The 60,948-nt window shown below is 40.8% G+C and overlaps 4 protein-coding genes and 1 long non-coding RNA gene across 6 annotated transcripts; 3 read left to right on the top strand and 2 right to left on the bottom strand.

The window, feature by feature from the left end:
- The first annotated feature begins 711 nt into the window (after positions 1-711).
- On the top strand, positions 712-16,170 carry st6galnac (ST6 (alpha-N-acetyl-neuraminyl-2,3-beta-galactosyl-1,3)-N-acetylgalactosaminide alpha-2,6-sialyltransferase). Its single transcript, XM_073490032.1, has 10 exons — positions 712-857; positions 1,934-2,294; positions 6,302-6,656; positions 9,205-9,370; positions 10,689-10,863; positions 11,657-11,795; positions 11,878-11,981; positions 12,908-12,991; positions 13,219-13,318; positions 13,756-16,170. Exons 2-10 carry the CDS (start codon positions 2,170-2,172, stop codon positions 13,924-13,926), a joined length of 1,419 nt encoding a protein of 472 aa, XP_073346133.1. The 5' UTR covers positions 712-857; positions 1,934-2,169; the 3' UTR covers positions 13,927-16,170.
- Positions 16,171-19,514: 3,344 nt separating this feature from the next.
- LOC141015258 (uncharacterized) lies at positions 19,515-26,010 on the top strand. The gene is made up of 2 exons (XM_073489221.1): positions 19,515-20,129; positions 23,969-26,010. The coding sequence occupies exons 1-2, from the start codon at positions 19,655-19,657 to the stop codon at positions 25,375-25,377; spliced, it is 1,884 nt and encodes a 627-aa protein (XP_073345322.1). The 5' UTR covers positions 19,515-19,654; the 3' UTR covers positions 25,378-26,010.
- Positions 26,011-26,226: 216 nt separating this feature from the next.
- On the bottom strand, positions 26,227-28,174 carry LOC141015263 (uncharacterized). The gene is made up of 2 exons (XR_012180549.1): positions 27,690-28,174; positions 26,227-27,305 (listed from the first exon to the last, which is right to left on the bottom strand). It is a non-coding gene; the product is annotated as an uncharacterized lncRNA (long non-coding RNA).
- A 2,542-nt stretch (positions 28,175-30,716) lies between these two features.
- Positions 30,717-32,278, top strand: LOC141015221 (uncharacterized). The gene is made up of 3 exons (XM_073489176.1): positions 30,717-30,728; positions 30,773-31,635; positions 31,696-32,278. The coding sequence occupies exons 1-3, from the start codon at positions 30,717-30,719 to the stop codon at positions 32,276-32,278; spliced, it is 1,458 nt and encodes a 485-aa protein (XP_073345277.1).
- Positions 32,279-37,637: 5,359 nt separating this feature from the next.
- On the bottom strand, positions 37,638-49,582 carry LOC141015257 (uncharacterized). 2 transcript variants are annotated; one of them, XM_073489218.1, is made up of 3 exons: positions 49,351-49,582; positions 47,595-47,966; positions 37,638-39,199 (listed from the first exon to the last, which is right to left on the bottom strand). In XM_073489218.1, the coding sequence occupies exons 1-3, from the start codon at positions 49,439-49,441 to the stop codon at positions 37,683-37,685; spliced, it is 1,980 nt and encodes a 659-aa protein (XP_073345319.1). In that variant the 5' UTR covers positions 49,442-49,582; the 3' UTR covers positions 37,638-37,682. The 2 variants fall into 2 exon arrangements, with proteins under 2 accessions (XP_073345319.1, XP_073345320.1); XM_073489219.1 differs by lacking the exon at positions 37,638-39,199 and adding an exon at positions 41,751-43,406.
- Positions 49,583-60,948: the final 11,366 nt, after the last annotated feature.

Raw genomic sequence — 60,948 nt, 5'->3', positions numbered from 1 at the left:
GTGTCCGTCCTTCCACTTTGCTGCTTTTATGGAGACAAATCCTCCTCAGGGATGTTTCAGCCTATACATCTGGAATAATGTCCAGAGCTGACCCACTTCTCCTCCTCCTCCTCCTCCTCCTCTTCCTCCTCCATCCCCCCTTTTTCTTCCTCGCCCTCCAGCTAGCTCACTTCCTCTGGACTGCCAAAGCAACCGGTGGCGCGTACCAAAACGTGTCTCCCCTTTCAGCATATTTCCTTTCTTTTCACGGAAAGGGAACTAAAGCTGGAGAGGGCGCACAGACTATTGACTCTCACTTGGCTTGGAGGGCCCGGCTGACTGAGTGGCTGTTGGAGGGATGGATGGAGTGAATGAGGAGGAAAGTGTCTTCCTGTCTTGATTTTCTTTTTTTTTCTTTTTTTTTTTTAAAAAGCTGGAGCAGCAGAGGTTCAGGCTGCATGTTCCTGCTTGTCACATGAAAGTGTACATACATTCATATGTGTGTGTGTCCTCCTTTCTCCAGTCTGTCATTGCTGTGTGTTTCAAGGTCTCCGCACATTGTGAGCATAGCAGAGATCCTCAGAGCTGCCTGCTCATGTCTAACTTTATTGCAGCCTGGAGTGGGCTTCTTTCTCTCTCTCGCTCTCTCTCCCTCTCTCTCCCCCCCCCCCCTCTCTCTCATGCTCTGGAGTTGAGGGGGTTGACCATTTGCCAGCAGCTGTTGCTCATTTCACAATGGTCCCGCCCATACAGTGCCGAGGCTGGCAGTGAAGTCGCTCCACACTAGATGAGCAGCAGAGAACTTAGAGGAATATGTCTACATTAGAACCATCATGGAGGAGAGACTGAGAGCGCAGGACACAGAAGGTTTTCGACTGGTGAGAGGACACAGTTTTCTTTGTTTGATATGTTTGTGTTATATTTGAGGAGCTTTGCTACCGTTAGACGTGAGACACCAGAGAGTCCTCTGACTCTAAAAGGAAGAGATTGAGTCATAATTTGTCACAGTCTGATGCATGTGTTTTGTTGCCCCTCTCATATTCAACGCTGATTCTTCGTCAGCCACGTAAGAGATGATTTACACAGTTTTTCTGACATTTATATGAAGTGGAAATTAAAGCAAAAAACTACAAACTTTAATTTTTGTCTGGAATAACACCAATTTCCTGAGAGTTTTCCTGTTCCGACTGTTATCAGAGACATGGCAGCTGACTTTATCACTGGATCACTGCAACACATTCTTTCCATTCCCCATTTAGCCTCAGCCAGGAGTATCTACACAAGCCTGGGAACACTGCATCACTCACATTGTCATCAGCACTGTTATTATTATTTTCCTTATTCACCCAGTTATTAAGCGATTACTATTGAGGATCGCTTGCAGCTCGAGACTTGACTTCAGAGAAGTTTCAGGGGGCAGATTTCAGAGCCCTGGCCTCAGGCTGTGTTTATTACACCACTTACAAAGAGGTGATAAGTGGAGAGGGGTGGTGCTCAGTGTGTATGCTAATGTTTTCAACTTCTGGTGAGACCGTCAGAGCCTCTCAATGTTCAGTTCACCAGAGCAGGCAGACCAGGGGGAATAGGAAGAAGTTTCCTGCTGCCTGACTTCCTGCATTTGTTGTCGCATGTCAATTGCAGCTGACCTCAGGTTTTTTGGTTTTTTTTTGTCAGCTTCTTCTCAAAGTGCGGTTCTACGAATCATTGTGTGTCATTACAGCAGTTTCTCTTTCTTATCTTCCAAGAACAGCAAGAGCAGAATGAAAAGCAGGAAGGAAAAAAGGAAGTTAAAGGATGTGAAGCTTGTGACTCTGCACAGCACTTTGTGTTCAGGGACAGGTTTCATTAAAAAGGGATTATTTGGGACGCTGTTGACACTGAAAGATAAAGTTTCCCCTTCTTTGCCTTTGCCCTTGTTCCAACTCTCTCCCTTTTTGTCTCCCTCCTGCCATAGTTGTGCTGAGAGAAGCCCAGTGTGGAGCCCAGATCCTGTTGTGGGCTAATTAAATCCCCACCATCACCGCCTCCCCTCCTCTGGTCGACCAGAAAAAGGCAGTAAACTGTCCTGTGGAGGACAGCATCCTCGCCCGCCTCCTCGGCCTCCGTCGTCTGCCTCCTCATGTCCCTTCAGGTGGAGCGGAGGGCAGGGCGAGCTCACACGGCCGGCCGCTCGCACACACCTTGACGGGTATGGCGGTCCAGAGGAGGCTGGTGTTCGGTGTGTTGACCGTCTGCTCCGTGCTGTGTGTCTACATGCTGTGTGTGTTCCTGGAGAGGCCTCTGTCCTGGTCCATAGAGCCCCTGAAACACTTCAGGTGAGCGAAGCGAACTGTGACTATGAGGTTAAAAGAGTGTCTCTAAGCTTTAATAAGACGGTGTTCACATTAAATGATGGGATCTGTGTCAAACTTTTAGCCATTATTTAATACATATTCACTTTAAATGTTAGATAAAGCAGCAGGACAGAGATCTAAAACACACAACAAGGCAACCAGGGTCAACTAATAATATAATTCACCTGCTAAAGACCAAAAAATAAGCAGGAAGTGAAGCTGGCTGCAGTGCAGGCCTGAGAGAGCACCAGCAGGGAGGATCGGCAGCGTCTGCAAAGGATCTGACACCAAATATACAAGTTGGATCTACAGACTGTATAACATATGGACAGCTTTCTGGGTCTGAAAAGTGAAGCCAATTCTACATTCTTTCTAACGGCCAGCAGGGGGTGACTCCACTGGTTTCAAATAAGTCCAATTGTATGTAAGCTTATGAGAAATCGACCCTACGTCTCACTTGATTAATTACCTCAGTAAACGGCTCCCTAATGAGTTCCTCGTCTCAATCGCTAGCGTTAGGTCTTCTTCAACACAGCGTGATGTTGACTGAGTAAATGATGGTCCCATTTAGAGTAAAACAGAAGAGACAGCAGTGTATGCTTGACCTTGTGATTACTACAATGGCGTTTTCCTTGGGTTCTCAGTGAGATCCAACCAGGATATCCTCCTCAGCTCCACCCTCTCAGTTCTGAGACGTGAAGGAAAAACGGGCTTTAAAATCAGTAGTTCACAAGCCACTGGGTGACGTCATGGTGGGTTTACACCTGATTAACACACGAGACACTGGATCCTGCTCTTCCTCTGCCTCTGACTAAACTGTCGATAGTTGAGTTGCATTTTGGGAAGTGTAGGCGTGTCCAGGTGTTAACAGATAAGGAAGAAAAACGTGGGGAATATAAAAAGGATATCTCTATTCCTGCTGCAATGATTGTGATCCTTTTTTACAAAGTGCAGTTTGAAACCTGAGGAGGAACGTTTGTGTGTCCTCTCATAACTAAACCTGATATTGTCTTTCCTTCGACCCCTCTCTGCGTGACAGTGTTTGCACGTGTCTTTCAAACTCCAATCCTACAGTCTGTAACGCAATCTTTCTGTTACACATTTATAGTCTCCAAGCCTGCTTAGATAACCCTGATGACATCACAGCTTCGTCAGGGTTATTTTCTCACACCTGACAAAGCTCCTCCAGAAACATAGAAGACAGGCGTTTTCACAGGCTGAGAGAAACTAACTGACTGACAAACGAGCATGATGTCCATTAAATGCTGGTTTAGTTACGATGAACAACAGGCCATGAATGACGTGACATGTCTTTATTTGTGGACACTCAAAGTTGATCTTGATCTGAAGTTTGTTTTGGTGCCATTTATACACGTAGGTTACATGTAATCAGCTAACAGATTGGGTGATTTTGTCGAGCAAAAGTTATTAAATTCCTTTGTAATGTGATGTCCTCACAACAATAAGCCAGAGGCGAGATAAAGCTCGGTAGAAAGGTGAACTTAAAATGTTATAAGTCAGTTGTTCTGCTGCGGTCTGGAAATACAGATGTATCTGCTGCCGTACCACCAGACTACAGAGCAGCTTCTTTCTACAGGATGTGAGACTCTGATGGTCTCGTTTGCTTATGTAGGTCATATAGAGACATCAGTATTACCTAACTAGGCCGTTTCATAACCAGTTGAAAGTTCTTTGTAGTACGTTAAGTGGTTTTGAGAAAAATCCCTGTTTCCTGGTTGACTTGACATGAACAGCATTTGCAAGTCAGAAACTGGTAATAACACTAATTCAATGTATGACATAAGTGTGGCATCGGAGCCTCTTTGCCTAATTTGGGGACTGTTTATAAAAAAGGTTCACACTTCCTCTGTTAATCTGATGTGAATGGAAACAACTCAGGATCAGACTCACAGCCCCTGAAAACTTGATCTTCAGTGTTTCTCTTTTAAAAAGCTGATTGAGAAAATAGGTCAGTGTCACAACAAAACGTGTTTCACAGTCAGAGCACTTTGACTTCACTGTACATTTTAATTTAATCCAGCACAGAGCGGAGCTCAGATTCAGCAGTGAAACGTGAGACGGAGTTGAAGGGTTAAACTCTTATGAAAAGTTTTCTTTTTTTTCTGTAACCAGCACTTACTCCCCCTCCAGTTGTATCATTGTGGTTTTAACAAAGGAGCCACACAGCGCTCCGGCTGCACTAATGAAAAAAAGCTCCCGGAGTTATTTCACTGGAGGTGGTCTCTTACACGCGTATGTGAAACGTAAGCTTTGTCGTAACGGGCAGCACTCCAGGTTTAAAAGCTTGCAGGTCCAGATAAGATGCATTAAGTCGGGAGGGGGGGGGACGGAAAACACGCCTGTTGCTCAAAGGTCTGTTTCAGACACTAAATGTTATGTTGAGCATGTGGAGCTCGCAGGTCTTTCATTTAAAAAAGCTGTTCTTTAATCTGAACGCCAGGTAAAAATAACCACTTCCCTTCCCTGCCGTGGCTCCTCTTTTCTCCTCATGTTTTTTAATGAACAGTGGAGCCTTTAAAATGAAACAGAATAAATGAAATTCAAATTTTCTAATTAAATGGGCCACCTGGTTGAGATACAGCATCGTCAAAGAACTTTGTAAATATTGAAATAAATATACATTATATATGGGACATTAAGTAGGTCTATGTCAATATTAAATATATTTTAAATAGTCAAGGAACTAAAGAACACAGTGAAATCTTTGTAATATGTAATTTTATTTTGGAAAGAAATACCAAACAGTAAAAAAACAAGAGGAAAAAGTCATATTTCAACAGAATAATTAGAGAGAAAATCATTAATTTTGCCACACATCCCTCAAAACAAAACACACGTGATACTTTATTCATAAAGTTAATATTTATACTTATTTATTTACAAGATAAGACGAAATAAAAGAAATAGACTTTGGCAGGAGGACAACATGTGCATATGGTTAGTGATCGTCTCTACAACCCTCTAAAGATGACACATAAAATACAAACAGGCCGTGTTTCGCTCACTTCCTGTCCTCTCTGCAGGTGAACCTGTGGTCTCTGTTCAACATTAATAAGTTCCAGTTACAATTTAATTCAGATGACTTATTACATTTGTGTCTCCTTAGCAGGCTTTACGATGATTAACTGCAGCTGTGAGTGACATCGGCAGCATCTGGTCTGAGACAATCAGGGAAAGGAAACATCGTGGTTAACCAGCTCCCTCCCGCAGATAGGCGAGGTTTTTAATGCGTTTAGTGAGTCATCATTCAACGTATATTTCTACATAAACTTCAGATCATCCCATTTTCTCATTTATGAGTCGTTGTGTGAAAAGTTATGAAATTGATTAACATGTTGGTTCAACCAAATTGCAAGACATATTTCATCACTTACTCCTTGTGGTTTTTAGCCACAGACACATTCAGTCATATCAACAGTTTATTCAGAAACTTATAAAACCTTAATATGTGGTGAAACCATGTTTAGTTGATTATCCAGCAGGCCACTGTTTCTATGAAGAGCGTCCCATCCCTCAACAAAACACAAACAATAATACCCACCAACAAAAAAAACAAAAAAACAAGAGATAATAGGTGCCAAACGAAAATTCCCTCCAATACTCATTTTAAAGGATTAGTTCACCCAAAAATGTAAATACCTCCCACTCTCGCTGCTTGGTCGAGCTCGTGCACCCACGCTTTTAGCTTAGCAGCTACAGAGAAGATTTCTGCTTTAAAAAGGGTGTATCTCTATTTGCATTCTTTATGCTAAGCTAACTGGCTGCTGGCTACAAATTTAGTGGACAGACAATCTTCTCATCTCAGGCTCTTCAAGAAAACCAAAAGGCAATTGAACTATTTCTTTAAGAGACTGTCCCTCACTTCATGAGTTACATGTTGAAAGTGAGAGAGAAAAGGTTTCGGCTGATTTATTTTCAGCAGTTGACTTGCCGGGCTCACCGCCAAAATCTTGTTCTGTCTTCCGCAGCGGCCTACGAGACTCCGAGGAGCCTTTTGACAGAAAGAGTAACAGTGACCAGCGTACCCGTCCGCCCCCTGCCTCCAACCTTCACCCCGAGCTCACAGCTCTGCATGAACACACACGTGCCACACAGACTCCAACTTTAAAGACTCAAACATCCACGGTCGCTGAGCACAGACCAGCAGAGAAAGATCTCCTGGATGCCTCAAAGTCCAGTCCGAGGACTGATGGCGTGAACAAAACCAGGACCAGCACCAAAGGCCCCACGCTGAAGCCTCAGCAGCCCACACAGGCAGCCGGCCCAACAGAGCCTCCCTTCATTGGAGACACTTACATGAGTGAAGACATCCCACCACAAACAGTGAGTTCCATCTGAGCAGAGTTTCACTCGCACTCTGAAAAAATAAAGTCCTTGTAGTATAATGTTTATGTGAATACATACAGCACATTTCAATTCATTCTGAAGTCATGTTCTTTAATTTGAACAAAAGGAGAAGTCCTGATCAAAGCTCAGTTTATGATGTTGCCGCTGTCAGTGGGTTGAATTACTTTCTGTTTCGATACTGCTGTGTTTCACTATAGCGTCTGATTTCCTGTCTAGGCCCTCATGTTAAAAGTTTTGCAACGTGATCATCAAGTTGTGGTCAAAAGACAGGCGGTACTTCTCTTTTTTCGAGGGCAGCTGCAAACTTAGCATCTGCAGTTCAGGTTCTCCCATGGCCTATTTAGCCAAATTTGAGACTTAAGTAAATAGGGAGGATTTCAAAACCAGAGTCTGGGGACCCTTCCTCAGAGCAATTTGAGTTTCACAGACTGTTTTCCGCATTCTGGTGACTTTTAAAGAATGAATATGTATATATATATATATATATATATATATATATATATATATATATATATATATATATATATGTATATATGCATATCTATGCATATCTATGCATATATATATATACACATATATATCTTAATAAGTTCACTCCAACAGCAATTTTATGTGACATGTGATATTTTAATTTGACTTATAATTCTCAGGAAAAAATGCAGAATAATTCACTCCCAGCTCCTCAAATTCTGCAGCTGTGTCCACTTTAAACTATGAAGCTTTACCTACTCTTAGTGTCAGTTGGATGTGAAGGCCTCCACAGTCAATTTATCACTAATACATTATACACAATGTCCAGTTAAACTTTAAACATAAAGCTGCAGACACACAGCTCACATATCATGACATATTATGACTACAGTCAGGACCACTTTTAGTCAAAGAAACTTTATTTCCTTTGCAGTAACGTATATTTGATGGTATGGCTCTATTCTGGGACCTCCTTGCCCTTCCATGTGCATATGTTGAAAGGCTAAGGCAGGGAGAGCAGCAGCAAAGACCCCCAACAGGGTTCAGAACAGAGCAGGCATCAATGACAACAGAAATTACATTGATTAGTCAGACACAGCATGAAAAGGAGGAGCTGGGGTGGAGGCGGGTTGCAAAGCGGCTTGCAGAGGAAGCAGCAAGAGTAGGCAGGCTGAAGCAGTTTAAACAAGGCGCCCTGTGCGACATTAGCCAATTGGATGCATGGAAGGCAATCAGCTGATGAACCTGCTGATGGATTGTGAGCTGAGCTTGACTTCGTGGCCTGCCTGAACTAACGCTATGCTCAATTTTTGAAATGTTATTAACGTTGTCGCTTGGTTAGGTTTAGGCAAAAAAAGCTGCATGGTTAGGAAAACAAACATACTTAAAGTTATAATAAGACATACATTCATGTTTCATAAGTTTCATAACCAGTGTCATGTAACATATATGACGTCAATCACGTAACATGTGAGATCATGTTAACTTTACTTCGATAAATGAAGTAAAAAAAACAACTCTGGATTCTTAGTCCACCTCTCAGTCAAGGACGAGGAGCAACAGCACTGTACTGTACTACTTTCTGTAGAGTGCCAGACACACGTCGTGATAACTTAAAGGGGAAAAGGTGCGAAAATGTGTCAACAAATTGTGAGAAATTCAGGAGAATTGTGACAGCGGGAGGAAACTGAGAGAGGGTAATGAAAAACATGATTCTCCTGGGAAAATTGGGAGGGTTGGCAAGCATGGTTCTCCTTGCACGCTCACACCCTTACACTCAATCCCTGCATTTAGAGAAGGTTAGCTACTGGCTCACAAATATTCTCAAGTAAGGTAACGGTAGAAGAATAGGACTCATTCCTTCAGAAAAATCGTTTTACATGTGTGTGTTACATGTATGTATGTGGTGTATCATATCATATCTGTGGGTTACACACTTCTGGTTCTCATCAGGCTGCAGATGTTGTCACAGGGCGGCTGCCACAGTTGTACTGGGTGGGTCTGTCTTTAGGAAATGTTTCACAGAAAACAGTCATGTCTCCTTCAGCTTGGCTCCGTTCCTCCACTCTCCCCATTCTCTGAATGTATCATCGACACACAGTCTCTTTTATTGAGCTGTCAGAGGAATATAGAGGGAGGATGAGAAATTGCACGAGATAAAATGAAAACATGAGTGGAATCTGCCTCAAGGTCTTTGGATGTCTCGTAGGAAAGTTGAATTAAGCGATCCATATGGTGACTCACAGTCTTTCTCCTGCCTCGCTGTCACTGCACTTTTATACGACCCGGCTTTTAAAGTGAAGACTGTCACCTCAGTTAAACTGCAGTTTAACCTCTGAGTTGTTACATAAGAAGAGCGTGCACAAAGACCGAATCGATAATTGATTCCACAGAGGTTCCACAGCGGCAGATAACAAAATTAACGAGCTAAAGTTGCTAAAAGGCTTTTGGGACAAACCGTAACTGCATGATGCTAATAAGTCCTCAAGAGTGGAGATAAGACTTTCTGGATGTGGTGTGATAACAATGTGGCTGTGTCATCTGCTTCCAACAGGAGTGCTCAGACGGTATCCGAAGTCGGGTCACGAAAACTGAATTTGGTGGGAAAATTCTGCAACACATTCCAGTCCTGCAGTGGGCCCAACACGTCACTCCTGAACAGCACCAGCGTCTGAGCCGCTACCCGGGAGCACACGGCTGGGGAGGCGTCGATTACAAGAGTGAGTTTCGAGTTTTGAGTTTTCTTGTTCCAACACGCTTTTTTTTCTTTTCTTATTTTTCATTTCATATATTTAATTATTTATTATTTTAACATATTTTTGTTTTTGATTTTTTTTCTTTTTTTTCTTTCTTATTTGGTTGTTTTTCATGACATGTTTTTAATGATTATTTCCATTGGGATACTTTTGTTTATGATATTGATTGTCTGAGATGATCGAGGCTTTGGCCCATGAGAAATCTTCTGCACTTGTCATTATAATCAAGACGACCCAGTCATCAGAATTAATGTTAGCTAAGAACGTGTCTGCAAAACCACAGATAAGTTAAAACTCAACGTTCCTTTACGTTGCGACTTTACGCTTGCTTAGGTTGAATTTTCTATTTCTGTTGTCACCACGCTGTGCTTATGCTCTGTATAGGTTTATGCGCAAAAACCACTTGGTTGGGGTCAGGAAACCATTATGGTTTGGCTTACAATACCTGTTTTGGTTGCCATGATCACATATCGGGATGGCCCGACTTCCACCACAAAAAACACCTTAAAAACCACCTGATTTTGTTGTGTAGTTTGTGGTTAATGGAAGCAACATCAGGCACAAAAACCACTTGGTTCGGAAAAGATCATGTTCAGGCTAAAAATTTCTGGGTTTGTAACAACAAACACGACTGGAAAATTTCCTGATGAGGACAGTGAATTCATGCTTGAACAGTGGTCTCTGACATGGCAGCCTTCTCATCAAGCTGTTAAACCATCACCATCTCCTCCATACCCAAGAGTCAGCTCGTATAAATATATCTAGCGATCTGTTATCTAGTTTTTATAGCATCACTGTTTGAGTAAGCCGAGCAAAGGCGTTTCCCTGTTAAAACATCACACACCATTTGTTTTTATGTAAATGAAATTCAAAGTACAATCATATTACAATTGTTGTGTAGACACAGGGTCATTTAAATGTGATGCTGTACACTTTGTCTACAGATTTGTGTTCTAAATATAACCGGACAGAAGATACAAAGTATTTTGGATAATTTGATTGAGGACATGTGGGCTTCATCAGTTAAGATGCTTATCGTGTTGAGAAGAGCAGCTTCCTGTCTGTGCGCCCACACATGCCTCCTCTGGGTTTTTTCTTCCTTTCAGACCAATCAGAAGTAACTGAATCTGTGGGCGGATGCAATTACAAAGGCACAGAAAGAAAACAAGTGCTTCAGCACCTAAATCTCTTTCTCACGATTCAAGGATTTCTGTAAAAGACCTTTAAAGACTGTGTTAAATAAGTCTCATCCAGATTAATTCTGTTTTTTCTGTGTCAACAGCATTGGTGGAAACTCTTTCTGTCCTCAACTCTTCTGCTAACTGGCAGATGTTGGACGACTGGAAGGATCGCAGCAATAAATCAGAGTGTATCCACTGTGCTGTGGTGGGGAACGGCGGGATACTGAAGGATTCAAAGAAAGGGGAGGAGATCGACGGTCATCACTATGTTTTCAGGTAGATACTGGGTCATCCTATGAAAAGAGCTCCCTTTGTAGAGCAAAATTCTGCCCTGACAATCAAATCCACATTGTTGTTTGTTGGTTTCTAAAGCCACATGTTTGCTAGTCGAACATGTACAACATAACGTAATATTTTCTTCAAAGTCCCTCCAGTCAAAAGATTTGTGACATCACAAATAGCCTGGAAGCAAATCTTGGTCCAATATTCAGCAAACAGAAGTGTGATGTGGAAACATGAAGTCTTCAGTGGGCAAACACTGAGAACGGAGCAGTTAAACTTGTGAACCAATTTCACTCCCTTCCAATATTTTGTGATTTAGTGGCTTAATTATGTCATATAGCATGTTTATAGGAACCAAACCAAATTGAGGATATGTAACAAATTTTGTAACTATGAAAATGACAAATTTGGGGGATATTTTTCAATAAACTTTAGTACATGGGTACATTTTGGGGGTTGAGGGTCCTACGTTTTTATAGCACCTCCAAGTTGTGCGATATTTATAATCACAAAATTTGTCACAGTTTCTCAAAGTCCAAAGTTTGGACTACGGTCTTTTAAATATAGTGTTAAATCCCAAAATTTTGAAAAAGATCGCCAAAGTCTTTAAAGAACTCATTTGGGGCACACGAGAGTTTACATATTCAGTTGGTTTTGGTCGTAAACAGCTCCTCATGCTGGTTCTGGTCTGTTTTTTTGTCCGACTAAATGGTTCCTCAGCCAGACTGACAGTTTCTGTCATGTTTGTGTGTTCTCATCTGTGTTTTTGGACTCTTGTGACCTTCAGGACCAACGGGGCGATCATTAAGGGTTTTGAGCCGGACGTGGGCTCTCGGACCACACACTACACTTTCTCCACCAACACACTGATGAACTCCATGAGGAGCTACGCAGGTGCTGGGTACAGAGGACCCCCTGTGTCTAAGGTGAGGACAAAAACAACATAAAATGCTAAGATCATGACATAAAAGAATCAGGCCTGAGTCACACTCTGCCGCTCTCCAACAGGAAACGCGATACGTTTTTCTGCCAGATCACGACCGTGATTACCTGCTGATGAAGGCTGCAGCGACACACACTCCGGTAGAAAGAGGGCCGGAGCGGGCCAAAGAGTAAGCAACACTAACAGACTGTTCCCACATTTCTATCTAATGACATGGAGGCTAGATATGGTGAAGATAAACATTGTTACAACTTGTACATGTTCACATTATTGGACACCTCAAGAGGATTGTGTCATTGCAGAGTTTGTTGTGCGAGGGGTTAAAGATACTTTGCATTGACAACACAACTCTTGATCCATTCAATTTTGGGTTGTAGCTGGACCTGAATTTAACTATACTGTTGAAAATTTAATCATATAAGCTGATCATGTTTTTGTAACTTAATTTAAAAAGTCATTTTCATTCCACACTGTATGTGGGCCGGATGAGCGTGGCGATTTTTGCTATCTGAGATGTCAATGCATTAATAGTAGAAATCAATCATATCATAAAAAATGTCAGAAATAATCTAACACTGTCCCCTGACTGAAGGGAAGTGATGACATTTACTACATTTCCAATGTGTACACACTTTTCATATGAACATGTTTTGCCACTCCTGCTCCAGCTCGCACTGTTTAAAGAGTGATACGTGACTTGTCGTCCGTAGCACAGCCGGTGGAGACAGGCGCTTTTCTCACACTATGTGATCAAACAGAGCAGCTTTCTTGTGTGAGGCAGAAGATCAGCGGTTAGTGCTGATAAACACTGTCTTATCTTTAACACCTCATATTTGCAAGTTTACAAGTGTTGCAACCCCCGTGGCTATCCAGAGGAAACGGTCACTGTCACTGCAACAATGCTAATATGAATGTACTTTGAATTTCATTTACATAAAAACAAATGGTGGGTATGTGAGGTTTTAACAGGGAAACATTTCCATTCAGATTCCATTTATTGTCATCGTAAAGCACATGGGAATTGTATTACCTGATACTTTCTTTCACTCCTTATGAACTTGTTATTTTTGACGTAATTCCATATTTTCTCTACAGTCCATCCAAGTACTTTGGGGAGGACGTGTCAGCAGAGAAGTTGAAGATGTACCACCCAGACTTCATCCGTTACCTCAGAAACAGGTGAGGGAATTATCTGCGGAGCGGCCGAACGGAATGAAAGCACGGCTCACATTTCAAATAGTTGGAAATGAGATTAAAAGAGAAGCAGAGGCTGAAAGCAGAGTGTGCTGCTGTGGGACGTTCCCACACAGTGACAGAGGACAAAAGGGGGGCTGTGAGGTCCAATTAATTCAAGCCTCTGTGTCCCTGAAACCACCGATACTAGATGTTTGATCTTTTTGTTTCAGATTCCTTCGATCTCATACTCTGAAAACAAAATACAAGGACATTTACCGTCCGTCCACAGGAGCTGTGATGCTGTTGGCTGCGCTGCACACCTGTGACGAGGTAAACAATTACTGTGCTACATGTTACCGTCAGTCATCTGTTTTGTAACTATGAGACAAGGCCACACTTGCCGGATAGCGTGAGAATGTTCTGATTCTGAGCAATTGGCCTTGAAAATGCACGTATGCCTGACATCCGTGTGGCCCTGACTGGGTGCTGCTGACTCACTGTGCTGTAACAAATGTCAACCTGTTCTCAGCAGAGCCAAATTCATGATTTATATTAGATCACCCTCACATTCCCGCAGATTTGCTGCATGTCATTGCTGTCAAAACCTGTTTTTCAACCTGTCTGAGTAAGAAAAGAAAATAAGCTGAAAAAGATTCAGGCTGAGGGGTTCAAGTCAAAACACGAAGTAAAGAGGCTGATAAAATCTCTCCTCAGATGACAGAATTTGATTTATATGTTGAGTTTTGTGTTTCCTTGTGCTAATGAAGGTGAGCGCGTACGGCTTCATGACCCCAGACTATAAGAACTACTCTGACCACTACTACGACAACAGCTACCACCCGGTGGGCTTCTTCGCCAATCACGACCTGCGTATGGAAATGACTCTGTGGCAGCAGCTGCACCAGGCGGGCCTCATACGACTCTACATGCACGAGTGAACTCACGTCGACCAGAAATGACATCATCATGTCTGCACACGAAGGGAACGTGGTAACAGGGAAAAATGATGACCTGGTCTCAAAATGACTCTCACGAACGGAGCAAGAAAGTGCCAGGCGTTTTCTTTCCAAGGATCCTTTTTTTTAAAATGACAGTTGCTGTGATGGTTCAGCATGGAGATCTAGTTTTATTTATCAGTTTTTTAAATTTCTTTTAAAATAACATTTCATTCCCCCAGAAATCATGTTTTTGGTGATTTGTGAGTCATAATAGATCCAGACACTAAGGTTAAAACCAGACTAAATTTCTTTTAAAAGATTTTGGTTGGTCAGTCGGTAGTTAACTTTGATTCAGACTGAAATATTTTGACAAATATTGGACTTTTTGTGATCTCCTGATTTTGCATCAGGTCCGAATATCGGAACCAAAAACCCTTCCCCTCAGCCTCTGCTAAATCACCAATGAGCAAATGTTTGCATGCTAATACGCTAACCTAAGATGGTGAATACAGTAAATATTTCGCCAGCGTGTTAGCACTGTCAATGCAAGCATATTAGCGTGCCACTGTTAGCATTTAACTGACAATATTGTTGAATGATCAAGTATGAAAAACAGTGAACATACATGAATTTTGATTCTTATTCAGTGACGATATCTCCCTCTTGGAGAAAAAAAAACTACAAACAACAACAGACCAACGCAGAGCTGATATAGCTAGCAGTTTCAAACTAAAATTCAATATTAACACAAGTAATTAACTTAACAAACCGCCATAGATTAGCAACAGTAGCTAAAGAAGCTATAGTAGATTATTTAAATTATGTGACTGCAAGAATAGCAGTTGTAATAACAATTGTTCCTCCCATCCTGCTGACATTGTGTTTATTCAGCATTAGCTAAAAGTACCGCTGTGCATTAATACGACTGAGGGAAGATGTTGTTTGATCTGTCCATCGTTTGAGCCAAGCAACAGATAGGAAGGCTCCAAAAAACATGTCGGCTGTTAGGACATCAGCCTACCTCTGTAAGATTTGTATTGATTTTTATTCACCACATTCAGTGAATTGTTATGGCTACAGAGAATCATTAACAAACTTGACCTTTAATCTCTATTCAGCCTCACGGAGCTGTTGGCACGGCAGGTGTCAACAAAGTTACATACAGCAACATTTCAAGGACTGCACGGCTGCTACCAGCTAAAATATAGAAACATTTTAGCCCAGTTTACTTGCTTTTGACCCGCAAATCGCCAAAACCATGTTTGCTGGGATGACTTCAGAGCGTATCATACAATCAGTCTCTGAGTTTCGTGTTAGCGTGATACAGCATGTTCACAAGGGACAAGACTGCAATTGAGTTGGCCACTTGCTTTAAATATCCTGTCTCCCCACCCTAAATAGACAGCCAGAGCACTGCTGGCAGTGGCCAAGGTCTATTCTGACATTTACCCAGATTATGTTCGCTCTCTGAGTCTGTCTGTGTATTTATATTTTACTGTTGAAGGTGGTAACAAAAAGCCCATGGAGCTCATTGGAGCAGGTATTTGATTTTAGTTTAAGAAACTTAACTTATTTGTTTTTGTATTTGTTCTTCTTTTTTTAAGCAAACAAGTGTACTTTTGTTTTTTTACAAGGTGCCACACTGTGATAATAAGGAAACTGTGTGGACTCTACTGGACTTTTAGTGCCTTTTAATGTGAATCAGTAACTCGGATGAAGCATTGTGACTGAGGTGGGATTTTCTGAGGATGACTCAGGATGTTTCCACAGCAACACAAACGAGGAAGTCAGAGGCCTTTTTCACCTCCGTCTGGATTTCAGGACGTTCACAGAGGACTCGTCTCTTGAAATCTGCTCACTCAGCCGCCTGAGCTGTGACCATGAAGGGTCAAAGGTCACCAGCATTTATTGTGGCCACTCATCTCAAACTGAACTGAGGCATCACGTCCTCATTGACACAGATGCACTGACGTAAACAGATAAGATACATTTATTGTACTGACATCATTGATAAGATACTGTAGATCTGAGGGAAGAGAAACCAAAGACTAAATACGAATCAGGGAATATGTATATTTAAAATTGTTTTTGTATAATATTGAATCAATACATATTCATACAAGCTGATCCTGACATCTGAAATACTGGATCATATTTTTACACAAAGGGGACTCCTTTCATAGTGCAATTTCTGACTGATTCTGGCCTTTTTCAAATCTGTATAAAAAGGAAACTGTGATTTAATCTGAGTGTGTTTTGTGATTCTTTCTTGGTTGGTCACCAAAATTTATAGGTCCCATAGTTTTGTATAGTTTCCTAGAAAGTAACTAATATTTAAATGTACATTCTTAGGAAGACTCTTGGAAAGTATTATGTTATTTGGTAAAAAAAATTGAGATCATTAGATTGAATGCACACTTCCTAATAGATGATTATTTGCTTAAGTTTCAATGGAGCAGACCCTTAAGGGATACCTTCACTCAAAAATGAAAATTCAGTCATTATCTACTCCCAGAAAAATTTCTGGAGCTTCACATCAGAACAATGTGGCAGCATTCTCCTAAAGAGCTGACATAGCTGGGACTCCAGAAGCCACAAGATCCCAAAATTGAGATCAGCAGCTTCTTATAAACTCAATGCAACGAACCAAACTCAAAAATGTGTCTCAATACTGGGTCTTTATTCTCCCTATCTTTAGTGCCATTGCATAACTTTTTCCAGGAAACCTGCAAGGAAGTATCCAATAGGAAACAGGAACACAGACTGTGCAAAAGGTGAAGACTATAATTCCAGAGTTGATGTTTGTGTGCTGTTAAAGCAGGGTGCTGCCTTAGTGAGAATATATAGTCAGAGGAAAGCTGTGCGCAGGTACTAACACTATAATTTTAGCAGACAAACACACAGAGATCAGGGGTTAATCATTAGTTTTGGACACAAGGCACTCAGCCAATAAAGAATACATCTTTTAAAAACTTGTATTTGCCACAAATCATATTATTTTGCTTCATTTTTTTCATTTAGCAAACTGTACTGATGAGTCCTCAGAAAGAGGAAGAGCATTCTTTAGGGAGGGTTTATCTGGTATGCAGGGCCTCTCCGTCTTCCTCTCCTCCTTTCTTTCACGTTCCCTCTCTGTAGTGACACTCTGGAGCACAGATTGACCACATGACCTCTTCAGTTCCTCCTCCATTTTCCCCTTGTCTGAGAAGTCTGCGAGACAGGGAAGGAGACCTATATAGAGCCAGATGTGCATGTGGTATGATCGGGGTGGGGGCTGCATTACCGAAGCCATGAGTCAGGATTTGCCTTGTTGCCAAAATGTCTGGCAGCAGGACGTTACAATTACATACTGCAGTTGGCAGAGTGTAGCCACCAGCCTGAGAGACAAGGCCCTTTTCAGACTGGAATATTAACAAATGCATGAGTAAATAGTCACAGATTATCAGTGAGTAATGAACAAACTGCTGCAGAAATTTCCGATGAAAGCAGGTTCAAAACAAAGGGTTTCTAGTGGATGATTCTGAGGGAGTGGACACGATTTAAACTTACTCGTGAGCTTGATTCAAATGTTTTTGTTCCACAATGAGGAGCTCAAAGCTGCTGTAAGCAATGTCGTTGGTTTAGCAAACTTCCTGTCCGTTGTCTCCTCCCTCCTCTGTACATCACCACGCTTTCACGACTCCTTTCTTTTTTCCTTTCTTTTCTTCAAACATTTTTCATCGCTTGGCCTGATTGGTAGTACAAGCCGTCACTGGGAGCGCTGGAATTTGTAGCCTTTCCTGTTCCGCCACTGTCGATAACCAAGCATTAACATCATAACAGGATAACTGTCCTGTTCCCTGAGCAGACAGTTTATGGAGTTCTCTGTCCGGATTGGATAAAGTTGGCAGGGATACCAGAGAATACCAGGAGAGACATGAGTTACTGACCGCACAGAGCTATTTAACACTTATCTTAATTAGAAATTAACACTTACAGCAGCTTTAAAACATTTATTTGTTTTTAACCATGTTGACTTCCACCTACTGCGACGTCACACACATAGTCTCTATCAAAGGTATTCAAGTTATCTGGGGAAAGTTTCTGTTTTGTTTTCATATCGCAATAATTGCAGAAAACCAAAATAGCATCTGTTTTTTTCCAATATGATGCAGCCCTGCTTTTATTCCTGCATGACAACATGTTGTACAAAACAGCTGCAGCTTGTCTTTAGATTATGATTATAGTGCATTTGCATCTTGTTAAACTCATCCTCTGTTATCAGAGTTTAACATAGTAAACAGAACCAAACATGGCAAAGAAATCAGCGTTCATGACTGCATCTCTACTCATATAAATTACACTAGCTATCTAAAACCTCTAGGAGGTGACCTGCTGCAGTTAGTTACATGAAGTGTTATGAAGTGCTGACCCTTAGTGGTGATAACAGGTCAGTGCACCAGAGAGGGGGAAATGTAAGAAAAGGGTCCCCACCTATCAAAGTCCCTCCCCTGCCAGTGGACCACCTTATTTCAGAAAAAAAATATGTATAATGGCGAGACACAAATACATTTTTGATCCCGATACAGTTATGCCCTGAATGCCCTGAATCTCTTATATAAGCTAGCTCACTAAACTGGCTCTCCTTTTGCATTATCACAGCAGTCAGTGTGTCCAGACTTGTTGCTGTTAGTGACATATATTGAGCGAGACGAAGTATAGGTGACTGGTGGCTTTAATTTCTTTTTTGTAATTTTGCTTTTTGACAAACTCCCAATCAAACTGGCTAACTTTTATAGGCCAGCCCTGTGGCGCTGTGATATGCAGAATTTCTTCAAAAATGTAAGATACCAGTCACCCTTAATAGTATCCTATTTTTATGCAATTCCCAGAGGTCTTAAAAGATTTGTTATCTCACAGAAAGTAAAATTATTAGTGCTAAACAAACTTGTATTGGAGATATGATATCTGGAATAAACCGTGCAGTAACCAACATATTAGGAATTCTTTGGACTGTGATTCTCCTCCTGCAGCAACAGTCTTCTGGTCTCATGGGTGATTTACAAGGGCTTGTTGTATTCTAAATAAATATTATATTTATAACAAAATGACAGAAGTGTCCTTCAAGAGCTTGCATCAAATTTACCCTGCTAAAAAACATTCTGATAATTCTTTTAATTTTTTAATTTTAATTTAAATTTTTTAAGTCAGAGAAGGAAATTATTTTTCATGTGTTTTTCACGGTGAACATCCAAACGTATTCTGGACTGATGTGAAAGACATGGATATAAATTGAAAGATTCGTACTAATGTAATTTAATGTATTAGATGCAATGTTATATTTTGTGTTCAGTGGGTTGAACAGTCATATCGACTATATAATAACATTAATAACATTTCAATTTTTAGGAAAAAATATCATGGAAAAAGGGATTCAAACAAAACCAACTCCGACTTTTTAAACTTAAATTTTTTTTTCAAAGTTTTTCTAAAATAAGGTCCCGGAAGTAGCGTCTCTTCGTCTCGTCTGTACCTCAATTCTCGCGAGACGGTGCGAGAGCCAAAATGGCGTCCCCGTGCTGCTAAACACTAGCCAAACAACTTCTCTCATCTGATAAACAGGCGTTTTGCGTGTGTCATCATCTACTGTTTTCATTTTTTTCCACTCTGAACCGGACTACAGTCGGACTAGAACCGACCGGGACCATCTGGAACCAAAACATCGACGTGTTTTAACCGAATCTGCAGCATGAAGCAGGACAACACAGGCGGTACGAGCACGGGCAAACACAGCTCCACTCCGAGCCTGCTGGGCTCACCCTCCAGCTCAGCTGCACCACCGTCCCCATCTCATCCACCGTGTGGTGCAGAGGTTGGCGACATACTCAACTCAATGGAGAACAAACTCTCCGGACTTGAAGCTGGACTCACTGTCATTGAAGTGCTGCGCGGGGAGTTTAAGGCGCTGCGCCAAAGCCTGGAGCAGAGTCAGGCACGAATAGACACCCTGACCCAGGAAAACAACACTCTGCGAGACTCTGTCAGCGACCTCACCGCCCAGCTGACATCTGTCACCGCCCAGAACAAGCGCATGAAGGAAACCATTCAGGACTTACGAGCACGGAGCGTGAATGACAGTGTAGTCTCCACCTCAGGCCGGACCGAGCCTGTCCGTCCCCTCACTGTCAGAGGTTCTGAGACTCACTCAGGACCATCTGAACCAGGTAAGAAGTCCATGAACATGCAACACTAATGTCACATCTTCCTGCTTTCTTCACTACAGAGTTGGTCCAGAATATGAAAAGCTAGTTAGGCTATCAGCCATGAGCAATGTCGGGGAGTTAATCAAAAAAGGGAACATGCATTACACAATACTTGTTCCCTTTTTTTAATTTATGAAATAAGTAATGTATTGCTGCTTATTTACTGGCTGTGGAGAGGGAGTTGTTTCACTACTTGTTGCATTAGTTGTGCATTAAGTTCTTAAAGGGTAAGTTCACCAATTAATGAAAATTCAGTTATTATCTTCTTGCCTTTGGCCCAAATTTCCATCCTGACTGCTGATGGATAGTTGGGTGAAGTTTTGTAGTCCACAAAACATTTCTGGAGCTGGGGACATTTCTGCAGCTGGGGACACTTGTCTGGCGTTATTCAAGTGACAGGAAGCCCCAAGGTCCTCCACTGATGAAATGTTTTGTGATTTGTGCGTCCATATCGGCCTCTGTTTTCTCTGGCCAACCCACGCTGAGATGAAGCGCTTGTCCAGTGAGAGAGAAGAAAAACGCTGCACAAAACGCACAATGAATCTCTCAGTGTATCAACAGCAGTGGCAAAACCAAACTTTTGCATAATATAAGTTTATAAGTCGTATCTCTTTCACTTTCATAAAGGATAGTCTGGTGTATCCTGTGCTACCAGAGATAATAAAGGATTATCTCTAGATTTCCCAGTTGTTGTGTTGTTGAGGTCATTTGTGGTCTTTGATTGCCCTCAATTGGTATTTCAGCTCTACTGCAGAAAAGTCTATGGGTAGAAAGGAGAATATGATAAAACACGATGAATCTCTTGTGGTGTCTGAGGCTCAGGAGTAGAGCGTGTTGTCCGCTAATCCCAAGGTTGGGGGTTCAATCCTTCTCCTGTAAGAAAGCGGCAACAACTTTCAACAATGACCCTGCAATTTTGTCAGGAATTGCACAATTTTGTAACTGTGGTGCTGAAAGAGGACATGGTTGCTGTTACTTTTCTCATTCATATCTGTCATACATAATGGAAAATTTTCTCTATTCAAATGAAAAAAAATCTTCTCTTAAACTCCCACAATTTTCATACTGTCAACATAATGCATACATCACAATGGTGAAAACAATTGTAACAATTATATTTCATTATTTTTATTTATTTCTTTGAAAGAAGTTTTGGGTCATCGAAAAATGATGCCATCCTGCTGTTGTCATCAGATCAGTGCTTCTACGTGTCGTTGTGTGGATTTTGTTGTGTACAGCCTTTTTAAAACGGTTAGGAGTCGACCGATAATCGGCCTGGAAGAGTATCACTCCGATAACCATCATTTTGCCCATTATTGTTATTAATGTCCCGCCCACAACACTACCTGATTAGTATGATGTCTCTTGAAAAATAATGAAGGCTTTGTGCCACTGGCAGGCACAGAGGAGCGTCATTTGGCAGAGAATCTTCAGGGAGCTAGACGAGCTGTGTTTCGAAGGTAAGGCGGCAGGTTTCTCTGAAGTTATAAACATCACAAGCCTCTACACTGAAGGTCCAAAAACGGTTCAGTCCGCTGACATGTATCTGTTATGACAAGCTTGTCCAGTTTCCCAGTTACACAGCTGAAAATGCCTGAATAATGCACTGTGTTGCAGAAAAAACATTAGCTCTGAGTTTTAACTATAATAAGATAGAGTTTAAAGTTATGTAGCGACAGCTAATGTTAAATCTTTGAGTGATGCTGGTTGTTGTTACTTAGTAACGTAAGGTCATTTTGAGTCTCTTAGAGCTATTTTGAATGTGTCAACGAACATCAAGTTAATTTGTTGGTCCATTATTTAGCCAGATGACGGCACGTTTTGTTTAAAGATTATGTCAACAAGTTCTATTTTAATTAAGAAAATGCTTAAAGGCAGTCCAATTAAGCTCTGTGGTCATGTTTGTGTTCAAGTTTTAAAACTAAGGTTGTTATTTGTACTGTAAAGGCATATCGGTTTCAGATATCAGTTATCAGTCTCCTTGATTACTAAAAATCAGTATTGGCCCTGAAAAAAACACATCGGTCGGCCTCCAAAAAACGATGCAGTTCATAGTTAAATATCAGAAACCTGTTGTTAAAAAGTTTTAAAGCAAATTGTGGTTAAAAACATTTGTAAAGACCCACTTACTGTTCACCGCTAGTTTGAGATGACCTGTATAACCACTATATATTGACTTTCGGAAGGGGATTTCTGAGAAAATAGCTGGCAAATTTTCTGTGTGTTTTTAGTGTCCCTTGGAAGTGTCCAGCAACTGTTGGTGATTAAAGAAGAGGCTCCCATTGAGTGAAACCCTGCCCAGGACCAGGAGGACCCAGAGCCCCTACACATAAAGGAGGAACAGAAAGAACTCAAGACCAGTCAGGAGGGAGAACAGCTTAATGGACAGGAGGAGGCTGAAATTACCAGGTTCCCATTCTCTGATCTCACTGTGAAGAGTGACGATGATGAAGGGAAACCTCAGACTTAATAGCTTCATCAAAGTCAAACCGAGGACAACAGAGAGGCAGAGCCTCCTGCCAGCAGCTCAACAACACAGATAAAAACAGAAACTGATGGAGAGGACTGTGGAGGATCTGAACCTGCCAGGAACCGAGATCAAGATAGTCATCCACAAGATGATGAAGAAAAAACCTCAGACTTCACAGCTTCATTGGACCCAAAGTGAGGAACACTGTCTCCACTCTGTTCTGAGCGTGATGAAATCTTTCACTGCAAGGGGTCTCTTCAGCGACACATGATGTGTACTTAAGGCCTCCAGCTCTCCACAGATTAGAGTCAACACGGGAGAAAAAACATTGGGTTGTGATGTTTGTGGGACAAAGTTTAGCTTTAAATGTAATCTTGAGAGAAACCATCTGGCTGTGGTGATCATAGGAAAAGACCAAGAAAAGTCTTAACAGATACATGAGAGTCCACACAGGAGAGAAACCATTTGGTTGTGGTGTTTGTGGGTCTGGAGACACATGTAAAGGTCCCTCTATGATAGAAACTTTCCAGTTGCAAGGTTTGTTGTGAAAAAATAGATTGCCTTAGTGTGTTGGTCAGTAGCTTATGTTCTGTTACTAAATGATGCATTTTGTTTTTGTCTTTATCGTGCGTTTACTTTAAGGTATTTATAAAAAACTGTCTTTGGTTGCTGACTGTGTTTGTGTGTCTCTTTGTCATCCAAGTTGTAGGATTTCTAAAAGTAGTAAAATCATTGACATCAGGACATGATGATTTTTTTCTTACACACTCCACTCATAAAAGGTCCTCTAAGTTCTCTAGATTTATGGGAAATCCCGGGAATTAGCCTTGAATGGAGCATGAGAACTGTTTACCAGGCGTATAATGGCAGCTATATGAATAAAAGTTGCTGACTGGGTGCCTATTTTGTTTGTCATTCCTCATTGTATGATCCTTAACACATAGTGTTTTTCAAAAGTTCTTAAGTTTATACATTTTTTTTCTTAAACCATACATTTTGTTTTATTTTCATTGAGTACCAGCTTGTGATTGATGAGAGCTTTCTGGAGGGCTTGGAAAGAAAGCTGCTTCAGGCCAAAACTCAGATTTCACATTTCTTGACTGCACACATAGATGCATCTCTAATCCCCTAACATAAATAAACAATAAACAAGAAGTTCTTTTAACCAAAACCATGATCAAATTGCAATTGGTCATTAAATTTGAAAGACTGGTTGAGAGTAAAGGGTTATGGTTTTAAACTAAATTGCTATAAAATCAAATCAATAATCAAATCAAATGTTATTAATTTCCGAGAAAATGGCTGCCAACATTTCTTATGTGTTTTTCAGATCTCCATGGTGGTGTCCAGCAGCTGTTGGTGATTAAAGAAGAGGTTTCCCCTGAGTGGAGCCCCAGTCTGGACCAGAAGGACCCAGATCCCCTACACATAAAAGAGGAACAGGAGGGACTCTGGACTAGTCAGGAGGGGCAGCAGCTGAATGAACTGGAGGAGACTGATATCACCAAGTTACCATTCACTGCGGTCACTGTGAAGAGTGAAGATGATGAAGAGAAACCTTTTTTACAGTTTCATCAAAGACAAACTGAGGAAAGCAGACAGGCAGAGCCTCCAGCCAGCACCTCCACAGCACAGATAAAAACAGACACTGATGGAGAGGACTGTGAAGCACCTGAATCCGTTAGAAACCAAGATCCAGATAATCTTCCACAATCAGATACTGATGAAAAGGCTTCAGACTGTTCTGAGACTGAAGTCAGTTATGATTGGCAAGAACCTTTATCAGAATCTGAACCCAAAACAGACAGTGATAGGGAGGGAACAAGGGCTCCTGAGTCCAGAGTTAATGCCCCGAAATATAAGACAGTCCCTGTGTGTGATGTTGGATGTAATGCTGAAAAAAAAAACTTTAGTTGCTTTGATTGTGGTAAAGGATTTCATGACAAGGGGTCTCTTCAGAGACACATGATGTGTCATTTAGGGAAAAGGTCCTCCAGCTATTTGGTTAAAAAGAAATGTAGAGTGGAGAAAAAGGTAGTTTTACAGATGAGACTAAACACAGGAGAGAAAACGTTTGACTGTCGCGAATGTGGGATAACATTTAGCTTTAAACGTAGTCTCGAGAGTCACATGCTGGTCCACGCAGGAGATAAACCATTTGGTTGTGATGTTTGTGGTAAAAGATTTACAAAACAGGGAAGTCTCAAGGCACACACGAGACTCCACACAGGAGAGAAACCGTTTGTTTGTGAAGTTTGTACTAATTCATTTACCGATAAAAAATATCTCGAGGCACACATGAAGATCCACACAGGAGAGAAACCATTTAGTTGTGATGTTTGTGGGAAGACATTTAGCCAAAAGAGAAATCTCAAGTCACACATGCGAGTGCATACAGGAGAAAGACCATTTGGCTGTGGCGTTTGTGGGAGAAAATTTACAGAACAGGGGATTCTGAAGACACACATGAGAGTCCACACAGGAGAGAAACCGTTTGGCTGTGATGAATGTGGAAAAAGATTTATACAACAGGGAATTCTGAAGAGACACATGATAGTCCACGCAGGAGAAAAACCATTTGGCTGTGATATTTGTGGTAAAAGATTTACACAGCAGGGAAATGTGAAGACACACATGAGAGTCCACACAGGAGAGAAACCATTTGGATGTAGAATTTGTGGAAAGAAATATGCAGAACAAAGAAGTCTGAACACTCACATGAAAGTCCACTCAGGTTAGAAACTGTTCAATTGCAAGGTTTGTTAAAAAAATAGCTGGATTATTGTTAATCCATAGAGTTTTTTAATGAGGTTTTTGTGTGGACACCCTGCAGTGGCACACCTGTGGCTGCATATTTAATTCAAATTCTACAGCTGGAGACCCGCTTCAGTTACTACAACATTAACTATGTAAACTTTATGGCAGAGAAACCTGACGGCCACAAGGGGGAGACACAAGTTCCATATTCCTGCTGTAAAGGTCGTAATGACGACATTTTTGTGTGGACAAACCATGTTTTAAAAATAATACTACGTCTCCAGAGCTTAAAGAAAGGTGCGGAATAAAAGTATTTATTTTCCTCTAAAACATTATTATGATATTGTATTCATAATTTTAAAATGTTTGGGTAAAAATTATTGTTATGCTTATGTCACTGTACGAATCCTGACGGTTGGTTCCAGCTTCTTACAAGGTTTGTCATGTGGTGGTTTTGCCAGTGATCAGATCGGATCGTAAAATGATTGAGTTTTACAGAATGCGCCCAGCATACTGTACTGCCAAATGTTAGCTAGGTAGCATCAGCAATTTTAGCAATGTTAACGTTAGCTAGCTAGTGTTAGCAATGATAACATTAGTTATTTTTGGCAACGTGTTAGCTAGGGGTGCTCCGATCAGGGTTTTTGGAACCGATCACCGATCACCGATTTTTGAAATCAGTATCGCCGATAACGATCCCGATACCGATACCAGAGCCTCTATTTTGAATTTGAAGCTTGCTTTTTATAGTGTAGCATTAATTATCAAGTTATTTAATTAGGTTACCCTTGAACCTGTATACAAAGCATTATTAAATTAAAGACATGAGGGTATCATGAATTGACTCTTTTATTTGCAGGAATTTGCAACATTGTACATAGTTGAGGCTCAGCTCAAGACTGTATGCTCCTAAAAAATGAAACAGCTCTACGTACACCACCATGTGAACATTACACTCTATAGAAACTGTAATACATGTAGTTGCCTTCCAGTAAAAAAATAACACACACATATATATATATATTGGTAACAACAACTTTTCTTTCTTTCTTCCTTTCTGGGGAAAACAACTGGGCTTATTAGATAGAACAGGGCATTTATCAGTTTGCTCCTTGTAAATATATAAACATTAAAGGAAATAGCCAAATAAATAAAGTCACACAGTCCTTGTAAAAAAAATAAAAAGAAATAGCCAGATAAATAAATAAAGTCAGACAGCCCTCACAATTCACCTGCAATTAACAAACAGACAACCAAAAAGTGCAGAACAAGTGTAGCAAAATACAGTAACAATTATTGTACCTAATACAATAATGTACCTTTTAATGAGGTAGCTTTTTATGAGCTGAGAGAGAGAAAGAGAGGTGTCTAGAGTTCAGACAGACAATGTTTTATTATTTCCTTTGCTTTCCTTTGCAAGCAGCATCACTGGCAGATTTACTTTGAGAAAGATGAGCATCTCTGCATTTTTTGCAGTGAGCTTATTCCTCTTTTCATCTATAATGTTTCCCGCTGCACTAAATAGTCTTTCACTATCAACACTTGTGCACGGTGCACAGAGATAAGCTCGTGCAGCTTGTGCAAGCGATGGAAAGCGGCTTCTATTGTCCTGCCAAAAAGTAAGTGGTGTTCTGTTTTGTGGGATGACTGCCTCAGTTAAGTAGAGATTCATCTGTGCTGATGATGGGTTGCCCGAGTCAACACCATCATGTTGTTCACTGTCATCCAGTAGTTCTGCATACATAGCATGCAAGGAGCCATCTCTTGGTACCTTTTCTGGTGGCTCAGAACCCTTTGCCTCACCACTGTGCTCCTCTTGTGGTCCAGCAGCATCAGTCAGACTCAGAACATGAGAGAGAAGCCCACGGATCTGTTGCTTAAGTTCATCTGAGAAATATCTGTCCTTGTACCTAATTTATTAACAAGAGAAACAAAGAAAAGACAAAAAATTAATTGATCCATTTTATGTATGTTGTCATAGGTTATTATGCTATGCTGACAAGTTGTGACAACCATACTACATTATTGCCATTATAAAGTTTTTCATTCACTTTAGCCAAAGCTAGATATGCATCTGAGTTGGAGAGCCTACTAGTGTTGTCAGAATAGTCTCATTTTTAATTATAAGTCTGAATGTAAAGTTTTAAGTTCAACACGAATGTACCTTCTCTCCCTCCCCCCGTGTCTATCTCAAACGCGCGCACATACTGACCCTGTCCCCCCCCCCCCCCTCCTCCTCCTCCTCCACCCACACACACACACACACCGACAAAATTTATGAATGATGTACTCACCTCGGATCGAGGACTGTAGCAATGGTGTACAGTGGCTCGGATTCAATATCACTGAATCTCCTCTCTAGTGCGTCCAGCAATGTCGCTTTGGAGGTTTTCACTCCTTGATCAGTGTCCGCTGTTTTCCGCAGTAGACGACGTAGAGCCCGGGTGGCTGGTATCACATCTGCTTTTGCATGGCAGACTTTTAAATGCCGTATTAAGTTTGTAGTGTTGAAATTGCGCGTCTTATCTCCTCCGCGACTGATTCCCTTTGAGCAGACACAGCAAACAGCAAATTTAATGTCCTTTTCTGACACTTTGTAAAACTTCCAAACCGGTGACGCCATCTTAACTCTTCATCTGTAATTGTCTCGCGGTAATTGTGTTGCGCGGGTACTGCGTCACATCGGCTCTTTTGATCGGTGAAAATTAAAAATCCGGTCACTTCCGATACCAGGTATATCGACCGATGCCGATCGGGTTGCCGATCGATCGGAGCACCCCTAGTGTTAGCATAAGCAATGTAATTGTTAGCTAATATTTGCAATGATAACGCAAGTTATGTTACTTTGTGCATCAAACTGGCAATCACTTGAGGGGGCAGATGATTTAAACAATAGCAGTGTTGTGGCATGAATGCAATAGTAGAAGGGAGATGGACTGCCACATTTATCGGCTGAATGTTATCAATAACACCTTTAAGTGTGATGGTAAACAATGCATCAGTTTCATTGTATGTTGGTTTTTTTTGTTTTTTTTTGTCTGTCTCTTGTATTTGTATGTAACAGAACTGTTCTTTGGTTGCTTAATTTGTCTTTGTGTGTCTTTACCGCCATATGTTTATGAAGGTCCTTTCTCAATAAAACTGTACAAGTACAGAAAAAGTTAAAGGAAGTTGGACAACTGTTTTCTAAAAGATTCACTTACAGAAGGTCTAATCAGTTTTCTTGACGAGTCGGGAGTCCCAGGCATTAGCCATGGATTGAGCATGACAAGTGGATACCAGCCTCGAGGTGGCAGCCATTCATTTGAATAAAAATGTCTCACTGAATACATGTTTTCATTCTCACATAAATATACGAAAGAAAACAAGACTTTATTGATGGTAAACATGTCAAATTTATCAAATGCAGTATAATAAAAACTTTTCTCCTGAAAAAAATGAGTTTTTCTCTTGAAAAAAAATATTTGTTTTGGTTTCACATGTGGAACAACATTATTTCTCTCGATTTCAGTCATGATAAAGGAGTTTTAAATCGGTTTCACACATACTTTCAAGTTTCTGTCCTGAAAAACAAAACTTTCTCCTGAGAGAAAAAAGTTTTCTCCTGAGAAAAATGATTTTTTCTCCTGAAAAAATGTTTTTTTTCTCCTGAAAAAATGAGTTTTTCTCTCAGGAGAAACACATATTTTCAAGTTTCTTTCCTGAAAAAAAAAATGTAGTTTTTCTGCTGAAAAAAATAGTTTTTCTCCTGAAAAAAATGAGTTTTTCTCCTGAAAAAAATAGTTTTTCTCCTGAAAAAAATGAGTTTTTCTCCTGAAAAAAATGAGTTTTTCTCCTGAAAAAAATGAGTTTTTCTCCTAAAAAAAGTTTTTTTTTGTTTTCACACATGGAAAACATAATTTCTCTTGGTTTCACTCAAGGTAAAGGAGTTTTAAATCGGTTTCACACATATTTTCAAGCATCTGTCCTGAAAAACATGATTTTTTTCTCCTGAAAAACATGTTTTTTTCTCCTGAAAAAAATGATTTGTTTTGGTTTCACACGTGGAACAACATCATTTCTCTTGGTTTCAGTCATGATAAAGGAGTTTTAAATCTGTTTCACACATATTTTCAAGTTTCTGTCCTGAAAAAAAAAACTTTTTCTTCTGAGAGAAAAAAGTTTTCTCCTGAGAAAAATTAGTTTTTCTCCTGAAAAAAAATGATTTTTTCACCTGAAAAAAAAAGATTTTTTCACCTGAAAAAAAGTTTTTTTTTTGTTTTCACACATGGAAAAACATAATTTCTAAAATAATTTTTAAAGGAGTTTTAAATTGGTTTCACACATATTTTCAAGAAAAAAATATTTTTTCTCCTGAAAAGATGAGTTTTTCTCCTAAAAAAATGAGTTTTTCTCCTAAAAAAATGAGTTTTTCTCCTGAAAAAAATGATTTGTTTTGGTTTCACACGTGGAACAACATAATATCTCTTGGTTTCAGTCATGATAAAGGAGTTTTAAATTGGTTTCACACATATTTTCAAGTTTCTTTCCTGAAAAAAAATGTAGTTTTTCTGCTGAAAAAAACATAGTTTTTCTCCTGAAAAAAATGAGTTTTTCTCATAAAATTTTTTTTTTTTGTTTCACACATGGAAAAACATAATTTCTCTTGGTTTCATTCATGATAAAAGAGTTTTAAATCAGTTTATTTCTTTGAAACCTGTGGAGAAAATCCCCAGCCTCATCGTGTGCTCAGCAGGAGCTCATGTTTCTTACAATATCACCATTAAAGTGATAGAAGCTACTCGTGCTTCTCTCTGAAAGACAGTATGAGAGGTCAACCTCAACTAACATCTGAGACGATTTGCTAATGAGCGCAGTTTGACACACAGATATAAACACTGATACATGCGCTGCTTCTGCATAAAAATTCAAGTCAGAAATACAGTTTAGCTCCCAGCTTGTACTCAAGCCACACAATTTAGATCTCAGCCTATAGCATATTTTGCATTGCTTATCACATTCCCAGTTTTCCAGCCATTTATATTCATGTTTTATCTGTGTAGTCAGTTTGAACAAATTGTTTATTTGTTCTTTCATTCAGAGTGATTGACTCATTCCCACTATAAGTCTTCATACTCCTTCAGCTGCTACTACGGTAAATTCAAGCCAGCAATGCAGTTCCCCCTTAAAGCCAGCAGGGAAGTCTACCTTCGGCTTTTCAACAGGCAGCATTCACAACTGCAATTTCTTCATGGTCTTGTCCTGTATTCTAACATTTCTTAAGGGTTGATGTTAAAGCTTTCATTAATTCTCCAGTTTTTTGTTTTTTATTTACTGAGAAAATGGCAGCCAACGTTTGTTTGTGTGTGTTTCAGTGATCCATACAGGTGTCCTGCAGCTGTTGGTGCTTAAAGAAGAGCTTTCCCCTGAGTGGTGCCCCAGTCTGGACCAGAAGCACCCAGAGCCCCTACACATAAAAGAGGAACAGGAGGAACTCTGGACCAGTCAGGATGGAGAGCAGCTTCATGGGTTTGAGGGGGCTGATATCACCAGGTTTTCATTCACTGCGGTCACTGTGAAGAGTGAAGATGATGAAGAGATGCCTAAGTATTCACAGGTTTATGAAAACCAAACTCAGGAAAACAGAAAGGCAAAGCCTCCAGCCAGCAGCTCAGCAACACAGATAAAAACAGAAACTGATGCAGAGGACTGTGGAGGATGTAAAACTGCCAAAAAGCAAGATCCAGGTAGTCATCCACAACCAAAGACTGACGAAGTGGCTTTAGACTGTTCTGAGACAGAAGTCAGATGTGATTGGCAAGAATCTTTGCCCGATTCTGGAACTGAGACCGAAGACAGTGAATATGGTTTCGAGGAGACCAGCGCACCTGGGTCAGGTGTAAATGCTCTGAGACGTAAAGAAGTCCCTGTGAGTGATGTGGGATGTGACACTGGAAAAAAATCCTTCAGCTGCTTTGAGTGTGGTAAAGATTTTCATTACAAGGGGTCTCTTCAAAAACACATGATGTGTCATTTAGAAAAAAAGTCCTCCAGCTGTTTGGTTAACAAGAAATGTTTCAAGGTGAAGGAAACGGCAGAGTCACAGATGAGAGTAAACACAGGAAACGAAACATTTGGTTGTGATGTTTGTGGAAAAAGAGTTAGCAAGAGAAATCTTAAGAGGCACATGCAAGTCCACACAGGAGAAAACCCAGTTAGTTGTGATGTTTGCGGGAAAAGATTTAAACAGCGAAACCTCGAGTCACACATGAGCGTTCACACAGGAAAGAGACCGTTTGGCTGTGGTGATTGTGGGAAAAGATTTATCTTAAAGAAACATCTGATCACCCACATGAGAATCCACACAGGAGAGAAACCGTTTAGCTGTCGTGATTGTGGGTCAAGATTTGGTCTTAAGAGTAATCTTGAAAGACACAAGCTGGTCCACACAGGGAGGAAACCATTTGGTTGTGATGTTTGTGGTAAAAGATTTACACAACAGGGAAGTCTCACGACACACATGAGAATCCACACAGGAGAAAAACCGTTTGGTTGTGACTTCTGTGGGATTGTATTTTCAGATCAGGGACATCTAAAGTCACACAGGAGAGTCCACACAGGAGAGAAACCATTTGGTTGTGATGTTTGTGGTAAAAAATTTACACAACAGGGAACTCTCGATACACACATGAGAGTCCACTCAGAACATAAACCATTTGGTTGTGTGGATTGCGGTCATAGATTTAAACATCAGGTAAGTCTCCAGAAACACATTAGAATCCACTCAGGAGACAAACCATTTCTTTGTGATATATGTGGGAAAAGTTTTAACCAGTCGACACATCTTAAGTCACACATCAGAGTCCACACAGGAGAGAATGGTATCTCAAATGGTTGCTCTTAACATTGTACTTTTTTTCTGGGGTGCAATATGATTATATGTGAACAGTCCTTTCAACCATTGTTTTTCTTGAAGGCGCATGCTTGGATTTCCAGTTGATATTCATATATTTTGCATCTGTCGTAATTAGTAGTTTGTTTTCATCATTATTGATTTCCTTGAATATTTCTACCTTGTTCCAGAAATCGCTCAAGTGTGTGCACCTCCAAAACACGTGTATTAGATCCCCATGATCAGAGTTACATCTTGGGCATTTAGAAGATACATTAAGGCTGACACGGTGCTGTTTATATGAGGTGTGATACACACAGGGAATGTATCACAATGCATAAGTCTGTTTTTTGCAATTTGAAAAAATGTAATTTTCTGCATTGTAAAATGATGATGTTAATACGTTTTGTGAATCTGTGTTTAAAATATTTTTTTCAGTTGAGGTGTCTAAAATACTGGGAAAATTCTTAGCAGTATTGTTTTTAAAGGTAACTGCATGTCTCTATCAGCTGCCATATGCAGCTCGTGCTGTAGAGACTTTCTTGCGGTCTAGAGAGACATCTTGTTCATCTTATATTCCTGTGTAGCCGACTGTCACAGAAGATTCTGTTATTGTGGTTATTTCCATGATAATTTAGAATTGTTTGTGCTAATTAATTTTTGTTTAGTCATTTCTGATGTTGTAGTTATCTGGAGCAACATAACCAATTGACTGTCTATTCACACTGGATATAGGATTCAATGTACAACTGTGCCTTTACCCCTGTGGGACTGTATTAAAGACTGTTGACCAATTTCCTGGAGTGCTGCAGCTTCTCAGTCATTAGACCAATGAAACCACTGACAAAGGACGACAACAAAATAGAAGGCTAACAGACACATGCAATGACAAAACAGTGAACACATTTCCTTTTAATCTATTTTGAGGAATCTTTCATTCTTCTGTTTACAACTGGTCGCACCTGAGTGACTGTCTCATGCTTTGGGAAAGGGTCTACTTTACAGCTTGTGCTGTTTTCAGTGGTCTTGTTCAAATATATCCAACATCCCCCCCTCAATTCAGGTAAAGCTTAAACAGGAACTGACTACAACTACAGAGATGAATGTCTTTTTTTTGCATGCTCTAGTGCACTGGCCTGTAGTTGTGCCCTTAAACAGGGTGAACAGTTGTGGGAGAGGAATGAGGTAAACAACAACGCAGCTCTTGCTTTCACTCATCTTTATTGAGTTAAATTTTAAACAAGTCAAGCAAAGCTTACACATTTCCAAGCACGAACACATTCAATAACACACTCTCAGGACCACAGATACCGCTACAGATGTAGCTTTTTTAACTTTCTCTAAAATATAAAAACATAACAGTGACTAGCTTCAATGGTGAGGACGGATATGCGGCTATGGGATCTCCATGTTCTAGCTTACTCTGAATCAGCCAGAAACTTTTTCAATGATAAACCAGTAAAATACATATATTCATATATATATTATAAAATATATACAATTGTAATGCAACCATGCTTATTTTCCAAGTTAATTTTGGCTTTTTGCTGCTAATAAGACAAAGAGAAGAACACAGATAGGTGATGTAGATCCTTGTATGAGTGGGTTGATTGTTTGTGATCTGTTGATAATGCCTGGGGGCTCCAGCAGGAAGGATCATGCTCTGCTTCCACACTCAATACAGACAAGTCAAGGCCAGAGCCACATGTTTAAGGTCACTTCTGTACATAGAGCACTGTAACTTGAGAACACGTTCACAATAGTTTTATAAATATATTATGCCTGTTATTATTATGCCATAGTGATGCACATAAGTTACGGAAGTAAAGGCTTGACTCCAAACCAGGGGTTACAGGCAGTGCAGGAGCTGTGGGAAAGAGTAACTCACTTTGTGGACCTTTTACATGCACAAAAATGCTACATAACACAATAAAGGAAAGGCAAAACCCCAGAAAGCACAATATAATTTCTTTTTTTATCTTTAATGTGATGTGTAATGTGCTCCTGACCTCTGATGTCACCCATTGAACCTCTTCAGCTTTCCTATTTTCAGAATTTTTGTGCCTTACCATTTATACATTCCACTTTCACTTCTCACACACGTTACACATTAAAGAGGAACACTTGGCCTCTTTAAAATGATGTGCCAATTTCAGTAAACAGCCCTCCAACAGTATGCTTCTCTGTTCAGATGTTCAGATTGATGTTATTTGTCTTGCAAGTTAAGTGTTCAGCTAGCCCAACCATGCTGATAGTGAGGTTCAAATTCACAGACAACCACTGCAACAGAAAAACTTCTATGCAAATTCATGTGTTTCTGACTCACTGGCATTTTAAATTTTTTCCCACAAACATCACACCCAAATGGTTTTTCTTTCGTGTGGACTCGCATGTGTGTCTTGAGATTTACACGTTGTGTAAATCTTTTCCCACAGACATCACAACCAAATGGTTTCTCTCCTGTGTGGAGTCTCATATGTGTCTTACAATTTTCACTTCCCGAAAATCTCCTTCCACAGTAACCACAGGGAAATGGTTTCTCCCCCCTGTGGACTCGCATGTGTGTCCTGAGATGTGCCTTCTGCTTAAAGCTATTACCACAAATGTCACAAGCAAAGGGTCTCTCTTCTGCGTGGACCCTTGACTCAGAATCTGACAATGGTTCTTGCCAATCATCATAACTGAATGGATCTTGGTTCCTGGCAGGTTCATATCCTCCACAGTCCTCTCCATCCATTTCTGTTTTTATCTGTGTTGCTAAGCTGCTGGTTGGAGGCTCTGTCTGTCTGTTTTCCTGAGTTTGGCATTCATAAAGCTGTGAATACTTAGGTTTCTCTTCATCACCTTCAGTCTTCGGGAACCTGATGATATCAGCCTCCTCCAGCTCATTAAGCTGCTCTCCCTCCTGTTCCTCTTTTATGTGTAGGGACTCTGAGTCCTCCTGGCTCCACCCAGGGACCACTGAAACAGAAAAAATAAAATAAAAAAATGTAGTAATCATTTTCTAAGAAACAATGCTGCATTCCATTGTACTCCAAACTAAAAAGACCCAAAATGCTATTTTTTCAGACATTTAGATTGGAAGACGGGAAAACTAAACCGTAAATATGGACCTCGGACTCGCAGTGGATTGCAGCATTAATGCAAAAAATAGGAAATGAATGAAAACATTTATACATTAATAATGTGAAATGTAAATTTCCCTTTAAAGAAATGTTAGGATACAGGCCCAGAAAATACAGTGATTAGAAATTACAAAATAAAACAAAGGAATGTACTTTTACTTGTTTGGCTTGTGAGTTGGTTCAATGATGTCCAACACTGAAGAGAGATCCAGTTGAGTCTGTATGTTGGTCAGGCGCAGAGTAAATGGCTTCAAGTGAAGATTCAGGGTCGAAGTTGGAAACACAGGCAGAATGGCAACCCAGCACTGGTAAACAAGGAAGTTCAATATGAATTTACTGCACTGACTGCATTTTATACACAGAGTTGGAAAAGATGAAGTGCGTCTGACCAATCCAGGGATAGGCTAGTCCCCCACGGGGGCGGTGCCACTGGCCAACCCCCATCCAGGCACGCAGCATCCCAGGTGTTGGAGGCCACATGTGTTTGGCTTTAACTTTTAGGACAATATTTTTAATAACTGCATCCTGTTACTAAAAAACAGCAATGGCTAAATATCTGAAGTTTTTATGCTCAGATGAGTAAAATAATACCAAACAACATGTGTGTTTCTCTGTCGGTTTCTGAAATATTACTGCATACTTTTAACATTTGTTTATCTTGCAGCATTTAGTTATTGAATGGTAACTACTTATAACATAATAAAGAATACCAAAAGTACATATCAAACAATAAGAAAAGTAACACAGCACAAGCATTAGTAGCGTTTTTAGTTTTCAAGAAAAAAGTTGTTCTCAAAGAGTTCTTTGTTTGGGAAGAGTGAACGTTGATGAATTCTCCCAAAGGGGCATCCCAAAATTCCTGATAAGGCCTGTTTTCAGACACGTACTTAAAGTAAAGAAATTCAGTTTTTCAGATCTGTATGCTCAGCAGCAGGGTTTAGTACTTCCATTTTAAACCATTTTTTAAAAATCTTTCATTCCTCTGTGTAGAATTCACTGTGGGTTTTCCACTGGTCACACCTGAGTATCTGTCTCCTGCTGTGAGAGGGGGTTTGGGTGGGGTCACACATGGCTCGTCCAGGACCATTAACAACCTTTGTGGAGCCTTGTCCCGTATTGCCACACGTTGATCACCACAATTGTAAAAGAAAGCCAGTCTTTGTTTGGTTCAAGCTGCCCAGATGTTTCACACCTACTTTATAGCTTGAACAGGTTTCAGTGTTCTTGTTCAAAGATATCCAGCATTCCACACATCGTTGGCCATTGTTGGCTGAGCTACGTAGGTCCCTGTTGACCATTAGCCATTGCTGGCTCCCTCAAAAATAGAAGCTGTCATATTTCCTTGATTGCCTTTTCATCAGTATTTAGCCTCTTCTTTATTCACCAATGTCTGCATGGAACACTGAAATACACAGAATAAAATTCGGCGTCCATTTTCTTGAACTTAAGGGGGAAAAAAATGGGAAATTAGTAAAACTGGTTGACCCTACTGAAAAGTACAGTTCCCTTAAGAAATGTTAGGCTACAGGACTAGAACATGTAATAATTATAGTGATGGTGCACACCATTGATGATCAAAAATAAAAATAAAGGACAGCACTCCCATTCAACTGTTTCATCTTGCCACATGGACGTTTCAGACAAGACACCCTTCTTCAGCGTGTGTTCTGGCAAATGCCACACACAAGGACCACACAATGAGGAAGGACAATGAAAAGATGCATCCAGCGAGGAAATTTTATTCAAACGAATGGCAGGTATTTTAAGTCTGGTAACAAGTTCTAATAGTCCATTAATTGCTAACTCATGGGACTCACCAAAAGTCATGAAAACTGAACAGGCCATATGAGTGGAGTCTAGAATACAGAATGAAAAATAAAGTCCATATTCCTATGATTGAGTAGTCTTAGTCCAGCAAAAACCAGGAAGCTGGCGTAGGAAAGATTTCTTAACTTGTTTTAATGTATTTTAAATGCTTTTAATGTAATTTTTATGTGCCTGTAAAGCACTTTGAGTTGCCTTGTGTCGAAATTGTGCTATATAAATAAACTTGCCTTGCCTTGCCTTAGAAACTTGGATGAGGAAAAACCTTTCGAGACCATTTTTTGGCAAATGAAAAAACTAAGTTAGCATTCGAGAAACAGATGAGAAAGACTTATTAAAAATAAAATAAAAACAATAGAAGACCACTTAATATTTCACAACAATTCAAGGCAACGGAAACATTTAAAACCTGAATTCTCACGTGTGTCTTCAGTCCACCCTGTTGTGTAAAGCTTTTGCCAAAAAGATCACAAAACATTTTTTTTCTCGCCTGTGTGGACTCTGACATGTTTTTTCAGACGTCCCTGTTCTGTAAATCTTTTACTACAAACACTACAACCAAATGGTTTCTCTCCCAAGTGGATTCTTGTGTGTTTGTTCAGATTTCCCTGTTCTGTAAATCTTTTACCACAAACATTGCAACCAAATGGTTTCTCTCCTGTGTGGACTCTGATGTGTTTCTTCAGGCTATCCTGTAGTGTAAATGTTTTATTACAAACATCACAACCAAATGGTTTCTCTCCTGTGTGGATTCTCATGTGTTTCTTCAGACTTTCCTGATGTGTAAATCTTTTCCCACAAACATCACAATTAAATGGTTTCTCTCCTGTGTGGATTCTCGTGTGTTTCTTCAGACTTTCCTGGTGTGTAAATCTTTTACTGCAAACATCACAACCAAATGGTTTTTCACCTGTGTGGACTCTCATGTGTCTTTTTAATTTTCCTTGTTCTTTGAAGCTTTTACCACAAACATCACAACCAAATGGTTTCTCTCCCGTGTGGACTCTCATGTGTCTCTTCAGACTTTGCTGATTATCAAATGTTTTCCTACAAACATCGCAACCAAATGGTTTCTCTCCCGTGTGGACTCTCATGTGTCTCTTCAGACTTTCTTGATGTTTAAATGTTTTAACACAAACTTCACACCCAAATGGTTTTTCTCCCGTGTGGACTCTAATGTGTCTCTTCAGACTTTGCTGGTGTGTAAATTTTTTCCTACAAAGGACACAGGCAAATGGTGTTTTTCCTGTGTGGACTCTGATCTCTGAATCTACTTTTTGCTTAATTCCACAACATTTCTTATTAGCCAAACTGCAGGAGGACCTGTTGCCCAAATGACACATATGTCTCTGAAGAGACCCCTTGTAATGAAATCCATCACCACACTCAAAGCAGCTGTAGGGTTTTTTTCCAGTGTCACATCCCACATCACTGACAGGGGCGTCTTTATGTCTCAGAGCATTTACACCTGACTTAGGTGCCCTGGTTTCCTCCCCACCACTGTCACTGTCTTCAGTTTCAGGTCCAGAATTAGACAAAGGCTCTTGCCAGTCATCATAACCTACTCCAGTCCCAGAACAATCTGAAGCCTTTTCATCATTATTTGGTTGTGAACGACTATCTTGATCTCTGTTCCTGGCAGGTTCAGATCCTCCGCAGTCCTCTCTATCAGTTTCTGTTTTAATCTGTGTTGTTGAGCTGCTGGCTGGAGGCTCTGCGTCTCTGTTTTCCTCAACTTGACTTAGATGAAGCTGTGAGGACTGAGGTTTCTTTTCATCATCTTCACTCTTTACAGTGACAGCAGTGAATGGGAAACTAGTCATATAGGCATCTTCCTGTCCATGAAGCTGCTCTCCCTCCTGACTGTTGCAGAGTTCCTCTTTAATGTGTACGGTGTCTGGGTCCTCCTGGTCCAGACTGGGCCTCCACTCAGGGGAAACCACTTCGTTTATCACCAACAGCTGCTGGAAATCGGCATGGATCACTGAAACACATAAAAACATTTGATGATAATTTTCTTGGGAATTCCAAGTAGAAAATGAATAATTAATAATAATAACTAATAATAATATATTCATAATTAATTCAATAATGTTTAAATACAGGATGGTGCACACCATCCATGACAAGCAGTAAGTAGTGAGATAGTCTCTACATGTTTTTACCCCAATTTGCTTAAAAATTCCACCCATTATGCAGAGGAAGTCTCCCAAATTTTATCATAAAGAGTTTCCTCTATGGATTTGTTTACCACAATGTCTGGGAAAAAAACTGCTCAATATTGGGGAAGTTCGGACCTACATGGGGCAGTAAATGTGACTTTTAACCTCAAACTTCAATGATTTTTCTAAATATATGCACACCTGCTTGAAACATTCCTCACGTTAAGTGATGACACATAAAATTATCATGATCGGTTATGAAAGGGGCATCCATGAAAGGCTCAGTCATTCACAAGTAAGCATGGGCGAGATTCACCCCTTTGTGAAACACATGAATCTATAAAGGATCAATCATATGTGTTAATGACCATGGAATAAGGAATGACAATTAAAATGTGCACCCAAAAAAACTTTTTTTTTTAATGAAGTCGGCCATTTTGAGTCTGGTACTTCTTATGCTCCATCCATGGCTTATTCCTGGGACCTCCCCATTTTTCATGAAAACGTATGAGATGTTTGGTCAGTGGACTAAGAGTAACTAATTATGAAGCACCCAAGAAATTAAATTTAAATACCATTTGGTGAATTTAAATCAATTATTTTAAATGATTCCACTTGTATGTTTCTTTTTTAATTGAATAATGAACCTTGTATCTTCTATGATCTCGGTATCTCTTATTATTTTTAGATACTTGTTTTTTTGCTGATAAAGCATGGACAGGAATCAACTTCAACTACAGCAAAGATTTTTTTTACTTACCACATGCTCTGGTGCACGGGCCTGTTGTCACCACTAAGGTTCCGCAGTTACTAACTTTTCATTTGTGAGGGAAGATGGTCTCTCACTTCAGGCTTTACAACTCTGAATCACTTATTTTTAAAACATGACAGATTTTTTTTTTTCAGTCATTTTTAGTTCAAATGGATCATGCTTTTTATGGCAAAAAGAGCAACAACAACAAAAAAAACATTGCACTAATCTTACCAAAGCTCTATTTTCCAATTTGGCTTTGTATTATTGGCTGTAATTTCTTTAACTGCCGATAATCAATCGTAAATTTTCCATCATCGGGCTAATAATTTATCTGTTGGATATATATCGTGCATCCCTAGTTAAGATTATAATGTAGCCCACAACCTCACTACACAGAAATTTTCACATCTGGCTCAAGGTGGCTCAATGAGTTCTCAGACATAGTGAAGATGGAGAAGAAACCCTGGAAGTTGAGATCATGTGGCCAAACTGAGTTTTACTAGACACAGTGTGAAAGAATGGAGGAGTGGACTTCACATATCACTTATGGTATTTTCAGTTTGGTCGTCGGACCTAACTTTGTATTTGCCATTGCTGACTAATGCCAATACATTGAAAGCAAGGCTTCGCTGCCTTGTGGCCATTGCTGGCTAAGCTATTCAGGTAATTGCTGACCATTAGTCACTGGTTAAAACCTAGATATCAAAAGGGCATTGCCGTCCTGTAGCCATTGCTGGCTATGCTATTCAGGTCATCAGTCATGATTAGCCACTGCTGGTTTAAGCCAACAGAGAAAATAGTTAATTTCTCACCATTAAATATTGCTGGCTAAATAAAAAAAAAAAACTTAAAAAAAAAAACACATGTACAGGTCAGTGCCCACCTGACCATTGCAGGAAATGCTTTGTTTCTCTATTTGTTCATGATTCACAGTAAACAGTGTTTCAATCACTTAACCTTTATTCAGGTTATGCTCCATATTGTATTATATACATTACAGTACAATATATTATATATCTTTAAGTCTCCTTGTGTATCTGGCTGTATCCCATTTTGACGCATTAATTTTCATGAGCAGATATTAAAATGGTTTATCATTACAACCATTTCCTTTCCTTTTAACTCTATTCTTTCATCAAGGTACAGGTGTTATCCAACTGGGGTCACCAGCAGTACAGCTTCAGATCTGCAGGGCAAAATTGCTAGTTGCAGGTGGCATATGAGGCAGCAGATATTAAGGTGAGTCCCTGTCAGTTGATAATCAAACAGCAGGTAGTGGAACTGCAGCAGGAAACTTTGTTTGCTTCATTATATAAGTGTTGACAGAGATTGTGCAGTGAGTTTTTATTTGGATTCAACCAAACAAACCATAACAAATGTGTGGTAATTGGTCTGTATTATTTCTGATTCTGTTGGTGACCATCCTATTTTTTTTACTTGCCAGACAGGGCTGTTGAGTGAATCTGGATGTGTGGCCTGTGCCTTTTAGTGTACCCAATTGTAATGCAGTAAAAAGCAAGTCCACCTGGCTCAAATTAACGCTATAGCAGTACACTTTTGAAACTCATACACTAATGCATATGCATTAAGGACCACACAATGAGGGAAGACAATGAAAATGTGTATTTAGTAAGTGACTTTTATTAGAAAAGATGCCATCCTATGTCCGGTAACAAATTCTCATGCTGTGCTTTTATGGCTAATTCATGGGATTTGCACAGGTTAAGAAAACTGAGGAGACCTTTTATGAGTGGAATCTTTATGAATAAAAAGTCCAGCTGCCTTTGACTAAGCACTTTAAAACAGTCTACAACTTGGAAGAAAAAGAGTTTTTCTAGTCAAAGTCACATATTACACAATACACACAAGAGTAAAACAAAATGCAAAGAAACAATTACAATGTAAACTGCTGTAGTTCTGACAAACACTCTATATCAATAATAATTTTTAATAATAAACTTTGGAACTGAAAAGCTCCTATGCGGAGTGGATTTTGATGTGGTTGTTCAGATTTCCCTGTTGAATGTAAGTTTTTACCACAAACATAAAACACCACAAAGACTCTTAAGATGTTTCTTCAGGGTAACTCTCTTCACATCCAAATGGTTTCTCTCCTGTGTGGACTTTGATATGTCTCTTTAGTTTTCCCCGTTCTGTAAATGTTTTACCACAAACATCACAACCAAATGGTTTTTCTCCTGTGTGGACTCTCATGTGTTTACTAAGATTTGCCTGCTGCTTAAATGTATTACCACAAACATTGCAGCCAAATGGTTTCTCTCCTGTGTGTGTTCTCATGTGTTTCTTTAAACTTTCTTGTTGTGTAAATCTTTTACTACAAACATCACAGCCAAATGGTTTTTCTCCTGTGTGAACTCTCATGTGTCTCTTCAGGTTTCCCTGTTCCGCAAATCTTCTTCCACAATCGTCACAGCCAAATGGTTTCTCTCCTGTGTGGGTTCTCATGTGTTTCTTCAGACTTTCCTGTTGTGTAAATCTCTTACTACAAACATCACAACCAAATGGTTTTTCTCCTGTGTGGACTCTCATGTGTGTCTTCAGATTTCCCTGCTCAGTAAATATTTTATGACAAATCTTACAACAAAATGTTTTTTCTCCTGTAGTGATTCTCAGCTGTGAATCTACCGTTGGCTTCACTCTACATTCCTTATTAACTAAACAGCTGGAGGACTTTTTTCCTAAATTACACATAATATTTCTCTTAAGAGACCATTTGTCTTTTAACCCTTTACCACATTCAAAGCAGCTCGAGGATTTTTTCCCTGTGCTACATCTCCCATCACGTACAGGTCCAGAATCTGACAAAGGTTCTTGCCAATCATCACAACTGACTTCAATTTCAGAACAGTCTGAAGCCTTCTCATCAGTGTTTGGTTGTGGATAACTATCCAGATCACAGTTCCTGGCAGGCTCAGGTCCTCCATAGTTCTCTCCATCAGTTTTTGTTTTAATTTCTGTTGCTGCGCCGCTAGCTGGAGGCTCTGTCTCTCTGTTTTCCTCAGTTTGATTTCGATGTAGCTGTGGAGACTGAGGTTTCTCATCATCATCTTCACACTTCAAAGTGACAGTAGTGAAGGTGATCCTAGTGATATCATCCTCCTCTAGCCCATTAAGCTCCTCTCCCTCCTGACTGGTCCAGAGTTCTTCCTCTATTATGTGTAGGAGCTCTGGGTCAGCCTTGTCCAGGCTGGTGTTCCAGTCAGGGGGAACCTCTTCTTTAACCACCAACAGCTGCAGGACATCTGCAGGCAACACTGAAACACACACAGAAATGTAGGCAGCCATTTTCTGGGAGATTATTTAAAAACATAGGAAATTAATAAAAAGTAATGTTTTTCTAAGTGTCATCCTTTAACTTTTCTTTCAACCTTCACATCCTTGTATCATCACGGTATAGGTGTTATCCAACTAAGGCCACCAGCATTACACTTGGTGTTAAGCTTCAAGGCTGCAGGGTAAAACGGCTGCACAGTTTATTTGGGGTGCAGTTTTAAATTTAGAGTGGGTGGCTCAACATCCTACTTGAAACAGCAAGTAGGAGGTTTAGTCCCTGTTGGCTGATGATCATACAGCAGGAAGTGTAGCTGGTGTAGTGAATAATATTTGTTGTCTTACATGTTGGCAGAGACAGGGCAGTACCTTTTCCATTTGGTTTAAACAATGGCAAGCAATGACAAATATGTTTATTAGGCCCTATTGTCCATTTCTCACTCCATCTTCCTGTCACTCATGAACAAGAACCCAAGATACTTGAACTCCTTTGCTGGAGGCAGGAGCTCACCCCTCAGCCACTGGGGGCAATCCGCCATTTTCTGGCAGCCAACCATGGCCTCAAAAATGGAGGTACTGACCCTATCCTAACTGCTTCACACAAATGCAATTCTGAGGTTCCCAAACCATACACTCCTCACAATGGTTGTGCCCAGAGATTCTGTCCATGAATATCACAAACAGGATTGGGAACAAGGGACAACCCTGCCTGAGTTGGACTTTGTGCCGAATATTTGAACATAGCTCTCATTTTGATGATATAGGGACCAATGACTCGCACCAATGGCCACAGTACCCCATACTCCCACAGTACCGTCCCCCCAAGTACTACACGGTCGTAGGCCTTCTCCAAGTCCACAAATCACATGAAGACTGGATGGGCAAACTCCCACGACTCCTCCAGCATGCCCACAAGCTGGTCCACTGTTCCACAACTAGGATGGAATCTGCATTGTTCTCCTTGAATCCGAGGTTCGACAATCGGTTGGAGCCTCCTTTACTGAACTCTGGAATAAACTTTGGCAGCTTGGTGTGCAGTCAGCAGTAATGTGGATGTTGTGCTGGAACACAAGCTTTTGATTTACCAGTCGATCTACGTTCCAACCCTTACCTATGGTCATGAGCTTTGGGTAGTAACGAAAAGAATGAGATTGTGGATACGAGCAGTCAAAATGAGTTTCCTCGATTAGGTGGCTGGGCTCAGCCTCAGAGATAGGGTGAGGAGCTCAGACATCTGGCGGGAGCTTGGAATAAAGCCGCTGCTCCTTTGTGCGAAAGAAGCCAGCTGAGGTGGTTCTGGCATCTGGTTAGAATAACTCCTGGGTGCCTCCCTTTGGAGGTTTTCCAGGCACAACCAACTAGGAAGAGACCCCAGGGTAGACCAGGGACTTGCTTGAGGGATATATCTCTCATCTGGACAGGGATCCCTCAGGAGGAGCTAAAAAGCCTTTTTTGGGGAGAGGTACATCAGGAATACCTTGTTTAGCCTTTTGCCACCACGACCCAACCCGAGATAAATGCGAGAAGACAGATGGATAGTCTGTATGGTTTTTAATGCGGTTGGTAACTGGCAAATTTAGTTTACTTGCCACACAGAGCCACTGAATCAATTTGAGTATGTGGCATGTGCAGTTTTGCGTGCTGGATGGAAATGGGGTGACAAGCCTGTCCATCTGGCTCAAACCAGCACTAGACAAGTCAGATTTTATAACTCAGACCACACAATCAGAAATGACAATAAAAATATGCAATCAGTGAGCAACTTTTATTACAATGAATGGCCGCTTGAGTCTCATTACAAGTTCTAATGGTCTATTCCATCTTGGGACTCCCCACTTGTCAAGATCACCCTGGAGACCTTTAATTGATGGAGTCTTTGAGAATAATATATAATGTCAAGCTGTCGCTGACCATATACTTTTAGAAATCCTACAACTTGGATGGAAGTGACAGCCTTAATAGACAATTTTTGTGGGAAAGACACACAATCAAATCAAGTGCAACTGTTTTTCTTACATATTTTAAAATGAACGCAAAAGAGACAGAAACAAAATACAATGAAAGTACTCAATTTTATAACTTCAAATATGTCCCCAAGGATCTTGGTAAAACACTTGCAGAAACACTATGGGAAGGAGTATGTTGATTTTTGTTTTTACAGGCGATGAGTGCCAGGAAGACAAGTGCACCGCAACAACCAATGCTGTTTTTCCACTAGCATGTGCAGTGAGTCAAACTGAGCGGCAAGGAGTCAAACTGAGTCGCGCCAATTTACTTTTCCATCACCTGGTTTACTGCGGCGAGTTGAGCTGAGCCGCACTGGCGATGGTTGTGTTTTACGGTTCCATCGTGTTTGCTCTCAGCTTTTTCAGGAGTCATGTTTACTGTTTAGTTACTGCTGGTGCAAACACAACGTTTCCTGTCATGCTGCTAATAAAAGCTTTTAAATTACTAAATAATGGGGGGCTTTTATTGTGAAGAAACAATAGTAAATGAAATGTTTTTGAAACTGAATTAGCAGAGCCACTTTGTTAGCGGTGATTCGACGATAGTACTGTGGGGAAAAATGCTAAAAGTTCTGTTTGTAAGGAAGTCAAAATAAAAAGAAGCATATTTATTGTTGATATATATTTCTTCCTTTATAGAAGTAGACCATTTGTTCTACATTTTAAGCATGTTTTTAAATGGCTAGGTTAGGCAAAGTGCTTCCATACAGATGTATTATCTATAGCTTTTATTGTTTTGTAAGAGAGCGGGAAAGGCTGTATCTGATTGATATCAGTATCGACAGATACTCAGTGTTATATATATCTTATAAGTATCAGTATTGAACATGAAAAAGCGGTATCGAGCTGTCTCTAATAAATATGCAGCAAAGTGAGGATACAGTCAGTTCATACTCCAGATGTTTATTAGATGGACCTGTCTACACACATTTAGCCCTCAACCTGTTCATGAGTCAGCTGTCACTCTGTTTGCCTTTAGAGAATATAATCTGCTGTGCAGACAATTAACTGAAAAAACAGATCTGTAGAGTTACACTGGGCATAGAAAGTTCAGTATAACTTTGTTAGCTCCCTCCCTTGTCCACATGAGAGCTGCCTCTCTCTCTCTTTCCCTCTCTCCCAAACGAGTGCATTTAAACACTATTAAATTAATACTCTATCAAACCTCCTTAATTTAGAGCTATCTCAAAAATGTGGAGGCCACAGCTATCACCAGCGCGGAGGCATGACACTAAAACAATGAAAATGTTTCAGAACAATCCCACCAACTCAAAAGTATCTATCCAGAATGGACTTTCATGTGTTTCTTCAGATTTCCCTGTTCAGTGAATCTTTTACCACAAAAATCACAACCAAATGGTTTCTCTCCTGTGTGGACTCTTATGTGTCTGTTAAGATGTGCCTGCTGCTTAAATCTATTACCACAAACATCACAACCAAATGGTTTTTCACCTGTGTGGACTCTCATATGTCTGCTAAGATGTGCGTGGAGCTTAAATCTATTACCACAAACATCACAACCAAATGGTTTTTCTCCAGTGTGGACTCGCATATGACGCTTAAGATTTTGCTTAAGATTAAATCTCGTCCCACAATCACCACAGCCAAATGGTTTCTCTCCGGTGTGGACTCTCATGTGTGTCTCAATATGTGCCTGCCGCTTAAATCTTTTACCACAAACATCACAACCAAAAGTTTTTTCTCCTGTGTGGACTGTCATGTGTGTCTTTAGACTTTCCTTTTCTGTAAATCTTTCTTCACAAACATCGCAACCAAATGGTTTCTGTCCTGTGTTGACACTTCTCTGAGAATCTACCCTTCCCTTTACTCTAATACATTTCTTATTAACCAAAAAGCCAGAGGCTCTTTTTCCTAAATGACACATCATGTGCCTCTGAAGAGACCCCTTGTTGTGAAATCCTTTACCACAATCAAAGCAGCTACATGATTTTTTCCCAGCGTGACATCCCACATCACTCGCAGAGACCTCCTCATGTTTCATTGCATCTACACCTGACTCAGATGCCCTAGTCCTTTTCCAATCAATGTCACTGTCTTCAGTTTCAGATCCAGAATCTGACAAAGGTTCTTGCCAATCACCAGAGCTGACGTCAGTCTCAGAACAGTCTGAAGCCTTTTCACCAGTATTTGATTGTGGATTACTACCTGGATCTCGGTTCCTGGCAGGTTCACATCCTCCACAGTCCTCTCCATCGGTTTCTGTTTTTATCCGTGTTGCTGAGCTGCTGGCTGGAGGCTCTGCCTCTCTGTTTTCCTCAGTTTGACTTAGATGAAGCTGTGAAGTCTGCGGTTTCTCTTCATCATCTTCACTCTTGACAGTGACAGCAGTGAATGGGAACTTGGTGATATCAGCCTCCTCAACCCCATGAAGCTGCTCTCCCTCCTGACTGGTCCAGAGTTCCTCCTGTTCCTCTTTTATGTGTAGAGGCTTTGGGTCCTCCTGGTCCAGGCTGGGGCACCACTCAGGGGAAACCTCTTCTTTAATCACCAACAGCTGCTGAACACCTGCAGGGAACACTAAAAAACACACAAAAAATGTTGGAAGCCATTTTCTAGGAAATTATTCAAAATAGAAAATTATCAAGAACTAATCAATAATGTGAAATCTTGAGAAGAGCAGAACAAGAACATGTGTAACCACAACATTTCCCTTCCAAATTCAGTCAACAACATTGTTCTAAATGGCACACTAGAACGACTTAGAGAAGTAGTCTGATCTAATGACAACTGCAGGACAACATAGTTTTTCGATAATCTGAAAGAGTTACAAATCTCAAAAATAAAACCTTCAGTTTCATAAAGATCATACAGCTATGTTTAAGTGCACAATAAGTTAATTCTGCCAATAGGGGTCTCAATAGAAAACAAAGTGATGGTCTAAACTCCGGCAGTTGAATGGCGGTGATTATGTGACGCGATTCAGAGCAAAAAGCTCACGTCTTTGTCGCCTTCCACTATTGTGTTGTTGTAGTTAATATCGACGTTTGTGGACTAATATTACTGCTCATTTTAACTTCCCTACATACTGTTGACGGAAGTTTAATCTACAGCAATTCATCATATAATCTCTAATCATCTTTTAAAAAGTCAGACAAACGGCCTGTTTTTAGCTTTGTGACGATGCATTTTCCAGCTGATCCAAGAGGGGTTTAAAAGAGTTTATTTAGCTTAAGAAGGAAGATAATTTTCTCAACACGGGATCACTTCGTCCTTCAGTTTATCACAAACATTCAACATCAACACATCTGGAGATACATGGTTTCCACTGGACTTGAGGGGGAGGGACAACAATAATAATCTGAATAGTAACTAAACTGTCAGAAAAATGTAATAGAGTAAAATTACAACATTTGCCTCTGAGATGTAGTGAAGTAGGAAGTAGCCTATAAATCTCACAAAATGGAAATACTCAAGTAAGGTACAAGTAACTCCAATTTAAACTTAAGTACAGTACTTGAATACACGTACTTACAAATGTAAATGCCAACAAAGACTTACAGGCACAGAAAGCTACAGAGCAGACACACCTGTCTAATCTGAACAGACTTTCTTTTTAGTCTTCATGTTTCCTTCTCCCTCTCCTCCCCAATGCATAACAATCAAAAGTTACACTAAATATATAAATACATTAACTAACAGATTCCCATGCTTGCCTCAGGTTTGTATTTCATCTAAAGGAGTAATTAATGTGCAGGGTCTGTAATCGTATATTTACCTTTCACCTTCCCATCCAGACTTGCAAAAACGTTAAAGAGCTTTAATGTTTTCATGAGAAGTGAAACCTATCGTCGAGCTTTGTCGTCCAAACTCTTCGGGTTTGCACGATTTAACTGAAGGCCCTGGCTGAAACTAAAACCGCGACGAGTTTGCAGGTATGCAGGAGATGAGGACGGTGGTGTACCTGAGCTGGAGAGCGGACCAGGCCTCCTTTTGTTGCTCGGAGTGGGGCTGTCTGTGCCCGTTTTCGCGCCGACTGCATAGTCCTTGTTCATGATGCAGGTTCTGTGACGACATGTATTGTTCCAGATGGTCCAGCTCGTTTAGTGGTGAAAAGGAAGAAACAGCGCATGAAGAAAAAATATCACCTAAACGGAAAGGTTCAACGTCTGAGGAGAGAAGTTTGTTTAGTTAGCAGTCTGATAGGGGGCCGCCATCTTGGGTCTCGCGTCGTCTCGTGAGAGTTGCGTTCACAGTGGCACGGTGTTTGCCAGATCTCGCGAGAGAAACAAGCAAGCAGATCTAAAAATGAACCAAATACAGCCCAAATATCTCCTCAGCGCTCACATCTAGTAGCTCTGGCATTTACGTCTCAGCAATTGTAAAACAGTGGTTAGAGATGGTCTAACTCATCATTGGTATTGGTGTTTTCATTGGTGTTTCATTCATTTCAAGAGCATTCACCTTTAATTCTTTGCTTTTATATAGCTGTCTCCTTGTCTCATCCTGCTGTTGTACCAGAGTATCATCCAGCCCATCCTACTGTACTGTTCCACCTGCTTCTTCAACATGCTATCTGTTAAAAACCAGGACAAACTGGTGTGCACCCATCACAGCTGCCAGGATCATTGGTCTCAACAATATGGCCATTACACACAATGCAACTTCAACAGGACAGGACATCACACATCCACTCAAGACCCACTTCACCACCACTGCCTTCAAGGCAGAGATACAGAGCACTGAGGTGCAGAAGAGCCTGATCCCCTCAGCCATAACTGCCATAAATAAAAGGCCTCACTGAACAGACCAAAGGTGTGGTTTTGTAATTGCAGTTCGATATTGTGTGTGTGTGTTTTTTTTATGGTATGTTTTTGTAGCCTATGTATGGTTTTTGTGTAATGTCTGTTGTATGTATTGTCTGTCTGATGAGTACAGTGCTGTGAAAAAGAATTTTCCCTTTTCATGAAAAATACAAATTCCACTAAAATCCAATAAAAACAGGTGTGTCTCATTCTACCAGTACAGGACGACATTTCTGATCGATCAAACGACCTGGAAACTATTGAAAAAGTCGGCCGATGTTTCCATGAAAACTGGTGACTTTTCTTTAAAATATTCATGAAAAACACAAATTCCACTAAAATCCCAAAAAAACTGCTGCCTCTCATTCCACTAGCATAGGAAGACATGTGTGGGCCATTTTGAGTCAATCGGTCAACCCCCTGACCATAACCCTAACCCTAACCCCAGCCTTAAGGCAGTCTCATGAAACATTGTCCCTTTTCACTAAAATATTCACCAAAAATACAAATTCCACCGTAATCCGATGGGGACTGCTGTGTCTCGTTCAGCCAGTATAGGAGCACATTTGGGAGCGATTTCAAGTCAATCGGTCAAAAGACCTGGAAGCTATTGAAAAAATGGGCCGAGGTTTTCATGAAAAATGGCCACTTTTTTCTTTAAAATATTCACCAAAAATACAAATTCCACCGGAATCCAATGGGAACTGCTGTCCCTCATTCCGCCAGTAGAGGACCACGTTCGTGACGAATTTCGAGTCAATCGGTCCAAAGACGACCGTAACCCTAACCCTAGCTCCATAACCCTAACCCTAACCCTAACCCTAATGCCAGCCTTAAGGCAGTCTCATGAAACATTGTCCCTTTTCACTAAAATATTCACCAAAAATACAAATTTCACCGGAATCCGATGGGGACTGCTGTGTCTCGTTCAGCCAGTATAGGAGCACATTTGGGAGCGATTTCGAGTCAATCGGTCCAAAGACCTGGAAGCTATAGAAAAAATGGGCGACTTTTTTCTTTAAAATATTCACCAAAAATACAAATTTCACCGGAATCCGATGGGGACTGCTGTGTCTCATTCAGCCAGTATAGGAGCACATTTGGGAGCGATTTCGAGTCAATCGGTCCAAAGACCTGGAAGCTATTGAAAAAATGGGCCACTTTTTTCTTTAAAATATTCACCAAAAATACAAATTTCACCGGAATCCGATGGGGACTGCTGTGTCTCATTCAGCGAGTAGAGGACCACATTCGTGACGAATTTCGAGTCAATCGGTCAAAAGACGACCGTAACCCTAACCCTAGCTCCATAACCCTAACCCTAACCCTAACCCTAATGCCAACCTTAAGGCAGTCTCATGAAACATTGTCCCTTTTCACTAAAATATTCACCAAAAATACAAATTTCACCGGAATCCGATGGGGACTGCTGTGTCTCGTTCAGCCAGTATAGGAGCACATTTGGGAGCGATTTCGAGTCAATCGGTCCAAAGACCTGGAAGCTATTGAAAAAATGGGCCACTTTTTTCTTTAAAATATTCACCAAAAATACAAATTTCACCGGAATCCGATGGGGACTGCTGTGTCTCGTTCAGCCAGTATAGGAGCACATTTGGGAGCGATTTCTAGTCAATCGGTCCAAAGACCTGGAAGCTATTGAAAAAATGGGCCACTTTTTTCTTTAAAATATTCACCAAAAATACAAATTTCACCGGAATCCAATGGGGACTGCTGTGTCTCATTCAGCGAGTAGAGGACCACATTCGTGACGAATTTCGAGTCAATCGGTCAAAAGACGACCGTAACCCTAACCCTAGCTCCATAACCCTAACCCTAACCCTAACCCTAATGCCAGCCTTAAGGCAGTCTCATGAAACATTGTCTCTTTTCACTAAAATATTCACCAAAAATACAAATTTCACCGGAATCCGATGGGGACTGCTGTGTCTCGTTCAGCCAGTATAGGAGCACATTTGGGAGCGATTTCGAGTCAATCGGTCCAAAGACCTGGAAGCTATTGAAAAAATGGGCCACTTTTTTCTTTAAAATATTCACCAAAAATACAAATTTCACCGGAATCCGATGGGGACTGCTGTGTCTCGTTCAGCCAGTATAGGAGCACATTTGGGAGCGATTTCGAGTCAATCGGTCCAAAGACCTGGAAGCTATTGAAAAAATGGGCCACTTTTTTCTTTAAAATATTCACCAAAAATACAAATTTCACCGGAATCCGATGGGGACTGCTGTGTCTCATTCAGCGAGTAGAGGACCACATTCGTGACGAATTTCGAGTCAATCGGTCAAAAGACGACCGTAACCCTAACCCTAGCTCCATAACCCTAACCCTAACCCTAACCCTAATGCCAGCCTTAAGGCAGTCTCATGAAACATTGTCTCTTTTCACTAAAATATTCACCAAAAATACAAATTTCACCGGAATCCGATGGGGACTGCTGTGTCTCCTTCAGCCAGTATAGGAGCACATTTGGGAGCGATTTCGAGTCAATCGGTCCAAAGACCTGGAAGCTATTGAAAAAATGGGCCACTTTTTTCTTTAAAATATTCACCAAAAATACAAATTTCACCGGAATCCGATGGGGACTGCTGTGTCTCGTTCAGCCAGTATAGGAGCACATTTGGGAGCGATTTCGAGTCAATCGGTCCAAAGACCTGGAAGCTATTGAAAAAATGGGCCACTTTTTTCTTTAAAATATTCACCAAAAATACAAATTTCACCGGAATCCGATGGGGACTGCTGTGTCTCATTCAGCGAGTAGAGGACCACATTCGTGACGAATTTCGAGTCAATCGGTCAAAAGACGACCGTAACCCTAACCCTAGCTCCATAACCCTAACCCTAACCCTAACCCTAATGCCAGCCTTAAGGCAGTCTCATGAAACATTGTCTCTTTTCACTAAAATATTCACCAAAAATACAAATTTCACCGGAATCCGATGGGGACTGCTGTGTCTCGTTCAGCCAGTATAGGAGCACATTTGGGAGCGATTTCGAGTCAATCGGTCCAAAGACCTGGAAGCTATTGAAAAAATGGGCCACTTTTTTCTTTAAAATATTCACCAAAAATACAAATTTCACCGGAATCCGATGGGGACTGCTGTGTCTCGTTCAGCCAGTATAGGAGCACATTTGGGAGCGATTTCGAGTCAATCGGTCCAAAGACCTGGAAGCTATTGAAAAAATGGGCCACTTTTTTCTTTAAAATATTCACCAAAAATACAAATTTCACCGGAATCCGATGGGGACTGCTGTGTCTCATTCAGCGAGTAGAGGACCACATTCGTGACGAATTTCGAGTCAATCGGTCAAAAGACGACCGTAACCCTAACCCTAGCTCCATAACCCTAACCCTAACCCTAACCCTAATGCCAGCCTTAAGGCAGTCTCATGAAACATTATCTCTTTTCACTAAAATATTCACCAAAAATACAAATTTCACCGGAATCCGATGGGGACTGCTGTGTCTCGTTCAGCCAGTATAGGAGCACATTTGGGAGCGATTTCGAGTCAATCGGTCCAAAGACCTGGAAGCTATTGAAAAAATGGGCCACTTTTTTCTTTAAAATATTCACCAAAAATACAAATTTCACCGGAATCCGATGGGGACTGCTGTGTCTCGTTCAGCCAGTATAGGAGCACATTTGGGAGCGATTTCGAGTCAATCGGTCCAAAGACCTGGAAGCTATTGAAAAAATGGGCCACTTTTTTCTTTAAAATATTCACCAAAAATACAAATTTCACCGGAATCCGATGGGGACTGCTGTGTCTCATTCAGCGAGTAGAGGACCACATTCGTGACGAATTTCGAGTCAATCGGTCAAAAGACGACCGTAACCCTAACCCTAGCTCCATAACCCTAACCCTAACCCTAACCCTAATGCCAGCCTTAAGGCAGTCTCATGAAACATTGTCTCTTTTCACTAAAATATTCACCAAAAATACAAATTTCACCGGAATCCGATGGGGACTGCTGTGTCTCGTTCAGCCAGTATAGGAGCACATTTGGGAGCGATTTCGAGTCAATCGGTCCAAAGACCTGGAAGCTATTGAAAAAATGGGCCACTTTTTTCTTTAAAATATTCACCAAAAATACAAATTTCACCGGAATCCGATGGGGACTGCTGTGTCTCGTTCAGCCAGTATAGGAGCACATTTGGGAGCGATTTCGAGTCAATCGGTCCAAAGACCTGGAAGCTATTGAAAAAATGGGCCACTTTTTTCTTTAAAATATTCACCAAAAATACAAATTTCACCGGAATCCGATGGGGACTGCTGTGTCTCATTCAGCGAGTAGAGGACCACATTCGTGACGAATTTCGAGTCAATCGGTCAAAAGACGACCGTAACCCTAACCCTAGCTCCATAACCCTAACCCTAACCCTAACCCTAATGCCAGCCTTAAGGCAGTCTCATGAAACATTGTCTCTTTTCACTAAAATATTCACCAAAAATACAAATTTCACCGGAATCCGATGGGGACTGCTGTGTCTCGTTCAGCCAGTATAGGAGCACATTTGGGAGCGATTTCGAGTCAATCGGTCCAAAGACCTGGAAGCTATTGAAAAAATGGGCCACTTTTTTCTTTAAAATATTCACCAAAAATACAAATTTCACCGGAATCCGATGGGGACTGCTGTGTCTCGTTCAGCCAGTATAGGAGCACATTTGGGAGCGATTTCGAGTCAATCGGTCCAAAGACCTGGAAGCTATTGAAAAAATGGGCCACTTTTTTCTTTAAAATATTCACCAAAAATACAAATTTCACCGGAATCCGATGGGGACTGCTGTGTCTCGTTCAGCCAGTATAGGAGCACATTTGGGAGCGATTTCGAGTCAATCGGTCCAAAGACCTGGAAGCTATTGAAAAAATGGGCCACTTTTTTCTTTAAAATATTCACCAAAAATACAAATTTCACCGGAATCCGATGGGGACTGCTGTGTCTCGTTCAGCCAGTATAGGAGCACATTTGGGAGCGATTTCGAGTCAATCGGTCCAAAGACCTGGAAGCTATTGAAAAAATGGGCCACTTTTTTCTTTAAAATATTCACCAAAAATACAAATTTCACCGGAATCCGATGGGGACTGCTGTGTCTCATTCAGCGAGTAGAGGACCACATTCGTGACGAATTTCGAGTCAATCGGTCAAAAGACGACCGTAACCCTAACCCTAGCTCCATAACCCTAACCCTAACCCTAACCCTAATGCCAGCCTTAAGGCAGTCTCATGAAACATTGTCTCTTTTCACTAAAATATTCACCAAAAATACAAATTTCACCGGAATCCGATGGGGACTGCTGTGTCTCGTTCAGCCAGTATAGGAGCACATTTGGGAGCGATTTCGAGTCAATCGGTCCAAAGACCTGGAAGCTATTGAAAAAATGGGCCACTTTTTTCTTTAAAATATTCACCAAAAATACAAATTTCACCGGAATCCGATGGGGACTGCTGTGTCTCGTTCAGCCAGTATAGGAGCACATTTGGGAGCGATTTCGAGTCAATCGGTCCAAAGACCTGGAAGCTATTGAAAAAATGGGCCACTTTTTTCTTTAAAATATTCACCAAAAATACAAATTTCACCGGAATCCGATGGGGACTGCTGTGTCTCATTCAGCGAGTAGAGGACCACATTCGTGACGAATTTCGAGTCAATCGGTCAAAAGACGGCCGTAACCCTAACCCTAGCTCCATAACCCTAACCCTAACCCTAACCCTAATGCCAGCCTTAAGGCAGTCTCATGAAACATTGTCTCTTTTCACTAAAATATTCACCAAAAATACAAATTTCACCGGAATCCGATGGGGACTGCTGTGTCTCGTTCAGCCAGTATAGGAGCACATTTGGGAGCGATTTCGAGTCAATCGGTCCAAAGACCTGGAAGCTATTGAAAAAATGGGCCACTTTTTTCTTTAAAATATTCACCAAAAATACAAATTTCACCGGAATCCGATGGGGACTGCTGTGTCTCGTTCAGCCAGTATAGGAGCACATTTGGGAGCGATTTCGAGTCAATCGGTCCAAAGACCTGGAAGCTATTGAAAAAATGGGCCACTTTTTTCTTTAAAATATTCACCAAAAATACAAATTTCACCGGAATCCGATGGGGACTGCTGTGTCTCATTCAGCGAGTAGAGGACCACATTCGTGACGAATTTCGAGTCAATCGGTCAAAAGACGACCGTAACCCTAACCCTAGCTCCATAACCCTAACCCTAACCCTAACCCTAATGCCAGCCTTAAGGCAGTCTCATGAAACATTGTCTCTTTTCACTAAAATATTCACCAAAAATACAAATTTCACCGGAATCCGATGGGGACTGCTGTGTCTCGTTCAGCCAGTATAGGAGCACATTTGGGAGCGATTTCGAGTCAATCGGTCCAAAGACCTGGAAGCTATTGAAAAAATGGGCCACTTTTTTCTTTAAAATATTCACCAAAAATACAAATTTCACCGGAATCCGATGGGGACTGCTGTGTCTCGTTCAGCCAGTATAGGAGCACATTTGGGAGCGATTTCGAGTCAATCGGTCCAAAGACCTGGAAGCTATTGAAAAAATGGGCCACTTTTTTCTTTAAAATATTCACCAAAAATACAAATTTCACCGGAATCCGATGGGGACTGCTGTGTCTCGTTCAGCCAGTATAGGAGCACATTTGGGAGCGATTTCGAGTCAATCGGTCCAAAGACCTGGAAGCTATTGAAAAAATGGGCCACTTTTTTCTTTAAAATATTCACCAAAAATACAAATTTCACCGGAATCCGATGGGGACTGCTGTGTCTCATTCAGCGAGTAGAGGACCACATTCGTGACGAATTTCGAGTCAATCGGTCAAAAGACGACCGTAACCCTAACCCTAGCTCCATAACCCTAACCCTAACCCTAACCCTAATGCCAGCCTTAAGGCAGTCTCATGAAACATTGTCTCTTTTCACTAAAATATTCACCAAAAATACAAATTTCACCGGAATCCGATGGGGACTGCTGTGTCTCCTTCAGCCAGTATAGGAGCACATTTGGGAGCGATTTCGAGTCAATCGGTCCAAAGACCTGGAAGCTATTGAAAAAATGGGCCACTTTTTTCTTTAAAATATTCACCAAAAATACAAATTTCACCGGAATCCGATGGGGACTGCTGTGTCTCGTTCAGCCAGTATAGGAGCACATTTGGGAGCGATTTCGAGTCAATCGGTCCAAAGACCTGGAAGCTATTGAAAAAATGGGCCACTTTTTTCTTTAAAATATTCACCAAAAATACAAATTTCACCGGAATCCGATGGGGACTGCTGTGTCTCATTCAGCGAGTAGAGGACCACATTCGTGACGAATTTCGAGTCAATCGGTCAAAAGACGACCGTAACCCTAACCCTAGCTCCATAACCCTAACCCTAACCCTAACCCTAATGCCAGCCTTAAGGCAGTCTCATGAAACATTGTCTCTTTTCACTAAAATATTCACCAAAAATACAAATTTCACCGGAATCCGATGGGGACTGCTGTGTCTCGTTCAGCCAGTATAGGAGCACATTTGGGAGCGATTTCGAGTCAATCGGTCCAAAGACCTGGAAGCTATTGAAAAAATGGGCCACTTTTTTCTTTAAAATATTCACCAAAAATACAAATTTCACCGGAATCCGATGGGGACTGCTGTGTCTCGTTCAGCCAGTATAGGAGCACATTTGGGAGCGATTTCGAGTCAATCGGTCCAAAGACCTGGAAGCTATTGAAAAAATGGGCCACTTTTTTCTTTAAAATATTCACCAAAAATACAAATTTCACCGGAATCCGATGGGGACTGCTGTGTCTCATTCAGCGAGTAGAGGACCACATTCGTGACGAATTTCGAGTCAATCGGTCAAAAGACGACCGTAACCCTAACCCTAGCTCCATAACCCTAACCCTAACCCTAACCCTAATGCCAGCCTTAAGGCAGTCTCATGAAACATTATCTCTTTTCACTAAAATATTCACCAAAAATACAAATTTCACCGGAATCCGATGGGGACTGCTGTGTCTCGTTCAGCCAGTATAGGAGCACATTTGGGAGCGATTTCGAGTCAATCGGTCCAAAGACCTGGAAGCTATTGAAAAAATGGGCCACTTTTTTCTTTAAAATATTCACCAAAAATACAAATTTCACCGGAATCCGATGGGGACTGCTGTGTCTCGTTCAGCCAGTATAGGAGCACATTTGGGAGCGATTTCGAGTCAATCGGTCCAAAGACCTGGAAGCTATTGAAAAAATGGGCCACTTTTTTCTTTAAAATATTCACCAAAAATACAAATTTCACCGGAATCCGATGGGGACTGCTGTGTCTCATTCAGCGAGTAGAGGACCACATTCGTGACGAATTTCGAGTCAATCGGTCAAAAGACGACCGTAACCCTAACCCTAGCTCCATAACCCTAACCCTAACCCTAACCCTAATGCCAGCCTTAAGGCAGTCTCATGAAACATTGTCTCTTTTCACTAAAATATTCACCAAAAATACAAATTTCACCGGAATCCGATGGGGACTGCTGTGTCTCGTTCAGCCAGTATAGGAGCACATTTGGGAGCGATTTCGAGTCAATCGGTCCAAAGACCTGGAAGCTATTGAAAAAATGGGCCACTTTTTTCTTTAAAATATTCACCAAAAATACAAATTTCACCGGAATCCGATGGGGACTGCTGTGTCTCGTTCAGCCAGTATAGGAGCACATTTGGGAGCGATTTCGAGTCAATCGGTCCAAAGACCTGGAAGCTATTGAAAAAATGGGCCACTTTTTTCTTTAAAATATTCACCAAAAATACAAATTTCACCGGAATCCGATGGGGACTGCTGTGTCTCATTCAGCGAGTAGAGGACCACATTCGTGACGAATTTCGAGTCAATCGGTCAAAAGACGACCGTAACCCTAACCCTAGCTCCATAACCCTAACCCTAACCCTAACCCTAATGCCAGCCTTAAGGCAGTCTCATGAAACATTGTCTCTTTTCACTAAAATATTCACCAAAAATACAAATTTCACCGGAATCCGATGGGGACTGCTGTGTCTCGTTCAGCCAGTATAGGAGCACATTTGGGAGCGATTTCGAGTCAATCGGTCCAAAGACCTGGAAGCTATTGAAAAAATGGGCCACTTTTTTCTTTAAAATATTCACCAAAAATACAAATTTCACCGGAATCCGATGGGGACTGCTGTGTCTCGTTCAGCCAGTATAGGAGCACATTTGGGAGCGATTTCGAGTCAATCGGTCCAAAGACCTGGAAGCTATTGAAAAAATGGGCCACTTTTTTCTTTAAAATATTCACCAAAAATACAAATTTCACCGGAATCCGATGGGGACTGCTGTGTCTCGTTCAGCCAGTATAGGAGCACATTTGGGAGCGATTTCGAGTCAATCGGTCCAAAGACCTGGAAGCTATTGAAAAAATGGGCCACTTTTTTCTTTAAAATATTCACCAAAAATACAAATTTCACCGGAATCCGATGGGGACTGCTGTGTCTCGTTCAGCCAGTATAGGAGCACATTTGGGAGCGATTTCGAGTCAATCGGTCCAAAGACCTGGAAGCTATTGAAAAAATGGGCCACTTTTTTCTTTAAAATATTCACCAAAAATACAAATTTCACCGGAATCCGATGGGGACTGCTGTGTCTCATTCAGCGAGTAGAGGACCACATTCGTGACGAATTTCGAGTCAATCGGTCAAAAGACGACCGTAACCCTAACCCTAGCTCCATAACCCTAACCCTAACCCTAACCCTAATGCCAGCCTTAAGGCAGTCTCATGAAACATTGTCTCTTTTCACTAAAATATTCACCAAAAATACAAATTTCACCGGAATCCGATGGGGACTGCTGTGTCTCGTTCAGCCAGTATAGGAGCACATTTGGGAGCGATTTCGAGTCAATCGGTCCAAAGACCTGGAAGCTATTGAAAAAATGGGCCACTTTTTTCTTTAAAATATTCACCAAAAATACAAATTTCACCGGAATCCGATGGGGACTGCTGTGTCTCGTTCAGCCAGTATAGGAGCACATTTGGGAGCGATTTCGAGTCAATCGGTCCAAAGACCTGGAAGCTATTGAAAAAATGGGCCACTTTTTTCTTTAAAATATTCACCAAAAATACAAATTTCACCGGAATCCGATGGGGACTGCTGTGTCTCATTCAGCGAGTAGAGGACCACATTCGTGACGAATTTCGAGTCAATCGGTCAAAAGACGGCCGTAACCCTAACCCTAGCTCCATAACCCTAACCCTAACCCTAACCCTAATGCCAGCCTTAAGGCAGTCTCATGAAACATTGTCTCTTTTCACTAAAATATTCACCAAAAATACAAATTTCACCGGAATCCGATGGGGACTGCTGTGTCTCGTTCAGCCAGTATAGGAGCACATTTGGGAGCGATTTCGAGTCAATCGGTCCAAAGACCTGGAAGCTATTGAAAAAATGGGCCACTTTTTTCTTTAAAATATTCACCAAAAATACAAATTTCACCGGAATCCGATGGGGACTGCTGTGTCTCGTTCAGCCAGTATAGGAGCACATTTGGGAGCGATTTCGAGTCAATCGGTCCAAAGACCTGGAAGCTATTGAAAAAATGGGCCACTTTTTTCTTTAAAATATTCACCAAAAATACAAATTTCACCGGAATCCGATGGGGACTGCTGTGTCTCATTCAGCGAGTAGAGGACCACATTCGTGACGAATTTCGAGTCAATCGGTCAAAAGACGACCGTAACCCTA

Source organism: Pagrus major, chromosome 20, assembly GCF_040436345.1.
Source record: "Pagrus major chromosome 20, Pma_NU_1.0".
NCBI classification, from domain to species: Eukaryota; Metazoa; Chordata; class Actinopteri; order Spariformes; family Sparidae; genus Pagrus; species Pagrus major.
The sequence above is the reverse complement of the archived record's forward strand: the minus strand, read 5'-3'. Positions and strand labels throughout refer to the sequence as shown.

Coding starts and splice junctions, on each gene's coding strand:
- st6galnac (XM_073490032.1), top strand. CDS start 2,170: ATGGCGGTCCAGAGGAGGCTGGTGTTCGGTGTGTTGACCGTCTGCTCC. Junction 11,982..12,907: donor GGGCCGGAGCGGGCCAAAGA/GTAAGCAACACT, acceptor TTTTCTCTACAG/TCCATCCAAGTACTTTGGGG. Junction 12,992..13,218: donor ATCCGTTACCTCAGAAACAG/GTGAGGGAATTA, acceptor TTTTTGTTTCAG/ATTCCTTCGATCTCATACTC.
- LOC141015258 (XM_073489221.1), top strand. CDS start 19,655: ATGAAGCAGGACAACACAGGCGGTACGAGCACGGGCAAACACAGCTCC. Junction 20,130..23,968: donor CTCAGGACCATCTGAACCAG/GTAAGAAGTCCA, acceptor TGTGTTTTTCAG/ATCTCCATGGTGGTGTCCAG.
- LOC141015221 (XM_073489176.1), top strand. Junction 31,636..31,695: donor TTTAAACAGCGAAACCTCGA/GTCACACATGAG, acceptor TTGTGGGAAAAG/ATTTATCTTAAAGAAACATC.
- LOC141015257 (XM_073489218.1), bottom strand. CDS start 49,441: ATGAACAAGGACTATGCAGTCGGCGCGAAAACGGGCACAGACAGCCCC. Junction 47,967..49,350: donor TGGTCCGCTCTCCAGCTCAG/GTACACCACCGT, acceptor TGTGTTTTTTAG/TGTTCCCTGCAGGTGTTCAG. Junction 39,200..47,594: donor TGCCAGGAACCGAGATCCAG/GTAGTAATCCAC, acceptor TATGTGTTTCAG/TGATCCATGCCGATTTCCAG.